Here is a 72,089-nt window from a genome sequence, read left to right on the forward strand (position 1 = left end):
TTTAACCTGTGATGGATTTCACTGAATTTGACATATATTGTGCAGAATATTGTCCTAAACAACATATTTCAACAGCAGAAACCAGCTTGACGAAATCCATCAGTTAATTCCACTCATAATCAAAAACCCTTCAACCCGATAAGATAAGCAGTTTTTGAACGAATGGCTATATCTTTTGAACCTGTGATGTGATTACACTAAATTTGACATATATTGTGCAGAATCATATCCTAAACAACATATTTCAACAGCAGAAACCAGCTTGATGAAATTCATTGGTTATTTCCACTCCGAATCAAAAACGCCTCAACTCGGTGAAATAAGTTCTTTTGGAACGACTGGCGATATCTTTTGAACCTATGAAGGGATTACACTGAATTTGACATATATTGTGCAAAAACATGTTCTAAACAACATATTTCAACAGCAGAAACCAGCTTGATGAAATTCAAAAGTTATTTCCACTCCTAATCAAAAACGCTTCAACTCGGTGAGATAAGCACTTTTTGAACGAATGGCGATATCTTTTGAACTTGTGAAGGGATTACACTGAATTTGAAATATATTGTCCAGAATCATGTCCTAAACAACAAATTTCAAGAGCAGAAACCAGCGTGATGAAATTCAAAAGTTATTTCCAATACTAATCAAAATTTCTTCAACTTGGTGAGATAAGCAATTTTTGAACGAATGGCTATATATTTTTTGAACCTTTGATGGTATTACACTGAATTTGAAATATATTGTCCAGAATCATGTCCTAAACAACAAATTTCAAGAGCAGAAACCAGCTTGATGAAATTCATTAGTTATTTCCACTCCGAATCAAAAATGCTTCAACTCGGTGAGATAAGCACTTTTTGATCGAATGGCTATATCTTTTGAACTTGTCACTGGATTATACTGAATTTGACATATTTTGTGCAGAATCTTGTCCTAAACAACATATTTCAACAGCAGAAACCAGCTTGATGAAATTCATTGGTTATTTCCACTCCGAATCAAAAACGCATCAACTCGGTAAGATAAGTTCTTTTGGAACGACTGGCGATTACTTTTTAACCTATGAAGGGATTACACTGAATTGGACATAAATTGTGCAGAATCATGTTCTAAACAACATATTTCAACAGTAGAAACCAGCTTGATGAAATTCAAAAGTTATTTCCACTCCTAATCAAAAACGCTTCAACTCGGTGAGATAAGCACTTTTTGAACGAATGGCTATATCTTTTGAACTTGTGAAGGGATTACACTGAATTTGACATATATTGTGCAGAATCATGTCCTAAACAACATATTTCAACAGCTGAAACCAGCTTGATGAAATTCATTAGTTATTTCCACTCCTGATCAAAAACGCTTCAACTCGGTGAGATAAGCACTTTTTGAACGAATGGCTATATCTTTTGAACTTGTGAAGGGATTACACTGAATTTGACATATATTGTGCAGAATCCTGTCCTAAACAACATATTTCAACAGTAGAAATCTACTTGATGAAATTCATTAGTTATTGCCACTCCTAATCAAAATTGCTTCAACTCGGTGAGTTAAGCACTTTTTGCACGAATGGCTATATCTTTTGATCTTGTCGCTGGATTACACTGAATTTGACATGTGTTCTGCAGAATCATGTCCTAAACAACATATTTCAACAGCAGAAACCAGCTTGATTAAATCCATTAGTTATTTCCACTCTCAATCAAAAACGCTTCAACCCGATAAGATAAGCAGTTTTTGAACGAATGGCTATGTCTTTTGAACTTGTGAAGGGATTACACTGAATTTGACATATATTGTGCAGAATCATATCCTAAACAACATATTTCAGCAGCAGAAACCAGCTTGATGAAATTCATTAGTTATTTCCACTCCTAATCAAAAACGCTTCAACTCGGTGAGATAAGTCCTTTTTGAACGAATGGCTACATCCTTTGAACCTGTAATGGGATCAAACTGACTTTGACATATATTGTGCAGAATCATATCCTAAACAACATATTTCAGCAGCAGAAACCAGCTTGATGAAATTCATTAGTTATTTCCACTCCTAATCAAAAATGCTTCAACTCGGTGAGATAAGCACTTTTTGAACGAATGGCTATATCTTTTGAACTTGTGAAGGGATTACACTGAATTTGACATATATTGTGCAGAATCCTGTCCTAAAAAACATATTTCAACAGTAGAAATGTACTTGATGAAATTCATTAGTTATTGCCACTCCTAATCAAAATTGCTTCAACTCGGTGAGATAAGCACTTTTTGCACGAATGGCTATATCTTTTGATCTTGTCGCTGGATTACACTGAATTTGACATGTGTTCTGCAGAATCATGTCCTAAACAACATATTTCAACAGCAGAAACCAGCTTGATTAAATCCATTAGTTATTTCCACTCTCAATCAAAAACGCTTCAACCCGATAAGATAAGCAGTTTTTGAACGAATGGCTATGTCTTTTGAACCTGTAATGTGATTACACTAAATTTGACATATATTGTGCAGAATCATATCCTAAAAAACATATTTCAACAGCAGAAACCAGCTTGATGAAATTCATTGATTATTTCCACTCCGAATCCAAAAAAGCATCAACTCGGTGAGATAAGTACTTTTTGAACGACTGGCGATATCTTTTGAACCTATGAAGGGATTACACTGAATTTGACATATATTGTGCAGAATCATGTCCTAAACAACATATTTCAACAGCAGAAACCAGCGTGATGATATTCAAAAGTTATTTCCACTCTTAATCAAAAACGCTTCAACTCGGTGAGATAAGTCCTTTTTGAACGATTGGCTATATCTTTTGAACTTGTGAAGGGATTACACTTAATTTGACATATATTGTGCAGAATTATGTCATAAACAACATATTTCAACAGCAGAAACCAGCTTGATAATATCCATTAGTTATTTCCACTCCTAATCAAAAACGCTTCAACTCGGTCTCATAAGCACGTTTTGAACGGATGGCTATATCCTTTCAACCTGTAATGGGCTCACAAGAATTTGACGTATATTGTGCAGAATCATGTCCTAAACAACATATTTCAACAGCAGAAACCAGCTTGATGAAATTCAATAGTTATTTCCGCTCCTAATCAAAAACTCTTCAACTTGGTGAGATAAGCAATTTTTGAACGAATGGCTATATCTTTTTGAAACTGTGATGGGATTTCACTGAATTTGACATATATTGTTCAAAATCATATCCTAAACAACATATTTCAACAGCAGAAACCAGCTTGATGAAATTCATTGGTTATTTCCACTCAGAATCAAAAACGCCTCAACTCGGTGACATAAGTTCTTTTGGAATGACTGGCGATTTCTTTTGAACCTATGAAGGTATTACACTGAATTCGACATATATTGTGCAGAATCATGTCCTAAACAACATATTTCAACAGCAGAAACCAGCTTGATGAAATTCATTAGTTATTTCCACTCCTAATCACAAACGCCTCAACTCGGTGAGATAAGTCCTTTTTGAACGAATGGCTATATCCTTTGAACCTGTAATGGGATCACACTGACTTTGACATATATTGTGCAGAATCATATCCTAAACAACATATTTCAACAGCAGAAACCAGCTTGATGAAATTCATTAGTTATTTCCACTCCTAATCAAAAACCCTTCAACCCGATAAGATAAGCAGTTTTTGAACGAATGGCTATATCTTTTGAACCTGTGATGTGATTACACTAAATTTGACATATATTGTGCAGAATCATATCCTAAACAACATATTTCAACAGCAGAAACCAGCTTGATGAAATTCATTGGTTATTTCCACTCCGAATCAAAAACGCCTCAACTCGGTGAAATAAGTTCTTTTGGAACGACTGGCGATATCTTTTGAACCTATGAAGGGATTACACTGAATTTGACATATATTGTGCAGAAACATGTTCTAAACAACATATTTCAACAGCAGAAACCAACTTGATGAAATTCAAAAGTTATTTCCACTCCTAATCAAAAACGCTTCAACTCGGTGAGATAAGTACTTTTTGAACAAATGGCTATATCTTTTGAACTTGTGAAGGGATTACACTGAATTTTACATATAGTGTGCAGAATCATGTCCTAAACAACATATTTCAACAGCAGAAACCAGCTTGTAGAAATTCATTAGTTATTTCCACTCCTAATCAAAAACGCTTCAACTCGGTGAGATAAGTTCTTTTGGAACGACTGGCGATATCTTTTGAACCTATGAAGGGATTACACTGAATTTGACATATATTGTGCAAAAACATGTTCTAAACAACATATTTCAACAGCAGAAACCAGCTTGATGAAATTCAAAAGTTATTTCCACTCCTAATCAAAAACGCTTCAACTCGGTGAGATAAGCACTTTTTGAACGAATGGCGATATCTTTTGAACTTGTGAAGGGATTACACTGAATTTGAAATATATTGTCCAGAATCATGTCCTAAACAACAAATTTCAAGAGCAGAAACCAGCGTGATGAAATTCAAAAGTTATTTCCAATACTAATCAAAAACTCTTCAACTTGGTGAGATAAGCAATTTTTGAACGAATGGCTATATTTTTTGAACCTGTGATGAGATTTCACTGAAGTTGACATATATTGTGCAGAATCTTGTCCTAAACAACATATTTCAACAGCAGAAACCAGCTTGATGAAATTCATTAGTTATTTCCACTCCGAATCAAAAATGCTTCAACTCGGTGAGATAAGCACTTTTTGATCGAATGGCTATATCTTTTGAACTTGTCACTGGATTATACTGAATTTGACATATTTTGTGCAGAATCTTGTCCTAAACAACATATTTCAACAGCAGAAACCAGCTTGATGAAATTCATTGGTTATTTCCACTCCGAATCAAAAACGCCTCAACTCGGTGAGATAAGTTCTTTTGGAACGACTGGCGATTTCTTTTTAACCTATAAAGGGATTACACTGAATTGGACATAAATTGTGCAGAATCATGTTCTAAACAACATATTTCAACAGTAGAAACCAGCTTGATGAAATTCAAAAGTTATTTCCACTCCTAATCAAAAACGCTTCAACTCGGTGAGATAAGCACTTTTTGAACGAATGGCTATATCTTTTGAACTTGTGAAGGGATTACACTGAATTTGACATATATTGTGCAGAATCATGTCCTAAACAACTTATTTCAACAGCAGAAACCAGCTTGATGAAATTCATTAGTTATTTCCACTCCTGATCAAAAACGCTTCAACTCGGTGAGATAAGCACTTTTTGAACGAATGGCTATATCTTTTGAACTTGTGAAGGGATTACACTGAATTTGACATATATTGTGCAGAATCCTGTCCTAAACAACATATTTCAACAGTAGAAATCTACTTGATGAAATTCATTAGTTATTGCCACTCCTAATCAAAATTGCTTCAACTCGGTGAGTTAAGCACTTTTTGCACGAATGGCTATATCTTTTGATCTTGTCGCTGGATTACACTGAATTTGACATGTGTTCTGCAAAATCATGTCCTAAACAACATATTTCAACAGCAGAAACCAGCTTGATTAAATCCATTAGTTATTTCCACTCTCAATCAAAAACGCTTCAACCCGATAAGATAAGCAGTTTTTGAACGAATGGCTATGTCTTTTGAACTTGTGAAGGGATTACACTGAATTTGACATATATTGTGCAGAATCATATCCTAAAAAACATATTTCAGCAGCAGAAACCAGCTTGATGAAATTCATTAGTTATTTCCACTCCTAATCAAAAACGCTTCAACTCGGTGAGATAAGTCCTTTTTGAACGAATGGTTATATCCTTTGAACCTGTAATGGGATCAAACTGACTTTGACATATATTGTGCAGAATCATATCCTAAACAACATATTTCAGCAGCAGAAACCAGCTTGATGAAATTCATTAGTTATTTCCACTCCTAATCAAAAATGCTTCAACTCGGTGAGATAAGCACTTTTTGAACGAATGGCTATATCTTTTGAACTTGTGAAGGGATTACACTGAATTTGACATATATTGTGCAGAATCCTGTCCTAAACAACATATTTCAACAGTAGAAATGTACTTGATGAAATTCATTAGTTATTGCCACTCCTAATCAAAAACGCTTCAACTCGGTGAGATAAGTTCTTTTGGAACGACTGGCGATATCTTTTGAACCTATGAAGGGATTACACTGAATTTGACATATATTGTGCAAAAACATGTTCTAAACAACATATTTCAACAGCAGAAACCAGCTTGATGAAATTCAAAAGTTATTTCCACTCCTAATCAAAAACGCTTCAACTCGGTGAGATAAGCACTTTTTGAACGAATGGCGATATCTTTTGAACTTGTGAAGGGATTACACTGAATTTGAAATATATTGTCCAGAATCATGTCCTAAACAACAAATTTCAAGAGCAGAAACCAGCGTGATGAAATTCAAAAGTTATTTCCAATACTAATCAAAAACTCTTCAACTTGGTGAGATAAGCAATTTTTGAACGAATGGCTATATTTTTTGAACCTGTGATGAGATTTCACTGAAGTTGACATATATTGTGCAGAATCTTGTCCTAAACAACATATTTCAACAGCAGAAACCAGCTTGATGAAATTCATTAGTTATTTCCACTCCGAATCAAAAATGCTTCAACTCGGTGAGATAAGCACTTTTTGATCGAATGGCTATATCTTTTGAACTTGTCACTGGATTATACTGAATTTGACATATTTTGTGCAGAATCTTGTCCTAAACAACATATTTCAACAGCAGAAACCAGCTTGATGAAATTCATTGGTTATTTCCACTCCGAATCAAAAACGCCTCAACTCGGTGAGATAAGTTCTTTTGGAACGACTGGCGATTTCTTTTTAACCTATAAAGGGATTACACTGAATTGGACATAAATTGTGCAGAATCATGTTCTAAACAACATATTTCAACAGTAGAAACCAGCTTGATGAAATTCAAAAGTTATTTCCACTCCTAATCAAAAACGCTTCAACTCGGTGAGATAAGCACTTTTTGAACGAATGGCTATATCTTTTGAACTTGTGAAGGGATTACACTGAATTTGACATATATTGTGCAGAATCATGTCCTAAACAACTTATTTCAACAGCAGAAACCAGCTTGATGAAATTCATTAGTTATTTCCACTCCTGATCAAAAACGCTTCAACTCGGTGAGATAAGCACTTTTTGAACGAATGGCTATATCTTTTGAACTTGTGAAGGGATTACACTGAATTTGACATATATTGTGCAGAATCCTGTCCTAAACAACATATTTCAACAGTAGAAATCTACTTGATGAAATTCATTAGTTATTGCCACTCCTAATCAAAATTGCTTCAACTCGGTGAGTTAAGCACTTTTTGCACGAATGGCTATATCTTTTGATCTTGTCGCTGGATTACACTGAATTTGACATGTGTTCTGCAAAATCATGTCCTAAACAACATATTTCAACAGCAGAAACCAGCTTGATTAAATCCATTAGTTATTTCCACTCTCAATCAAAAACGCTTCAACCCGATAAGATAAGCAGTTTTTGAACGAATGGCTATGTCTTTTGAACTTGTGAAGGGATTACACTGAATTTGACATATATTGTGCAGAATCATATCCTAAAAAACATATTTCAGCAGCAGAAACCAGCTTGATGAAATTCATTAGTTATTTCCACTCCTAATCAAAAACGCTTCAACTCGGTGAGATAAGTCCTTTTTGAACGAATGGTTATATCCTTTGAACCTGTAATGGGATCAAACTGACTTTGACATATATTGTGCAGAATCATATCCTAAACAACATATTTCAGCAGCAGAAACCAGCTTGATGAAATTCATTAGTTATTTCCACTCCTAATCAAAAATGCTTCAACTCGGTGAGATAAGCACTTTTTGAACGAATGGCTATATCTTTTGAACTTGTGAAGGGATTACACTGAATTTGACATATATTGTGCAGAATCCTGTCCTAAACAACATATTTCAACAGTAGAAATGTACTTGATGAAATTCATTAGTTATTGCCACTCCTAATCAAAATTGCTTCAACTCGGTGGGATAAGCACTTTTTGCACGAATGGCTATATCTTTTGATCTTGTCGCTGGATTACACTGAATTTGACATGTGTTCTGCAGAATCATGTCCTAAACAACATATTTCAACAGCAGAAACCAGCTTGATTAAATCCATTAGTTATTTCCACTCTCAATCAAAAACGCTTCAACCCGATAAGATAAGCAGTTTTTGAACGAATGGCTATGTCTTTTGAACCTGTAATGTGATTACACTAAATTTGACATATATTGTGCAAAATCATATCCTAAAAAACATATTTCAACAGCAGAAACCAGCTTGATGAAATTCATTGATTATTTCCACTCCGAATCCAAAAACGCATCAACTCGGTGAGATAAGTACTTTTTGAACGACTGGCGATATCTTTTGAACCTATGAAGGGATTACACTGAATTTGACATATATTGTGCAGAATCATGTCCTAAACAACATATTTCAACAGCAGAAACCAGCGTGATGAAATTCAAAAGTTATTTCCACTCCTAATCAAAAACGCTTCAACTCGGTGAGATAAGTACTTTTTGAACGAATGGCTATATCTTTTGAACTTGTGAAGGGATTACACTGAATTTGACATATATTGTGCAGAATCCTGTCCTAAACAACATATTTCAACAGTAGAAATCTACTTGATGAAATTCATTAGTTATTGCCACTCCTAATCAAAATTGCTTCAACTCGGTGAGTTAAGCACTTTTTGCACGAATGGCTATATCTTTTGATCTTGTCGCTGGATTACACTGAATTTGACATGTGTTCTGCAAAATCATGTCCTAAACAACATATTTCAACAGCAGAAACCAGCTTGATTAAATCCATTAGTTATTTCCACTCTCAATCAAAAACGCTTCAACCCGATAAGATAAGCAGTTTTTGAACGAATGGCTATGTCTTTTGAACTTGTGAAGGGATTACACTGAATTTGACATATATTGTGCGGAATCATATCCTAAAAAACATATTTCAGCAGCAGAAACCAGCTTGATGAAATTCATTAGTTATTTCCACTCCTAATCAAAAACGCTTCAACTCGGTGAGATAAGTCCTTTTTGAACGAATGGTTATATCCTTTGAACCTGTAATGGGATCAAACTGACTTTGACATATATTGTGCAGAATCATATCCTAAACAACATATTTCAGCAGCAGAAACCAGCTTGATGAAATTCATTAGTTATTTCCACTCCTAATCAAAAATGCTTCAACTCGGTGAGATAAGCACTTTTTGAACGAATGGCTATATCTTTTGAACTTGTGAAGGGATTACACTGAATTTGACATATATTGTGCAGAATCCAGTCCTAAACAACATATTTCAACAGTAGAAATGTACTTGATGAAATTCATTAGTTATTGCCACTCCTAATCAAAATTGCTTCAACTCGGTGGGATAAGCACTTTTTGCACGAATGGCTATATCTTTTGATCTTGTCGCTGGATTACACTGAATTTGACATGTGTTCTGCAGAATCATGTCCTAAACAACATATTTCAACAGCAGAAACCAGCTTGATTAAATCCATTAGTTATTTCCACTCTCAATCAAAAACGCTTCAACCCGATAAGATAAGCAGTTTTTGAACGAATGGCTATGTCTTTTGAACCTGTAATGTGATTACACTGAATTTGACATATATTGTGCAGAATCATATCCTAAAAAACATATTTCAACAGCAGAAACCAGCTTGATGAAATTCATTGATTATTTCCACTCCGAATCCAAAAACGCATCAACTCGGTGAGATAAGTACTTTTTGAACGACTGGCGATATCTTTTGAACCTATGAAGGGATTACACTGAATTTGACATATATTGTGCAGAATCATGTCCTAAACAACATATTTCAACAGCAGAAACCAGCGTGATGAAATTCAAAAGATATTTCCACTCCTAATCAAAAACGCTTCAACTCGGTGAGATAAGTACTTTTTGAACGAATGGCTATATCTTTTGAACTTGTGAAGGGATTACACTTAATTTGACATATATTGTGCAGAATTATGTCATAAACAACATATTTCAACAGCAGAAACCAGCTTGATAATATCCATTAGTTATTTCCACTCCTAATCAAAAACGCTTCAACTCGGTCTCATAAGCACGTTTTGAACGGATGGCTATATCCTTTCAACCTGTAATGGGCTCACAAGAATTTGACGTATATTGTGCAGAATCATGTCCTAAACAACATATTTCAACAGCAGAAACCAGCTTGATGAAATTCAATAGTTATTTCCGCTCCTAATCAAAAACTCTTCAACTTGGTGAGATAAGCAATTTTTGAACGAATGGCTATATCTTTTGAAACTGTGATGGGATTTCACTGAATTTGACATATATTGTTCAAAATCATATCCTAAACAACATATTTCAACAGCAGAAACCAGCTTGATGAAATTCATTGGTTATTTCCACTCAGAATCAAAAACGCCTCAACTCGGTGACATAAGTTCTTTTGGAATGACTGGCGATTTCTTTTGAACCTATGAAGGTATTACACTGAATTCGACATATATTGTGCAGAATCATGTCCTAAACAACATATTTCAACAGCAGAAACCAGCTTGATGAAATTCATTAGTTATTTCCACTCCTAATCACAAACGCCTCAACTCGGTGAGATAAGTCCTTTTTGAACGAATGGCTATATCCTTTGAACCTGTAATGGGATCACACTGACTTTGACATATATTGTGCAGAATCATATCCTAAACAACATATTTCAACAGCAGAAACCAGCTTGATGAAATTCATTAGTTATTTCCACTCCTAATCAAAAACCCTTCAACCCGATAAGATAAGCAGTTTTTGAACGAATGGCTATATCTTTTGAACCTGTGATGTGATTACACTAAATTTGACATATATTGTGCAGAATCATATCCTAAACAACATATTTCAACAGCAGAAACCAGCTTGATGAAATTCATTGGTTATTTCCACTCCGAATCAAAAACGCCTCAACTCGGTGAAATAAGTTCTTTTGGAACGACTGGCGATATCTTTTGAACCTATGAAGGGATTACACTGAATTTGACATATATTGTGCAGAAACATGTTCTAAACAACATATTTCAACAGCAGAAACCAACTTGATGAAATTCAAAAGTTATTTCCACTCCTAATCAAAAACGCTTCAACTCGGTGAGATAAGTACTTTTTGAACAAATGGCTATATCTTTTGAACTTGTGAAGGGATTACACTGAATTTTACATATAGTGTGCAGAATCATGTCCTAAACAACATATTTCAACAGCAGAAACCAGCTTGTAGAAATTCATTAGTTATTTCCACTCCTAATCAAAAACGCTTCAACTCGGTGAGATAAGTTCTTTTGGAACGACTGGCGATATCTTTTGAACCTATGAAGGGATTACACTGAATTTGACATATATTGTGCAAAAACATGTTCTAAACAACATATTTCAACAGCAGAAACCAGCTTGATGAAATTCAAAAGTTATTTCCACTCCTAATCAAAAACGCTTCAACTCGGTGAGATAAGCACTTTTTGAACGAATGGCGATATCTTTTGAACTTGTGAAGGGATTACACTGAATTTGAAATATATTGTCCAGAATCATGTCCTAAACAACAAATTTCAAGAGCAGAAACCAGCGTGATGAAATTCAAAAGTTATTTCCAATACTAATCAAAAACTCTTCAACTTGGTGAGATAAGCAATTTTTGAACGAATGGCTATATTTTTTGAACCTGTGATGAGATTTCACTGAAGTTGACATATATTGTGCAGAATCTTGTCCTAAACAACATATTTCAACAGCAGAAACCAGCTTGATGAAATTCATTAGTTATTTCCACTCCGAATCAAAAATGCTTCAACTCGGTGAGATAAGCACTTTTTGATCGAATGGCTATATCTTTTGAACTTGTCACTGGATTATACTGAATTTGACATATTTTGTGCAGAATCTTGTCCTAAACAACATATTTCAACAGCAGAAACCAGCTTGATGAAATTCATTGGTTATTTCCACTCCGAATCAAAAACGCCTCAACTCGGTGAGATAAGTTCTTTTGGAACGACTGGCGATTTCTTTTTAACCTATAAAGGGATTACACTGAATTGGACATAAATTGTGCAGAATCATGTTCTAAACAACATATTTCAACAGTAGAAACCAGCTTGATGAAATTCAAAAGTTATTTCCACTCCTAATCAAAAACGCTTCAACTCGGTGAGATAAGCACTTTTTGAACGAATGGCTATATCTTTTGAACTTGTGAAGGGATTACACTGAATTTGACATATATTGTGCAGAATCATGTCCTAAACAACTTATTTCAACAGCAGAAACCAGCTTGATGAAATTCATTAGTTATTTCCACTCCTGATCAAAAACGCTTCAACTCGGTGAGATAAGCACTTTTTGAACGAATGGCTATATCTTTTGAACTTGTGAAGGGATTACACTGAATTTGACATATATTGTGCAGAATCCTGTCCTAAACAACATATTTCAACAGTAGAAATCTACTTGATGAAATTCATTAGTTATTGCCACTCCTAATCAAAATTGCTTCAACTCGGTGAGTTAAGCACTTTTTGCACGAATGGCTATATCTTTTGATCTTGTCGCTGGATTACACTGAATTTGACATGTGTTCTGCAAAATCATGTCCTAAACAACATATTTCAACAGCAGAAACCAGCTTGATTAAATCCATTAGTTATTTCCACTCTCAATCAAAAACGCTTCAACCCGATAAGATAAGCAGTTTTTGAACGAATGGCTATGTCTTTTGAACTTGTGAAGGGATTACACTGAATTTGACATATATTGTGCAGAATCATATCCTAAAAAACATATTTCAGCAGCAGAAACCAGCTTGATGAAATTCATTAGTTATTTCCACTCCTAATCAAAAACGCTTCAACTCGGTGAGATAAGTCCTTTTTGAACGAATGGTTATATCCTTTGAACCTGTAATGGGATCAAACTGACTTTGACATATATTGTGCAGAATCATATCCTAAACAACATATTTCAGCAGCAGAAACCAGCTTGATGAAATTCATTAGTTATTTCCACTCCTAATCAAAAATGCTTCAACTCGGTGAGATAAGCACTTTTTGAACGAATGGCTATATCTTTTGAACTTGTGAAGGGATTACACTGAATTTGACATATATTGTGCAGAATCCTGTCCTAAACAACATATTTCAACAGTAGAAATGTACTTGATGAAATTCATTAGTTATTGCCACTCCTAATCAAAATTGCTTCAACTCGGTGGGATAAGCACTTTTTGCACGAATGGCTATATCTTTTGATCTTGTCGCTGGATTACACTGAATTTGACATGTGTTCTGCAGAATCATGTCCTAAACAACATATTTCAACAGCAGAAACCAGCTTGATTAAATCCATTAGTTATTTCCACTCTCAATCAAAAACGCTTCAACCCGATAAGATAAGCAGTTTTTGAACGAATGGCTATGTCTTTTGAACCTGTAATGTGATTACACTAAATTTGACATATATTGTGCAAAATCATATCCTAAAAAACATATTTCAACAGCAGAAACCAGCTTGATGAAATTCATTGATTATTTCCACTCCGAATCCAAAAACGCATCAACTCGGTGAGATAAGTACTTTTTGAACGACTGGCGATATCTTTTGAACCTATGAAGGGATTACACTGAATTTGACATATATTGTGCAGAATCATGTCCTAAACAACATATTTCAACAGCAGAAACCAGCGTGATGAAATTCAAAAGTTATTTCCACTCCTAATCAAAAACGCTTCAACTCGGTGAGATAAGTACTTTTTGAACGAATGGCTATATCTTTTGAACTTGTGAAGGGATTACACTGAATTTGACATATATTGTGCAGAATCCTGTCCTAAACAACATATTTCAACAGTAGAAATCTACTTGATGAAATTCATTAGTTATTGCCACTCCTAATCAAAATTGCTTCAACTCGGTGAGTTAAGCACTTTTTGCACGAATGGCTATATCTTTTGATCTTGTCGCTGGATTACACTGAATTTGACATGTGTTCTGCAAAATCATGTCCTAAACAACATATTTCAACAGCAGAAACCAGCTTGATTAAATCCATTAGTTATTTCCACTCTCAATCAAAAACGCTTCAACCCGATAAGATAAGCAGTTTTTGAACGAATGGCTATGTCTTTTGAACTTGTGAAGGGATTACACTGAATTTGACATATATTGTGCGGAATCATATCCTAAAAAACATATTTCAGCAGCAGAAACCAGCTTGATGAAATTCATTAGTTATTTCCACTCCTAATCAAAAACGCTTCAACTCGGTGAGATAAGTCCTTTTTGAACGAATGGTTATATCCTTTGAACCTGTAATGGGATCAAACTGACTTTGACATATATTGTGCAGAATCATATCCTAAACAACATATTTCAGCAGCAGAAACCAGCTTGATGAAATTCATTAGTTATTTCCACTCCTAATCAAAAATGCTTCAACTCGGTGAGATAAGCACTTTTTGAACGAATGGCTATATCTTTTGAACTTGTGAAGGGATTACACTGAATTTGACATATATTGTGCAGAATCCAGTCCTAAACAACATATTTCAACAGTAGAAATGTACTTGATGAAATTCATTAGTTATTGCCACTCCTAATCAAAATTGCTTCAACTCGGTGGGATAAGCACTTTTTGCACGAATGGCTATATCTTTTGATCTTGTCGCTGGATTACACTGAATTTGACATGTGTTCTGCAGAATCATGTCCTAAACAACATATTTCAACAGCAGAAACCAGCTTGATTAAATCCATTAGTTATTTCCACTCTCAATCAAAAACGCTTCAACCCGATAAGATAAGCAGTTTTTGAACGAATGGCTATGTCTTTTGAACCTGTAATGTGATTACACTGAATTTGACATATATTGTGCAGAATCATATCCTAAAAAACATATTTCAACAGCAGAAACCAGCTTGATGAAATTCATTGATTATTTCCACTCCGAATCCAAAAACGCATCAACTCGGTGAGATAAGTACTTTTTGAACGACTGGCGATATCTTTTGAACCTATGAAGGGATTACACTGAATTTGACATATATTGTGCAGAATCATGTCCTAAACAACATATTTCAACAGCAGAAACCAGCGTGATGAAATTCAAAAGATATTTCCACTCCTAATCAAAAACGCTTCAACTCGGTGAGATAAGTACTTTTTGAACGAATGGCTATATCTTTTGAACTTGTGAAGGGATTACACTTAATTTGACATATATTGTGCAGAATTATGTCATAAACAACATATTTCAACAGCAGAAACCAGCTTGATAATATCCATTAGTTATTTCCACTCCTAATCAAAAACGCTTCAACTCGGTCTCATAAGCACGTTTTGAACGGATGGCTATATCCTTTCAACCTGTAATGGGCTCACAAGAATTTGACGTATATTGTGCAGAATCATGTCCTAAACAACATATTTCAACAGCAGAAACCAGCTTGATGAAATTCAATAGTTATTTCCGCTCCTAATCAAAAACTCTTCAACTTGGTGAGATAAGCAATTTTTGAACGAATGGCTATATCTTTTGAAACTGTGATGGGATTTCACTGAATTTGACATATATTGTTCAAAATCATATCCTAAACAACATATTTCAACAGCAGAAACCAGCTTGATGAAATTCATTGGTTATTTCCACTCAGAATCAAAAACGCCTCAACTCGGTGACATAAGTTCTTTTGGAATGATTGGCGATTTCTTTTGAACCTATGAAGGGATTACACTGAATTGGACATATATTGTGCAGAATCATGTTCTAAACAACATATTTCAACAGCAGAAACCAGCTTGATGAAATTCAAAAGTTATTTCCACTCCTAATCAAAAACGCTTCAACTCGGTGAGATAAGCACTTTTTGAACGAATGGCTATATCTTTTGAACCTGTGATGTGATTACACTAAATTTGACATATATTGTTCAAAATCATATCCTAAACAACATATTTCAACAGCAGAAACCAGCTTGATGAAATTCATTGGTTATTTCCACTCAGAATCAAAAACGCCTCAACTCGGTGACATAAGTTCTTTTGGAATGACTGGCGATTTCTTTTGAACCTATGAAGGGATTACACTGAATTCGACATATATTGTGCAGAATCATGTCCTAAACAACATATTTCAACAGCAGAAACCAGCTTGATGAAATTCATTAGTTATTTCCACTCCTAATCACAAACGCCTCAACTCGGTGAGATAAGTCCTTTTTGAACGAATGGCTATATCCTTTGAACCTGTAATGGGATCACACTGACTTTGACATATATTGTGCAGAATCATATCCTAAACAACATATTTCAACAGCAGAAACCAGCTTTATGAAATTCATTAGTTATTTCCACTCCTAATCAAAAACGCTTCAACTCGGTGAGATAAGGCCCTTTTGAACGAATGGATATATACTTTGAACCTGTAATGGGATCACACTGACTTTGACATATATTGTGCAGAATCATATCCTAAAAAACATATTTCAACAGCAGAAACCAGCTTGATGAAATTCATTAGTTATTTCCACTCCTAATCAAAAATGCTTCAACTCGGTGAGATAAGCACTTTTTGAACGAATGGCTATATCTTTTGAACTTGTGAAGGGATTACACTGAATTTGACATATATTGTGCAGAATCATGTCCTAAACAACATATTTCAACAGTAGAAATCTACTTGATGAAATTCATTAGTTATTTCCACTCCTAATCAAAATTGCTTCAACTCGGTGAGATAAGCACTTTTTGCACGAATGGCTATATCTTTTGATCTTGTCGCTGGATTACACTGAATTTGACATGTGTTCTGCAGAATCATGTCCTAAACAACATATTTCAACAGCGGAAACCAGCGTGATGAAATTCAAAAGTTATTTCCACTCCTAATCAAAAACTCTTCAACTTGGTGAGATAAGCAATTTTTGAAAGAATGGCTATATCTTTTGAACCTGTGATGGGATTTCACTGAATTTGACATATATTGTGCAAAATCATGTCCTAAAGAACATATTTCAACAGCAGAAACCAGCTTGATGAAATTCAAAAGTTATTTCCACTCCTAATCAAAAACGCTTCAACTCGGTGAGATAAGTACTTTTTGAACGAATGGCGATATCTTTTGAACTTGTGAAGGGATTACACTGAATTTGAAATATATTGTCCAGAATCATGTCCTAAACAACAAATTTCAAGAGCAGAAACCAGCTTGATGAAATTCAAAAGTTATTTCCAATACTAATCAAAAACTCTTCAACTTGGTGAGATAAGCAATTTTTGAACGAATGGCTATATTTTTTGAACCTGTGATGGGATTTCACTGAAGTTGACATATATTGTGCAGAATCTTGTCCTAAACAACATATTTCAACAGCAGAAACCAGCTTGATGAAATTCATTAGTTATTTCCACTCCGAATCAAAAATGCTTCAACTCGGTGAGATAAGCACTTTTTGATCGAATGGCTATATCTTTTGAACTTGTCACTGGATTATACTGAATTTGACATATTTATTGCAGAATCTTGTCATAAACAACATATTTCAACAGCGGGAACCAGCTTGATGAAATTCATTAGTTATTTCCACTCCTAATCAGAAACGTCTCAACTCGATGAGATAAGCACTTTTTTCACGAATGGCTATATCTTTTGATCTTATCGCTGGATTACACTTAATTTGACATGTGTTTTGCAAAATCATGTCCTAAACAACATATTTCAACAGCAGAAACCAGCTTGACGAAATCCATCAGTTATTTCCACTCCTAATCAAAAACGCTTCAACCCGATAAGATAAGCAGTTTTTGAACGAATGGCTATATCTTTTGAACCTGTGATGTGATTACACTAAATTTGACATATATTGTTCAGAATCATATCCTAAAAAACATATTTCAACAGCAGAAACGAGCTTGATGAAATTCATTGGTTATTTCCACTCCGAATCAAAAACGCCTCAACTCGGTCAGATAAGTTCTTTTGGAACGACTGGCGATTTCTTTTGAACCTATGAAGGGATTACACTGAATTGGACATATATTGTGCAGAATCATGTTCTAAACAACATATTTCATCAGCAGAAACCAGCTTGATGAAATTCAAAAGTTATTTCCACTCCTAATCAAAAACGCTTCAACTCGGTGAGATAAGTCCTTTTTGAACGAATGGCTATATCCTTTGAACCTTTAATGGGATCACACTGAATTTGACATATATTGTGCAGAAACATGTCCTAAACAACATATTTCAAGAACAGAAACCAGCTTGATGAAATTCAAAAGTTATTTCCACTCCTAATCAAAAACGCTTCAACTCGGTGAGATAAGCATTATTTGCAAGAATGGCTATATCCTTTGATCTTGTTGCTGGATTACACTGAATTTGAAATATTTTCTGCAGAATCATGTCCTAAACAACATATTTCAACAGCAGAAACCAGCTTGATGAAATTCATTAGTTATTTCCACTCCGAATCAAAAATGCTTCAACTCGGTGAGATAAGCACTTTTTGATCGAATGGCTATATCTTTTGAACTTGTCACTGGATTATACTGAATTTGACATATTTTGTGCAGAATCTTGTTCTAAACAGCATATTTCAACAGCGGGAACCAGCTTGATGAAATTCATAAGTTATTTCCACTCCTAATCAGAAACGTCTCAACTCGGTGAGATAAGCACTTTTTTCAAGAATGGCTATATCTTTTTATCTTATCGCTGGATTACACTTAATTTGACATGTGTTTTGCAGAATCATGTCCTTAACAATATATTTCAACAGCAGAAACCAGTTTAACGAAATCCATCAGTTATTTCCACTCCTAATCAAAAACGCTTCAACCCGATAAGATAAGCAGTTTTTGAACGAATGGCTATATCTTTTGAACCTGTGATGTGATTACACTAAATTTGACATATATTGTTCAAAATCATATCCTAAACAACATATTTCAACAGCAGAAACCAGCTTGATGAAATTCATTAGTTATTTCCACTCCCAATCACAAACGCTTCAACTCGGTGAGATAAGTCCTTTTTGAACGAATGGCTATATCCTTTGAACCTGTAATGGGATCACATTGACTTTGACATATATTGTGCAGAATCATATCCTAAACAACATATTTCAACAGCAGAAACCAGCTTGATGAAATTCATTAGTTATTTCCACTCCTAATCAAAAACGCTTCAACTCGGTGAGATAAGGCCTTTTTGAACGAATGGCTATATCCTTTGAACCTGTATGGGATCACACTGACTTTGACATATATTGTGCAGAATCATATCCTAAACAACATATTTCAACAGCAGAAACCAGCTTGATGAAATTCATTAGTTATTGCCACTCCTAATCAAAAATGCTTCAACTCGGTGAGATAAGCACTTTTTGAACGAATGGCTATATCTTTTGAACTTGTGAAGGGATTACACTGAATTTGACATATATTGTGCAGAATCATGTCCTAAACAACATATTTCAACAGTAGAAATCTACTTGATGAAATTCATTAGTTATTGCCACTCCTAATCAAAATTGCTTCAACTCGGTGAGATAAGCACTTTTTGCACGAATGGCTATATCTTTTGATCTTGTCGCTGGATTACACTGAATTTGACATGTGTTCTGCAGAATCATGTCCTAAACAACATATTTCAACAGCGGAAACCAGCGTGATGAAATTCAAAAGTTATTTCCACTCCTAATCAAAAACTCTTCAACTTGGTGAGATAAGCAATTTTTGAAAGAATGGCTATATCTTTTGAACCTGTGATGGGATTTCACTGAATTTGACATATATTGTGCAGAATCATGTCCTAAAGAACATATTTCAACAGCAGAAACCAGCTTGATGAAATTCAAAAGTTATTTCCACTCCTAATCAAAAACGCTTCAACTCGGTGAGATAAGTACTTTTTAAACGAATGGCGATATCTTTTGAACTTGTGAAGGGATTACACTGAATTTGACATATATTGTGCAGAATCATGTCCTAAACAACATATTTCAACAGTAGAAATCTACTTGATGAAATTCATTAGTTATTGCCACTCCTAATCAAAATTGCTTCAACTCGGTGAGATAAGCACTTTTTGCACGAATGGCTATATCTTTTGATCTTGTCGCTGGATTACACTGAATTTGACATGTGTTCTGCAGAATCATGTCCTAAACAACATATTTCAACAGCAGAAACCAGCTTGATTAAATCCATTAGTTATTTCCACTCTCAATCAAAAACGCTTCAACTCGATAAGATAAGCAGTTTTTGAACGAATGGCTATGTCTTTTGAACCTGTAATTTGATTACACTAAATTTGACATAAATTGTGCAGAATCATATCCTAAAAAACATATTTCAAGAGCAGAAACCAGCTTGATGAAATTCATTGATTATTTCCACTCCGAATACAAAAACGCATCAACTCGGTGAGATAAGTACTTTTTGAACGAATGGCGATATCTTTTGAACCTATGAAGGGATTACACTGAATTTGACATATATTGTGCAGAATTATGTCCTAAACAACATATTTCAACAGCAGAAACCAGCTTGATGAAATTCAAAAGTTATTTCCACTCCGAATCAAAAACGCTTCAACCCGAGAAGATAAGCAGTTTTTGAACGAATGGCTATATCTGTTGAACCTGTGATGTGATTACACTAAATTTGACATATATTGTTCAGAATCATATCCTAAAAAACATATTTCAACAGCAGAAACGAGCTTGATGAAATTCATTGGTTATTTCCACTCCGAATCAAAAACGCCTCAACTCGGTCAGATAAGTTCTTTTGGAACGACTGGCGATTTCTTTTGAACCTATGAAGGGATTACACTTAATTGGACATATATTGTGCAGAATCATGTTCTAAACAACATATTTCAACAGCAGAAACCAGCTTGATGAAATTCAAAAGTTATTTCCACTCCTAATCAAAAACGCTTCAACTCGGTGAGATAAGCACTTTTTGAACGAATGGCTATATCTTTTGAACCTGTGATGTGATTACACTAAATTTGACATATATTGTTCAAAATCATATCCTAAACAACATATTTCAACAGCAGAAACCAGCTTGATGAAATTCATTGGTTATTTCCACTCAGAATCAAAAACGCCTCAACTCGGTGACATAAGTTCTTTTGGAATGACTGGCGATTTCTTTTGAACCTATGAAGGGATTACACTGAATTCGACATATATTGTGCAGAATCATGTCCTAAACAACATATTTCAACAGCAGAAACCAGCTTGATGAAATTCATTAGTTATTTCCACTCCTAATCACAAACGCCTCAACTCGGTGAGATAAGTCCTTTTTGAACGAATGGCTATATCCTTTGAACCTGTAATGGGATCACACTGACTTTGACATATATTGTGCAGAATCATATCCTAAACAACATATTTCAACAGCAGAAACCAGCTTAATGAAATTCATTAGTTATTTCCACTCCTAATCAAAAACGCTTCAACTCGGTGAGATAAGGCCCTTTTGAACGAATGGATATATACTTTGAACCTGTAATGGGATCACACTGACTTTGACATATATTGTGCAGAATCATATCCTAAAAAACATATTTCAACAGCAGAAACCAGCTTGATGAAATTCATTAGTTATTTCCACTCCTAATCAAAAATGCTTCAACTCGGTGAGATAAGCACTTTTTGAACGAATGGCTATATCTTTTGAACTTGTGAAGGGATTACACTGAATTTGACATATATTGTGCAGAATCATGTCCTAAACAACATATTTCAACAGTAGAAATCTACTTGATGAAATTCATTAGTTATTTCCACTCCTAATCAAAATTGCTTCAACTCGGTGAGATAAGCACTTTTTGCACGAATGGCTATATCTTTTGATCTTGTCGCTGGATTACACTGAATTTGACATGTGTTCTGCAGAATCATGTCCTAAACAACATATTTCAACAGCGGAAACCAGCGTGATGAAATTCAAAAGTTATTTCCACTCCTAATCAAAAACTCTTCAACTTGGTGAGATAAGCAATTTTTGAAAGAATGGCTATATCTTTTGAACCTGTGATGGGATTTCACTGAATTTGACATATATTGTGCAGAATCATGTCCTAAAGAACATATTTCAACAGCAGAAACCAGCTTGATGAAATTCAAAAGTTATTTCCACTCCTAATCAAAAACGCTTCAACTCGGTGAGATAAGTACTTTTTGAACGAATGGCGATATCTTTTGAACTTGTGAAGGGATTACACTGAATTTGAAATATATTGTCCAGAATCATGTCCTAAACAACAAATTTCAAGAGCAGAAACCAGCTTGATGAAATTCAAAAGTTATTTCCAATACTAATCAAAAACTCTTCAACTTGGTGAGATAAGCAATTTTTGAACGAATGGCTATATTTTTTGAACCTGTGATGGGATTTCACTGAAGTTGACATATATTGTGCAGAATCTTGTCCTAAACAACATATTTCAACAGCAGAAACCAGCTTGATGAAATTCATTAGTTATTTCCACTCCGAATCAAAAATGCTTCAACTCGGTGAGATAAGCACTTTTTGATCGAATGGCTATATCTTTTGAACTTGTCACTGGATTATACTGAATTTGACATATTTATTGCAGAATCTTGTCATAAACAACATATTTCAACAGCGGGAACCAGCTTGATGAAATTCATTAGTTATTTCCACTCCTAATCAGAAACGTCTCAACTCGATGAGATAAGCACTTTTTTCACGAATGGCTATATCTTTTGATCTTATCGCTGGATTACACTTAATTTGACATGTGTTTTGCAAAATCATGTCCTAAACAACATATTTCAACAGCAGAAACCAGCTTGACGAAATCCATCAGTTATTTCCACTCCTAATCAAAAACGCTTCAACCCGATAAGATAAGCAGTTTTTGAACGAATGGCTATATCTTTTGAACCTGTGATGTGATTACACTAAATTTGACATATATTGTTCAGAATCATATCCTAAAAAACATATTTCAACAGCAGAAACGAGCTTGATGAAATTCATTGGTTATTTCCACTCCGAATCAAAAACGCCTCAACTCGGTCAGATAAGTTCTTTTGGAACGACTGGCGATTTCTTTTGAACCTATGAAGGGATTACACTGAATTGGACATATATTGTGCAGAATCATGTTCTAAACAACATATTTCATCAGCAGAAACCAGCCTGATGAAATTCAAAAGTTATTTCCACTCCTAATCAAAAACGCTTCAACTCGGTGAGATAAGTCCTTTTTGAACGAATGGCTATATCCTTTGAACCTTTAATGGGATCACACTGAATTTGACATATATTGTGCAGAAACATGTCCTAAACAACATATTTCAAGAACAGAAACCAGCTTGATGAAATTCAAAAGTTATTTCCACTCCTAATCAAAAACGCTTCAACTCGGTGAGATAAGCATTATTTGCAAGAATGGCTATATCCTTTGATCTTGTTGCTGGATTACACTGAATTTGAAATATTTTCTGCAGAATCATGTCCTAAACAACATATTTCAACAGCAGAAACCAGCTTGATGAAATTCATTAGTTATTTCCACTCCGAATCAAAAATGCTTCAACTCGGTGAGATAAGCACTTTTTGATCGAATGGCTATATCTTTTGAACTTGTCACTGGATTATACTGAATTTGACATATTTTGTGCAGAATCTTGTTCTAAACAGCATATTTCAACAGCGGGAACCAGCTTGATGAAATTCATAAGTTATTTCCACTCCTAATCAGAAACGTCTCAACTCGGTGAGATAAGCACTTTTTTCAAGAATGGCTATATCTTTTTATCTTATCGCTGGATTACACTTAATTTGACATGTGTTTTGCAGAATCATGTCCTTAACAATATATTTCAACAGCAGAAACCAGTTTAACGAAATCCATCAGTTATTTCCACTCCTAATCAAAAACGCTTCAACCCGATAAGATAAGCAGTTTTTGAACGAATGGCTATATCTTTTGAACCTGTGATGTGATTACACTAAATTTGACATATATTGTTCAAAATCATATCCTAAACAACATATTTCAACAGCAGAAACCAGCTTGATGAAATTCATTAGTTAATTCCACTCCCAATCACAAACGCTTCAACTCGGTGAGATAAGTCCTTTTTGAACGAATGGCTATATCCTTTGAACCTGTAATGGGATCACATTGACTTTGACATATATTGTGCAGAATCATATCCTAAACAACATATTTCAACAGCAGAAACCAGCTTGATGAAATTCATTAGTTATTTCCACTCCTAATCAAAAACGCTTCAACTCGGTGAGATAAGGCCTTTTTGAACGAATGGCTATATCCTTTGAACCTGTATGGGATCACACTGACTTTGACATATATTGTGCAGAATCATATCCTAAACAACATATTTCAACAGCAGAAACCAGCTTGATGAAATTCATTAGTTATTGCCACTCCTAATCAAAAATGCTTCAACTCGGTGAGATAAGCACTTTTTGAACGAATGGCTATATCTTTTGAACTTGTGAAGGGATTACACTGAATTTGACATATATTGTGCAGAATCATGTCCTAAACAACATATTTCAACAGTAGAAATCTACTTGATGAAATTCATTAGTTATTGCCACTCCTAATCAAAATTGCTTCAACTCGGTGAGATAAGCACTTTTTGCACGAATGGCTATATCTTTTGATCTTGTCGCTGGATTACACTGAATTTGACATGTGTTCTGCAGAATCATGTCCTAAACAACATATTTCAACAGCGGAAACCAGCGTGATGAAATTCAAAAGTTATTTCCACTCCTAATCAAAAACTCTTCAACTTGGTGAGATAAGCAATTTTTGAAAGAATGGCTATATCTTTTGAAACTGTGATGGGATTTCACTGAATTTGACATATATTGTGCAGAATCATGTCCTAAAGAACATATTTCAACAGCAGAAACCAGCTTGATGAAATTCAAAAGTTATTTCCACTCCTAATCAAAAACGCTTCAACTCGGTGAGATAAGTACTTTTTGAACGAATGGCGATATCTTTTGAACTTGTGAAGGGATTACACTGAATTTGACATATATTGTGCAGAATCATGTCCTAAACAACATATTTCAACAGTAGAAATCTACTTGATGAAATTCATTAGTTATTGCCACTCCTAATCAAAATTGCTTCAACTCGGTGAGATAAGCACTTTTTGCACGAATGGCTATATCTTTTGATCTTGTCGCTGGATTACACTGAATTTGACATGTGTTCTGCAGAATCATGTCCTAAACAACATATTTCAACAGCAGAAACCAGCTTGATTAAATCCATTAGTTATTTCCACTCTCAATCAAAAACGCTTCAACTCGATAAGATAAGCAGTTTTTGAACGAATGGCTATGTCTTTTGAACCTGTAATTTGATTACACTAAATTTGACATAAATTGTGCAGAATCATATCCTAAAAAACATATTTCAAGAGCAGAAACCAGCTTGATGAAATTCATTGATTATTTCCACTCCGAATACAAAAACGCATCAACTCGGTGAGATAAGTACTTTTTGAACGAATGGCGATATCTTTTGAACCTATGAAGAGATTACACTGAATTTGACATATATTGTGCAGAATTATGTCCTAAACAACATATTTCAACAGCAGAAACCAGCTTGATGAAATTCAAAAGTTATTTCCACTCCGAATCAAAAACGCTTCAACCCGAGAAGATAAGCAGTTTTTGAACGAATGGCTATATCTGTTGAACCTGTGATGTGATTACACTAAATTTGACATATATTGTTCAGAATCATATCCTAAAAAACATATTTCAACAGCAGAAACGAGCTTGATGAAATTCATTGGTTATTTCCACTCCGAATCAAAAACGCCTCAACTCGGTCAGATAACTTCTTTTGGAACGACTGGCGATTTCTTTTGAACCTATGAAGGGATTACACTTAATTGGACATATATTGTGCAGAATCATGTTCTAAACAACATATTTCAACAGCAGAAACCAGCTTGATGAAATTCAAAAGTTATTTCCACTCCTAATCAAAAACGCTTCAACTCGGTGAGATAAGCACTTTTTGAACGAATGGCTATATCTTTTGAACCTGTGATGTGATTACACTAAATTTGACATATATTGTTCAAAATCATATCCTAAACAACATATTTCAACAGCAGAAACCAGCTTGATGAAATTCATTGGTTATTTCCACTCAGAATCAAAAATTCCTCAACTCGGTGACATAAGTTCTTTTGGAATGACTGGCGATTTCTTTTGAACCTATGAAGGGATTACACTGAATTTGAAATATTTTCTGCAGAATCATGTCCTAAACAACATATTTCAACAGCAGAAACCAGCTTGATGAAATTCATTAGTTATTTCTACTCCGAATCAAAAACGCTCAACTCGGTGAGATAAGCACTTTTTGATCAAATGGCAATATCTTTTGAACTTGTCGCTGGATTGTACTGAATTTGACATATTTTGTGCAAAATCTTGTCCTAAACAACTTATTTCAACAGCAGCAACCAGCTTGATGAAATTCATTAGTTATATCCACTCCTAATCAAAAACGCTTCAACTCGGTCTCATAAGCATGTTTTGAACGAATGGCTATATCCTTTGAACCTGTAATGGGCTCACAAGAATTTGACATATATTGTGCAGAATCATGTCCTAAACAACATATTTCAACAGCAGAAACCAGCTTGATGAAATTCAATAGTTATTTCCGCTCCTAATCAAAAACGCTTCAACTCGGTGAGATAAGTACTTTTTGAACGAATGGCTATATCTTTTGAACTTGTGAAGGGATTACACTGAATTTGAAATACATTGTCCAGAATCATGTCCTAAACAACAAATTTCAAGAGCAGAAACCAGCTTGATGAAATTCAAAAGTTATTTCCAATATTAATCAAAAACTCTTCAACTTGGTGAGATAAGCAATTTTTGAACGAATGGCTATATTTTTTGAACCTGTGATGGGATTTCACTGAATTTGACATATATTGTGCAGAATCTTGTCCTAGACAACATATTTCAACAGCGGGAACCAGCTTGATGAAATTCATTAGTTATTTCCACTCCTAATCAGAAACGTCTAAACTCGGTGAGATAAGCACTTTTTTCACGAATGGCTATATCTTTTGATCTTATCACTGGATTACACTTAATTTGAAATATGTTTTGCAGAATCATGTCCTAAACAACATATTTCAACAGCAGAAACCAGCTTGACGAAATCCATCAGTTATTTCCACTCCTAATCAAAAACGCTTCAACCCGATAAGATAAGCAGTTTTTGAACGAATGGCTATATCTTTTGAACCTGTGATGTGATTACACTAAATTTGACATATATTGTTCAGAATCATATCCTAAAAAACATATTTCAACAGCAAAAACCAGTTTGATGAAATTCATTAGTTATTTCCACTCCGAATCAAAAACGCTTCAACTCGGTGAGATAAGCACTTTTTGAACGAATGGCTATATCTTTTGAACTTGTGAAGGGATTACACTGAATTTGACATATATTGTGCATAATCATGTCCTAAACAACATATTTCAACAGCAGAAACCAGCTTGATGAAATTCAATAGTTATTTCCACTCCTAATCAAAAACGCTTCAACTCGGTGAGATAAGTCGTTTTTGAACGAATGGCTATATCCTTTGAACCTGTAATGGGATCACACTGACTTTGACATATATTGTGCAGAATCATATCCTAAACAACATATTTCAACAGCAGAAACCAGCTTGATGAAATTCATTAGTTAATTTCACTCCTAATCAAAAATGCTTCAACTCGGTGAGATGAGCAATTTTTGAACGAAATGCTATATCTTTTTAACTTGTGAAGGGATTACACTGAATTTGACATATATTGTGCAGAATCATGTCATAAACAACATATTTCAACAGTAGAAATCTACTTGATGAAATTCATTAGTTATTGCCACTCCTAATCAAAATTGCTTCAACTCGGTGAGATAAGCACTTTTTGCACGAATGGCTATATCTTTTGATCTTGTCGCTGGATTATACTGAATTTGACATGTGTTCTGCAGAATCATGTCCAAAACAACATATTTCAACAGCAGAAACCAGCTTGATTAAATCCATTAGTTAATTCCACTCTCAATCAAAAACACTTCAACCCGATAAGATAAGTAGTTTTTGAACGAATGGCTATGTCTTTTGTACCTGTGATGTGATTACACTTAATTGGACATATATTGTGCAGAATCATATCCCAAAAAAACATATTTCAACAGCAGTAACCAGCTTGATGAAATTCAAAAGTTATTTCCACTCCTAATCAAAAACGCTTCAACTCGGTGAGATAAGTCCTTTTTGAAAGAATGGTTATATCCTTTGAACCTTTAATGGGATCACACTGAATTTGACATATATTGTGCAGAATCATATCACAAAAAACATATTTCAACAGCAGAAACCAATTGATGAAATTCATTAGTTATTTCCACTCCTAAACAAAAACGCTTCAACTCGGTGAGATAAGCATTATTTGCAAGAATGGCTATATCTTTTGATCTTGTTGCTGGATTACACTGAATTTGAAATATTTTCTGCAGAATCATGTCCTAAACAACATATTTCAACAGCAGAAACCAGCTTGATGAAATTCATTAGTTATTTCTACTCCGAATCAAAAACGCTCAACTCGGTGAGATAAGCACTTTTTGATCAAATGGCAATATCTTTTGAACTTGTCGCTGGATTGTACTGAATTTGACATATTTTGTGCAAAATCTTGTCCTAAACAACTTATTTCAACAGCAGCAACCAGCTTGATGAAATTCATTAGTTATATCCACTCCTAATCAAAAACGCTTCAACTCGGTCTCATAAGCATGTTTTGAACAAATGGCTATATCCTTTGAACCTGTAATGGGCTCACAAGAATTTGACATATATTGTGCAGAATCATGTCCTAAACAACATATTTCAACAGCAGAAACCAGCTTGATGAAATTCAATAGTTATTTCCGCTCCTAATCAAAAACGCTTCAACTCGGTGAGATAAGTACTTTTTGAACGAATGGCTATATCTTTTGAACTTGTGAAGGGATTACACTGAATTTGAAATATATTGTCCAGAATCATGTCCTAAACAACAAATTTCAAGAGCAGAAACCAGCTTGATGAAATTCAAAAGTTATTTCCAATATTAATCAAAAACTCTTCAACTTGGTGAGATAAGCAATTTTTGAACGAATGGCTATATTTTTTGAACCTGTGATGGGATTTCACTGAATTTGACATATATTGTGCAGAATCTTGTCCTAGACAACATATTTCAACAGCGGGAACCAGCTTGATGAAATTCATTAGTTATTTCCACTCCTAATCAGAAACGTCTAAACTCGGTGAGATAAGCACTTTTTTCACGAATGGCTATATCTTTTGATCTTATCGCTGGATTACACTTAATTTGAAATATGTTTTGCAGAATCATGTCCTAAACAACATATTTCAACAGCAGAAACCAGCTTGACGAAATCCATCAGTTATTTCCACTCCTAATCAAAAACGCTTCAACCCGATAAGATAAGCAGTTTTTGAACGAATGGCTATATCTTTTGAACCTGTAATGTGATTACACTAAATTTGACATATATTGTTCAGAATCATATCCTAAAAAACATATTTCAACAGCAAAAACCAGTTTGATGAAATTCATGAGTTATTTCCACTCCGAATCAAAAACGCTTCAACTCGGTGAGATAAGCACTTTTTGAACGAATGGCTATATCTTTTGAACTTGTGAAGGGATTACACTGAATTTGACATATATTGTGCATAATCATGTCCTAAACAACATATTTCAACAGCAGAAACCAGCTTGATGAAATTCAATAGTTATTTCCACTCCTAATCAAAAACGCTTCAACTCGGTGAGATAAGTCGTTTTTGAACGAATGGCTATATCCTTTGAACCTGTAATGGGATCACACTGACTTTGACATATATTGTGCAGAATCATATCCTAAACAACATATTTCAACAGCAGAAACCAGCTTGATGAAATTCATTAGTTAATTTCACTCCTAATCAAAAATGCTTCAACTCGGTGAGATGAGCAATTTTTGAACGAAATGCTATATCTTTTGAACTTGTGAAGGGATTACACTGAATTTGACATATATTGTGCAGAATCATGTCATAAACAACATATTTCAACAGTAGAAATCTACTTGATGAAATTCATTAGTTATTGCCACTCCTAATCAAAATTGCTTCAACTCGGTGAGATAAGCACTTTTTGCACGAATGGCTATATCTTTTGATCTTGTCGCTGGATTATACTGAATTTGACATGTGTTCTGCAGAATCATGTCCAAAACAACATATTTCAACAGCAGAAACCAGCTTGATTAAATCCATTAGTTAATTCCACTCTCAATCAAAAACACTTCAACCCGATAAGATAAGTAGTTTTTGAACGAATGGCTATGTCTTTTGTACCTGTGATGTGATTACACTTAATTGGACATATATTGTGCAGAATCATATCCCAAAAAAACATATTTCAACAGCAGTAACCAGCTTGATGAAATTCAAAAGTTATTTCCACTCCTAATCAAAAACGCTTCAACTCGGTGAGATAAGTCCTTTTTGAAAGAATGGTTATATCCTTTGAACCTTTAATGGGATCACACTGAATTTGACATATATTGTGCAGAATCATATCACAAAAAACATATTTCAACAGCAGAAACCAATTGATGAAATTCATTAGTTATTTCCACTCCTAAACAAAAACGCTTCAACTCGGTGAGATAAGCATTATTTGCAAGAATGGCTATATCTTTTGATCTTGTTGCTGGATTACACTGAATTTGAAATATTTTCTGCAGAATCATGTCCTAAACAACATATTTCAACAGCAGAAACCAGCTTGATGAAATTCATTAGTTATTTCTACTCCGAATCAAAAACGCTCAACTCGGTGAGATAAGCACTTTTTGATCAAATGGCAATATCTTTTGAACTTGTCGCTGGATTGTACTGAATTTGACATATTTTGTGCAAAATCTTGTCCTAAACAACTTATTTCAACAGCAGCAACCAGCTTGATGAAATTCATTAGTTATATCCACTCCTAATCAAAAACGCTTCAACTCGGTCTCATAAGCATGTTTTGAACGAATGGCTATATCCTTTGAACCTGTAATGGGCTCACAAGAATTTGACATATATTGTGCAGAATCATGTCCTAAACAACATATTTCAACAGCAGAAACCAGCTTGATGAAATTCAATAGTTATTTCCGCTCCTAATCAAAAACGCTTCAACTCGGTGAGATAAGCACTTTTTATCGAATAGCTATATCTTTTGAACTTGTAGCTGGATTACACTGAATTTGACATGTGTTTTGCAGAATCATGCCCTAAACAACATATTTCAACAGCAGTAACCAGCTTGATGAAATCCATCGGTTATTTCCACTCCTAATCAAAAACGCTTCAACTCGGTGAGATAAGTACTTTTTGAATGAATGGCTATATCCTTTGAACCTGTAATGGGATCACACTGACTTTGACATATATTGTGCAGAATCATATCCTAAACAACATATTTCAACAGCAGAAACCAGCATGATGAAATTCACTGGTTATTTCCACTCCGAATCAAAAACGCTTGAACTCGGTGAGATAAGTACTTTTTGAATGAATGGCTATATCTTTTGAAACTATGAAGGGATTACACTGAAGTTGACATATATTGTGCAGAATCATGTCCTGAACAACATATTTAGACAGCAGAAAGCATCTTGATTATTTCATTAGTTATTTCCACTGCGAATCATAAACGCTTCAACTCGATGACATAAGCACTTTTTGATCGAATGGCTATGTCGTTTTGAACTTGTGTCTGGATTACACTAAATTTGATATATATTGTGCAGAATCACTTCCTAAACAACATATTTCAACAGCAGAAACCAGCCTGACGAAATCCATCAATTATTTCCACTCCTAATCAAAAACGCTTCAACCCGATAAGATAAGCAGTTTTTGAACGAATGGCAATATCTTTTGAACCTGTGATGTGATTACACTAAATTTGACATATATTGTGCAGAATCATATGCTAAACAACATATTTCAACAGCAGAAACCAGCTTGATGAAATTTACCTGTTAATTCAACTCTGAATAAAAAACACTTCAACTCGGTGAGATAAGTACTTTTTGAACGAATGGCTATATCTTTTGAACCTGTGAAGGGATTACACTGAATTTGACATATATTGTGCAGAATCATATCCTAAACAGCATATTTCAACAGCAGAAACCAGCTTGATGAAATTCATTAGTTATTTCCACTCCTAATCAAAAGCGCTTCAAATCGGTAAGATAAGTACTTTTTGAACGAATGGCTATATCTTTTGAACATGTGAAGGGATCACACTGACTTTGACATATATTGTGCAGAATCATATCCTAAACAACATATTTCAACAGCAGAAACCAGCTTGATGAAATTCATTAGTTATTTCCACTCCTAATCAAAAACGCTTCAACTTGGTGAGATAAGCACTTTTTGAACGAATGGCTATATCTTTTGAACTTGTGAAGGGATTACACTAAATTTGACATATATTGTGCAAAATCATATCCTAAAACCATATTTCAACAGCAGAAACCAGCTTGATGAAATTCATTGGTTATTCCCACTCTGAATCAAAAAAGCTTCATCTTGGTGAGATAAGTACTTTTGGAACGAATGGCGATATATTTTGAACCTATGAAGGGATTACACCGAATTTGACATATAGTGTGCAGAATAATGTTCTACACAGCATATATCAACAGCAAAAACCAGATTGATGAAATTCAATAGTTATTTCCACTCCTAATCAAAAACGCTTCAACTCGGTGAGATAAGTACTTTTTGAACGAATGGCTATATCTTTTGAACCTGTGAAGGGATTACACTGAATTTGACATATATTGTGCAGAATCATGTCCTAAACAACATATTTCAACAGCAGAAACCAGCTTGATGATATTCATTAGTTATTTCCACTCCTAATCAAAAACGCTTCAACTCGTTGAGATAAGTACTTTTTGAATGAATGGCTATATCCTTTGAACTTGTAATGGAATCACACTGACTTTGACATATATTGTGCAGAATCATATCCTAAACAACATATTTCAACAGCAGAAACCAGCGTGATGAAATTCACTGGTTATTTCCACTCCGAATCAAAAACGCTTGAACTCGGTGAAATAAGCACTTTTTGAACGAATGGCTATATCTTTTGAAACTATGAAGGGATTACACTGAAGTTGACATATATTGTGCAGAATCATGTCCTGAACAACATATTTAGACAGCAGAAAGCATCTTGATTCTTTCATTAGTTATTTCCAATGCGAATCATAAACGCTTCAACTCGATGACATAAGCACTTTTTGATCGAATGGCTATATCTTTTGAACTTGTATCTGGATTACACTAAATTTGATATATATTGTGCAGAATCACTTCCTAAACAACATATTTCAACAGCAGAAACCAGCTTGATTAAATCCATTAGTTATTTCCGCTCCTAATCAAAAACGCTTCAACCCGATAAGATAAGCAGTTTTTGAACGAATGGCTATATCTTTTGAACCTGTGTTGTGATTACACTAAATTTGACATATATTGTGCAGAATCATATCCTAAAACCATATTTCAACAGCAGAAACCAGCTTGATGAAATTCATTGCTTATTCCCACTCTGAATCCAAAAACGCTTCAACTCGGTGATATAAGTATATTTTGAAAGAATGGCGATATCTTTTGAACCTATGAAGGGATTATACTGAATTTGACATATATTGTGCAGAATCATGTCCTAAAATACATATTTCAACAGCAGAAACCAGCTTGATGAAATTCATTAGTTATTTCCACTCCTAATCAGAAACGTCTCAACTGGGTGAGTTAAGCACTTTTTGAACGAATGGCTATATCTTTTGGACTTTTGATGGGATATCTCTGAATATGACATATATTGTGCAGAATCTTGACCTAACAACATATTTCAACAGCAGAAACCAGCTTGACGTAATTCATTGGTTATTTCCAATACTAATCAAAAACTCTTCAACTTGGTGACATAAGTACTTTTTGGACGAATGGCTATATCCTTTGAACCTGTAATGGGATTTCACTAAATTTGACAAATATTTTGCTGAATCATGTCCTAAAAAACATATTTCAACAGCAGAAACCAGCTTGATGAAATTCAAAAGTTATTTCCACTCCTAATCAAAAACGCTTCAACCCGGTGAGATAAGTACTTTTTGAACGAATGGCTATATCTTTTTAACTTGAGAAGGGATTACACTGAATTTGACATATATTGTCCAGAATCATGTCCTAAATAACATATTTCAACAGCAGAAACCAGCTTGATGAAATTCATAAGTTATTTCCAATACTAATCAAAAACTCTTCAACTTGGTGAGATAAGCAATTTTTGAACGAATGGCTATATTTTTTGAACCTGTGATGGGATTTCACTGAATTTGACATATATTGTGCAGAATCTTGTCCTAAACAGCATATTTCAACAGCAGAAACCAGCTTGATCAAATTCATTAGTTATTTGCACTCCGAATCAAAAACGCTTCAACTCGGTGAGATAAGTACTTTTTGAATTAATGGCTATATCTTTTGAACTTGTGAAGGGATTACACTTAATTTGACATATATTGTGCAGAATTATGTCATAAACAACATATTTCAACAGCAGAAACCAGCTTGATAATATCCATTAGTTATTTCCACTCCTAATCAAAAACGCTTCAACTCGGTCTCATAAGCACGTTTTGAACGGATGGCTATATCCTTTCAACCTGTAATGGGCTCACAAGAATTTGACGTATATTGTGCAGAATCATGTCCTAAACAACATATTTCAACAGCAGAAACCAGCTTGATGAAATTCAATAGTTATTTCCGCTCCTAATCAAAAACTCTTCAACTTGGTGAGATAAGCAATTTTTGAACGAATGGCTATATCTTTTGAACCTGTGATGGGATTTCACTGAATTTGACATATATTGTGCAGAATCATGTCCTAAAGAACATATTTCAACAGCAGAAACGAGCTTGATGAAATTCATTGGTTATTTCCACTCCGAATCAAAAACGCCTCAACTCGGTCAGATAAGTTCTTTTGGAACGACTGGCGATTTCTTTTGAACCTATGAAGGGATTACACTGAATTGGACATATATTGTGCAGAATCATGTTCTAAACAACATATTTCAACAGCAGAAACCAGCTTGATGAAATTCAAAAGTTATTTCCACTCCTAATCAAAAACGCTTCAACTCGGTGAGATAAGCACTTTTTGAACGAATGGCTATATCTTTTGAACTTGTGAAGGGATTACACTTAATTTGACATATATTTTGCAGAATCATGTCATAAACAACATATTTCAACAGCAGAAACCAGCTTGATGAAATTCATTAGTTATTTCCACTCCTAATCAAAAACGCTTCAACCCGATAAGATAAGCTTTTTTTGAACGAATGGCTATATCTTTTGAACTTGTGAAGGGGTTACACTTAACTTGACATATATTGTGCAGAATTATGTCATAATTAACATATTTCAACAGCAGAAACCAGCTTGATGATATCCCTTAGTTATTTCCACTCCGAATCAAAAACGCTTCAACTCGGTGAGATAAGTCCTTTTTGAAAGAATGGCTATATCCTTTGAACCTTTAATGGGATCACACTGAATTATACATATATTGTGCAGAATCATATCCCAAAAAACATATTTCAACAGCAGAAACCAGCTTGATGAAATCCATTAGTTATTTCCACTCCTATTCAAAAACGCTTCAAATCGGTGAGATAAGCACTTTTTTAATCGAAAACGCTTCAACCCGATAAGATAAGCACTTTTTGAACGAATGGCTATATCTTTTGATCTTGTCGCTGGATTACACTGAATTTGACATATTTTGTGCAAAATCATGTTCTAAACAACATAATTCAACGGCAAAAACCAGCTTGATGAAATCCATTAGGTATTTCCACTCCTAATCAAAAACGCGTCAACTAGGTGAGAGAAGCACTTTTTGAACAAATGGCTATATCTTTTGAACATGTACCTGGATGACACTGAATTTGACATACATTGTGCAGAATCATGTCCTAAACAACATATATCAACAGCAGAAACCAGCATGATGAAATTCATTAGTTATTTCCACTCCAACTCAAAAAAGATTTAACCTCGGGAAGATAAGCACTTTTTAACCTTATGGCTATATCTTTTGAACTTGTAGCTGGATTACACTGAATTTGACATATAATGTGCAGAATCATGTCCTAAACAAGATATTTACACGGCAGAAACAAGCTTGATGAAATTCATTAGTTATTTCCACTCCTAATCAAAAACGCTTCAACTCGGTGAGATAAGTACTTTTTGAACGAAAGGCTTTATCTTTTGATCTTGACGCTGGATTACACTGAATTTGACATATTTTTTATAGAATCATGTCCTAAACAACATATTTCAACAGCAGAAACCAGCTTGATGAAATTCATTAGTTATTTCCTCTCCTAATCAAAAACGCTTCAACCCGATAAGATAAACAGTTTTTGAACGAATGGCTATATCTTTTGAACCTGTGATGGGATTACACTGAATTTGACATATTTTGTGCAGAATCATATCCTAAAAAACATATTTCAACAGTAGAAACCAGCTCGATGAAATTCATTAGTAATTTCCACTCCTAATCAAAAACGCTTCAACTCAGTGAGATGAAGACTTTTTGAACGAATGGATATATCTTTTGAACCTGTGATGGGATCACACTAAATTTGACATATATTGTGCAAAATCATGTTTCAAACAACATATGTCAACAGCAAAAACCAGCTTGATGAAATCCATTAGTTATTTCCACTCCTAATCAAAAATAGTTCAACTCGGTGAGTAAAGCACTTTATGAACGAATGGCTATATATTTTGATCCTGTAGCTGGGTTACACTGAATTTGATATATATATTGCAGAATCATGTCCTAAACAACATATTTCAACAGTAGAAAACAGCTTGATGAAATTCATTAGTTATTTTCACTCCTAATCAAAAACGCTTCAACTGGGTGAGATGAAGACTTTTTGAACGAATGGCGATATGTTTTTAACTTGTAATGGGATTACACTGAATTTGACATATATTGTGTAGGATCATGTCCTAAACAACATATATCAACAGCAGAAACCAGCATGATGAAATTCATTAGTTATTTCCACTCCAACTCAAAAAAGATTTAACCTCAGGAAGATAAGCACTTTTTAACCTTATGGCTATATCTTTTGAACTTGTAGCTGGATTACACTGAATTTGACATATAATGTGCAGAATCATGTCCTAAACAAGATATTTCAACGGCAGAAACAAGCTTGATGAAATTCATGAGTTATTTCCACTCCAAATCAAAAACGCTTCAACTCGGTGAGATAAGTACTTTTTGAACGAAAGGCTTTATCTTTTGATCTTGACGCTGGATTACACTGAATTTGACATATTTTTTTATAGAATCATGTCCTAAACAACATATTTCAACAGCAAAAACCAGCTTGATGAAATTCATTAGTTATTTCCTCTCCTAATCAAAAACGCTTCAACCCGATAAGATAAACAGTTTTTGAACGAATGGCTATATCTTTTGAACCTGTGATGGGATTACACTGAATTTGACATATTTTGTGCAGAATCATGTCCTAAAAAACATATTTCAACAGTAGAAACCAGCTCGATGAAATTCATTAGTTATTTCCACTCCTAATCAAAAACGCTTCAACTCAGTGAGATGAAGACTTTTTGAACGAATGGATATATCTTTTGAACCTGTGATGGGATCACACTGAATTTGACATATATTGTGCAAAATCATGTTTCAAACAACATATGTCAACAGCAAAAACCAGCTTGATGAAATCCATTAGTTATTTCCACTCCTAATCAAAAATAGTTCAACTCGGTGAGTAAAGCACTTTATGAACGAATGGCTATATATTTTGATCCTGTAGCTGGGTTACACTGAATTTGATATATATATTGCAGAATCATGTCCTAAACAACATATTTCAACAGTAGAAAACAGCTTGGTGAAATTCATTAGTTATTTTCACTCCTAATCAAAAACGCTTCAACTGGGTGAGATGAAGACTTTTTGAACGAATGGCGATATGTTTTTAACTTGTAATGGGATTACACTGAATTTGACATATATTGTGTAGGATCATGTCCTAAACAACATATATCAACAGCAAAAACCAGCATATTGAAATTCATTAGTTATTTCCACTCCAACTCAAAAACGCTTCAACTCGGTGAGATAAGCAGTTTTTGAACGAATGGCTATATCTTTTGATCTTGTCGCTGGATTATACTGATATTGACATATATTGTGAGGAATCATGTCCTAAACAACATATATCAACAGCAAAAACCAGCATATTGAAATTCATTAGTTATTTCCACTCCAACTCAAAAACGCTTATACTCGGTGACATAAGCAGTTTTTGAACGAATGGCTATATGTTTTGAACATGTGATGGGATCACACTGAATTTGACATATATTTTTCAGAATCATGTCCTAAACAACATATATCAACAGCAAAAACCAGCTTGATGGAATTCATGAGTTATTTCCACTTCTAATCAATAACGCTTCAACTCGGTGAGATAAGTACTTTTTGAACGAAAGGTTTATCTTTTGATCTTGACGCTGGATTACACTGAATTTGACATATTTTGTGCAGAATCATGTCCTAAAAAACATATTTCAACAGCAGAAACCAGCTTGATGAAATTCATTAGTTATTTCCACTCCTAATCAAAAACGCTTCAACTCGGTGAGAAAAGCACTTTTTGAACGAATGGCTATAAATTTTGATCCTGTAGCTGGGTTACACTGAATTTGACATATATATTGCTGAATCATGTCCTAAACAACATTTTTCAACAGTAGAAACCAGCTCGATGAAATTCATTTGTTATTTTCACTCCTAATCAAAAACGCTTCAACTCGGTGAGATGAAGACTTTTTGAATGAATGGCTATATGTTTTTAACATGTGATGGGATTACACTGAAATTGACATATATCGTGCAGAATCATGTCCTAGACAACATATATCAACAGCAGAAACCAGCTTGATGAAATTCATTAGTTATTTCCACTCCAACTCAAAAACAATTTAACTCGATAAGATAAGCAGTTTTTGACCTTATAGATATATCTTTTTAACTTGTAGCTGGATAACACTGAAGTTGACATATATTGTGCAGAATCATTTTCTAAACAACATATTTCAACAGGAGAAACCAGCTTGATGAAAATCATTAGTTATGTCCATCCCTAATAAAAACGCTTCAACTCGGTGAATTAAGCACTTTTTTAACGAATGGCTATATATTTTGATCCTGTAGCTGTGTTTCACTGAATTTGACATATATATTGCAGAATCATGTCCTAAACAACATATTTCAAAAGCAGAAACCAGCTTGATGAAATTCATTAGTTATTTTCAGTCTTAATCAAAAACGCTTCAACCCGATAAGATACTCACTTTTTGAACGAATGGCTATATCTTTTGAACCTGTGATGTGATTACACTAAATTTGACATATATTGTGTAAAATCATGTCCTAAACAACATATATCAACAGTAAAAACCAGCAAATTGAAATTCATTAGTTATTTCCACTCCAACTAAAAAACGCTTCAACTCGGTGAGATAAGCAGTTTTTGAACGAATGGCTATATCTTTTGATCTTTTCGCTGGATTACACTGAATTTGACATATATTGTGCAGAATCATGTCCTATACAACATATTTCAACAGCAGAAACCAGCTTGATGAAATCCATTAGTTTTTTCCACTCCTAATCAAAAACGCTTCAACTCGGTTAGATAAGACGTTTTTGAACGAATGGCTATATCTTTTGAACATGTGATGGGTTTAAGCTGAATTTGACATATTTTTTGCAGAATCATGTCCTAAACAACATATTTCAACAGCAGAAACCAGATTAATGAAATTCATTAGTTATTTCCACTCCTAATCAATAACGCTTCAACTCGTTGAGAAAAGCACTTTTTTAACGAATGGGTATATCTTTTGAAAATGTACCTGGATTACACTGAATTTGACATAAATTGTACAAAATCTTGTCCTAAACAACATATTTCAACCCGAAAAGATAAACACTTTTTGAACGAATGGCTATATCTTTTGATTTTGTCGCTGAATTACACTGAATTTGACATATTTTGTGCAGAATATTGTCCTAAACAACATATTTCAACAGCAGAAACCAGATTAATGAAATTCATCAGTTATTTCCACTCCTAATCAATAAGGCTTCAACTCGGTGAGAAAAGCACTTTTTTAACGAATGGCTATATATTTTGATCTTGACGCTGGATTACACTGAATTTGACATATTTTGTGCAGAATCATGTCCTAAAAAACATATTTCAACAGCAGAAACCAGCTTGATGAAATTCATTAGTTATTTCCTCTACTAGTCAAAAACGCTTCAAGTCAGTGATATAAGAACTTTTTGAACGAATGGCTATATCTTTTGAACTTGTAGCTGGATTACACTGATTTTGACATATATTGTGCAGAATCATGTCCTAAATAACATATATCAACAGCAGAAACCAGCATGAATAAATTTATTAGTTATTTCCACTCCAATTTAAAAACAATTTAACCCGGTAAGATAAGCACTTTTTGACCTTAAGGCTATATCTTTTGATTTTGACGCTGGATTACACTGAATTTGACATATTTTGTGTAGAATCATGTCCTAAACAACATATTTCAACAGCAGAAACCAGCTTGATTAAATTCATTAGTTATTTCCACTCCGAATCAAATACGCTTCAAGTCGGTGAGATCTAGACTTTTTGAACGAATGGCTATATCTTTTGAACTTGTAGCTGGATTACACTGAATTTGACATATATTGTGCAAAATCATGTCCTAAACAACACATATCAACAGCAAAAACCAGCATATTGCAAATCATTAGTAATTTCCACTCCAACTCAAAAACGCTTCAACTCGGTGTGATAAGCACTTTTTGAACGAATGGCTATATCTTTTGATCTTGTCGCTGGATTACACTGAATTTGACATATATTGTGCAGAATCATGTCCTACACAACATCTATCAACACCAGAAACAGGCTTGGTGAAATTCAATAGTTATTTCCTTTCTTAATCAAAAACGCGTTAACTCGGTGAGATAAGCACTTTTTGAACGATTGGCTATATCTTTTGAACCTGTGATGGGATTACAATGAATTTGATATATATTGTAAAAAATCATGTTCTAAACAGCATATTTCAACAGTAGAAACCAACTTGATGAAATACATTAGATATTTCCAATCCTAATCAAAAACGCTTCAACTCCGTGAGATAAGCACTTTTTGCATGAATGGCTATATCTTTTGATCTTGTCGCTGGATTACACTGAATTTGACATATATTGTGCAGAATCATGTCCTGAACAACATATATCAACAGCAGAAACCAGCATGACTAGATTCATTAGTCATTTCCACTCCAACTCAAAAAAGATTTAACCTCGGTAAGATAAGCACTTTTTAACCTTATGGCTATATCTTTTGAACTTGTAGCTGGATTACACTGAATTTGACATATATTGTGCAGAATCATGTCCTAAACAACATATTTCAACAGCAGAAGCCAGCATGATGAAATTCATTAGTTATTTCCACTCAAACTCAAAAACAATTTAACTAGGTGTAGATAAGCACTTTTTGACCTTATGGCTATATCTTTTGAACTTGTAGCTGGATTACACTGAATTTGACATATATTGTGCAGAATCTTGTCCTAAACAACATATATCAACAGCAAAAACCAGCATATTGAATTCATAAGTCATTTCCACTCAAAATGAAAAATGCTTCAACTCGGTGAGATTAGCAGTTTTTGCACGAATGGCTATATCTTTTGATCTGGTCACTGGATTACACTGAATTTGACATATATTGGACAGAATCATGTTCGATACAACATCTATCACCAGCAGAAACAGGCTTGGTGTATTTCAATAGTTATTTCCTCTCTTAATCAAAAGCGCTTCAACTAGGTGTGATAAGCATTTTTTTAACGAATGGCTACATGTTTTGAACCGGTGATGGGATTACACTGAATTTGACATGTGTTCTGCAGAATCAAGTCCTAAACAACATATTTCAACAGCAGAAACCAGCATGATGAAATTCATGAGTTATTCCACTCCAACTCAAATAGGATTTAACTCGATAAGATAAGCAGTTTTTGACCTTTTGGCTATATCTTTTGAACTTGTGGCTGGATTACACTGAATTTGACATATTTTGTGCAAAAACATGTTCTAAACAACATAATTCAACGGCAAAAACCAGCTTGATGAAATCCATTAGGTATTTCCACTCCTAATAATAAACGCTTCAACTAGGTGAGAGAAGCACTTTTTGAACAAATGGCTATTTCTTTTGAACTTGTACCTGGATGACACTGAATTTGACATATATTGCACAGAATCATGTCCTAAACAACATATATCAACAGCAGAAACCAGCATGATGAAATTCATTAGTTATTTCCACTCCAACTCAAAAAAGATTTAACCCCGGGAAGATAAGCACTTTTTAACCTTATGGCTAATCTTTTGAACTTGTTGCAGGATTACACTGAATTTGACATATATTGTGCAGAATCATGTTCTAAACAACATATATCCAGCAGAAGTCAGCTTGATGAAATTAATGAGTTATTTCCAATCCAACTCAAAAACGATTAACTCGATAAGATAAGCACTTTTTGACCTTAAGGCTATATCTTTTGAACATGTAGCTGGATTACACTGAATTTGACATATATTGTGCAGAATCATGTCCTAAACAACATATTTCAAAAGCAGAAACCAGCTTGATGATATTCAATAGTTATTTCCTCTCTTAATCAAAAACGCTTCAACTCGGTGACATAAGCACTTTTTGAACGCATGGCTATATCTTTTGAACTTTTAGCTGGATTACACTGAATTTGACATATATTGTGCAAAATCATGTCCTAAACAACACATATCAACAGCAAAAACCAGCATATTGCAAATCATTAGTAATTTCCACTCCAACTCAATAACGCTTCAACTCGGTGAGAAAAGCACTTTTTTAACGAATGGGTATAGCTTTTGAAAATGTGCCTGGATTACACTGAATTTGACATAAATTGTACAAAATCTTTTCCTAAACAATTTTTCAACCCGATAAGATAAACACTTTTTGAACGAATGTCTATATCTTTTGATTTTGTCGCTGAATTACACTGAATTTGACTTATTTTATGCAGAATCATGTCCTAAACAACATATTTCAACAACAGAAACCAGATTAATGAAATTCTTTTTTTTTTTTCCACTCCTAATCAAAAACGCTTCAACTCAGTGAGATGAAGACTTTTTGAACGAATGGATATATCTTTTGAACCTGTGATGGGATCACACTGAATTTGACATATATTGTGCAGAATCTTGTCCTAAACAACATATATCAACAGCAAAAACCAGCATATTGAAATTCATTAGTTATTTCAACTCCAACTCAAAAACGCTTCGACTCGGTGAGATGAGCAGATTTCGAACGAATGGTTATATCTTTTGATCTTGTCGCTGGATTACACTGAATTTGACATATATTGTACAGAATCATGTCCTATACAACATCTATCAGCAGCAGAAAAAGGCTTGGTGAAATTCAATAGTTATTTCCTCTCTTAATCAAAAACGCTTCAACTCGATAAGATAAGAACTTTTTGAACGAATGGCTATATCTTTTGAACTTTCGATGGGATTACACTGAATTTTACATTTTTTGTGCTGAATCATGTCCTGTACAACATATTTCGACAACAGAAACCAGCTTGATGAAATTGATTAGTTATTTCCACTCCTAATCAAAAACTCTTCAACTCCGAGAGATAAGCACTTTTTGAACGAAAGGCTTTATCTTTTGATCTTGACGCTGGATTACACTGAATTTGACATATTTTGCGTAGAATCATGTCCTAAAAAACATATTTCAACAGCAGAAACCAGCTTGATGAAATTCATTAGTTATTTCCACTTCTAATCAAAAACGCTTCAACCCAATAAGATAAACACTTTTTGAACGAATGGCTATATCTTTTGAACCTGTGATGGGATTACGCTGAATTTGACATATTTTGTGCAGAATCATGTCCTAAAAAACATATTTCAACATCAGAAACAAGCTAGATGAAATTCATTAGTTATTTCCACTCCTAATCAAAAACGCTTCAACTCGGTGAGATAAGTTCTTTTTGAACGAATGGCTTTTTTTTTTGAACCTGTGATGGGATTACACTGAAGTTGACATATTTTGTGCAGAATGATGTCCTACACAACATTTTTCAACGGCAGAAACCAGCTTGATGAAATTCATTTGTTATTTCCAGTCCGAATGAAATACGCTTCAAGTCGGTGAGATAAAGTCTTTTTGAACGAATGGCTATATCTTTTGATCTTGACGCTGGATTACACTGAATTTGACATATATTGTGCAGAATCATGTCCTAAACAACATATCTTAACAGCAGAAACCAGCTTGATGAAATTCATTAGTCATTTCCACTCAATATCAAAAACGCTTCAACTCAGTGAGATAAGCACTTTTTGACCTTATGGATACATCTTTTGAACTTGTGGCTGGATTAACATGAATTTGACATATATTGTGCAGAATCATGTTCTAAACAAGATATTTCAACAGTAGAAACCAGCTTAATGGAATTCGTTAGTTATTTCCACTCCTAATCAAAAACGCTTCAACTCGGTGAGATGAAGACTTTTTGAACGAATGGCTTTATCTTTTTAACCTGTGATGGGATTACACTGAAATTGACATATATTGTGCAGAATCATGTCCTAAACAACATATATCAACAGCAGAAACCAGCATGATGAAATTCATTAGTTATTTCCACTCCTAATCAAAAACGATTTAACTCGATAAGATATGCAGTTTTTGACCTTATGGCTATATCTTTTGAACTTGTGGCTGGATTACACTGAATTTGACATATATTGTACAAAATCATGTCCTATACAACATCTATCAACAGCAGAAACAGGCTTGGTGGAAATCATTAGTCATTTCCACTCAAAAACAAAAAAGCTTCAACTCAGTGAAATAATTACTTTTTTACCTTATGGCTATATCTTTTGAACTTATAGCTGAATTACACTGAATTTGACATATATTGTGCAGAATCATGTCCTAAAAAACATATATCAACGGCAAAAACCAGCATATTTTAATTCATTTGTAATTTGCACTCCAACTCAAAAACGCTTCAACTCGGTGAGATAAGCAGTTTTTGAACTAATGGCTATATCTTTTGATCTTGTAGCTGGATTACACAGAATTTGACATATATTGTGCAGAATCATGTCCTAAACAACGTATATCAACAGCAGAAACCAGGTTAGTGAAATTCATTAGTTATTTCCACTCTTAATCAAAAACGCTTCAACCCGATAAGATAAGCACTTTTTGAACGAATGGCTATATCTTTTGAACATGTGATGATATTACACAGAATTTGACATATATTGTGCAGAATCATGTCCTAAACAACATATATCCAGAAGAAACCAGCTTGATGAAATTCATGAGTTATTTCCAGTCCAACTCAAAAACGATTTAACTCGATAAGATAAGCAGTTTTTGACCTTATGGCTATATCTTTTGAACTTGTAGCTGGATTACACTGAATTTGACATATATTGTGCAGAATCATGTCCTAAACAACATATTTCAACCGCAGAAACCAGCTTGATGAAATTCATTAGTCATTTCCACTCAAAATCAAAAACGCTTCAAATCAGTGAGATAAGAACTTTTTGACCTTATGGCTATATCTTTTTAACTTATAGCTGGATTACACTGAATTTGACATATATTGTGCAGAATCATGTCCTAAACAACATATATCAACAGCAAAAACCAGCATATTGAAATTCATTAGTTATTTCCACTACAACTCAAAAACGCTTCAGCTCTTTGAGATAAGCAGATTTTGCACGAATGGCTATATATTTTGATCTTGTCGCTGGATTACACTGAATTTGACATATATTGTGCAGAATCATGTCCTAAACAACATATCTTAACAGCAGAAACCAGCTTGATGAAATTCATTAGTCATTTCCACTCAAAATCAAAAACGCTTCAAATCAGTGAGATAAGAACTTTTTGACCTGATGGCTATATCTTTTTAACTTATAGCTGGATTACACTGAATTTGACATATATTGTGCAGAATCATGTGCTAAACAACATATATCAACAGCAAAAACCAGCATATTGAAATTCATTAGTTATTTCCACTCCAACTCAAAAACGCTTCAACTCTTTGAGATAAGCAGATTTTGCACGAATGGCTATATCTTTTGATCTTGTCGCTGGATTACAATGAATTTGACATATATTGTGCAGAATCATGTCCTAAACAACATATCTTAACAGCAGAAACCAGCTTGATGAAATTCATTAGTCATTTCCACTCAACATCAAAAACGCTTCAACTCAGTGAGATATGCACTTTTTGACCTTATGGATACATCTTTTGAACTTGTGACTGGATTAACATGAATTTGACATATATTGTGCAGAATCATGTTCTAAACAAGATATTTCAACAGCAGAAACCGGCTTGATGAAATTCATTAGTTATTTCCACTCCTAATCAAAAACGGTTCAACTCAGTGTGAAGACTTTCTGAACGAATGGCTAAATCTTTTTAACCTGTGATGGGATTACACTGAAATTGACATATATTGTGCAGAATCATGTCCTAAACAACATATATCAACAGCAGAAACCAGCATGATGAAATTCATTAGTTATTTCCACTCCTAATCAAAAACGATTTAACTCGATAAGATATGCAGTTTTTGACCTTATGGCTATATCTTTTGAACTTGTGGCTGGATTACACTGAATTTGACATATATTGTACAAAATCATGTTCTATACAACATCTATCAACAGCAGAAACAGGCTTGGTGGAAATCATTAGTCATTTCCACTCAAAAACAAAAAAGCTTCAACTCAGTGAGATAATTACTTTTTTACCTTATGGCTATATCTTTTGAACTTATAGCTGAATTACACTGAATTTGACATATATTGTGCAGAATCATGTCCTAAAAAACATATATCAACGGCTAAAATCAGCATATTTTAATTCATTAGTAATTTGCACTCCAACTCAAAAACGCTTCAACTCGGTGAGATAAGCAGTTTTTGAACTAATGGCTATATCTTTTGATCTTGTTGCTGGATTACACTGAATTTGACATATATTGTGCAGAATCATGTCCTAAACAACGTATATCAACAGCAGAAACCAGGTTAGTGAAATTCATTAGTTATTTCCACTCTTAATCAAAAACGCTTCAACCCGATAAGATAAGCACTTTTTGAACGAATGGCTATATCTTTTGAACCTGTGATGGGATTACATAGAATTTGACATATATTGTGCAGAATCATGTCCTAAACAACATATATCCAGAAGAAACCAGCTTGATGAAATTCATGAGTTATTTCCTGTCCAACTCAAAAACGCTTCAACTCGGTGTGATAAGCACTTTTTGAACGAATGGCTATATCTTTTGAACTTGTACTGGATTAAACTGAATTTGACATTAATTGTGCAGAATCATGTTCTATAAAACATATTTCAACGGCAGTAACCAGCTTGATGAAATCCATTAGTTATTTCCACTCCTAATCAAAAACGCTTCAACTCGGTGAAGGAAGCACTTTTTGAACGAATGGCTATATCTTTTGAACTTGTAGCTGGATTACTCTGAATTTGACATATATTGTGCAGAATCATGTACTGAACAACATATTTGAACAGTAGAAACCAGCTCGTTGAAATTCATTAGTTATTTCCACTCTTAATCAAAAACGCTTCAACACAATTAGGTAATCACTTTTTGAACGAATGGCTATATCTTTTGAACTTGTAGCTGGATTACACTGAATTTGACATATATTGTGCAAAATCATGTCCTAAACAACACATATCAACAGCAAAAACCAGCATATTGCAAATCATTAGTAATTTCCACTCCAACTCAAAAACGCTTCAACTCGGTGAGAAAAGCACTTTTTGAACGAATGGCTATAAATTTTGATCCTGTAGCTGGGTTACACTGAATTTGACATATATATTGCAGAATCAATTCCTAAACAACATATTTCAACAGTAGAAACCAGCTCGATGAAATTCATTAGTTATTTTCACTCCTAATCAAAAACGCTTCAACTCGGTGAGATGAAGACTTTTTGAATGAATGGCTATATGTTTTTAACATGTGATGGGATTACACTGAAATTGACATATATCGTGCAGAATCATGTCCTAGACAACATATATAAACAGCAGAAAACCAGCTTGATGAAATTCATTAGTTATTTCCACTCACACTCAAAAACAATTTAACTCGATTAGATAAGCAGTTTTTGACCTTATAGATATATCTTTTTAACTTGTAGCTGGATAACACTGAAGTTGACATATATTGTGCAGAATCATTTTCTAAACAACATATTTCAACAGGAGAAACCAGCTTGATGAAATTCATTAGTTATTTCCATCCCTAATAAAAAACGCTTCAACTCGGTGAGAGAAGCACTTTCTGAACGAATGGCTATATATTTTGATCCTGTAGCTGGGTTTCACTCAATTTGACATATATATTGCAGAATCATGTCCTAAACAACATATTTCAAAATCAGAAACCAGCTTAATGAAATTCATTAGTTATTTTCACTCTTAATCAAAAACGCTTCAACCCGATAAGATACGCACTTTTTGAACGAATGGCTATATCTTTTGAACCTGTGATGTGATTACACTAAATTTGACATATATTGTGCAAAATCATGTCCTAAACAACATATATCAACAGCAAAAACCAGCATATTGAAATTCATTAGTTATTTCCAGTTCAACTAAAAAACGCTTCAACTCGGTGAGATAAGCAGTTTTTTAACGAATGGCTATATCTTTTGATCTTGTCGCTGGATTACACTGAATTTGACATATATTGTGCAGAATCATGTCCTATACAACATATTTCAACAGCAGAAACCAGCTTGATGAAATCCATTAGTTTTTTCCACTCCTAATCAAAAACGCTTCAACTCGGTTAGATAAGACGTTTTTGAACGAATGGCTATATCTTTTGAACATGTGATGGGATTACACTGAAATTGACATATATTGTGCAGAATCATGTCCTAGACAACATATTTCAACAGTAGAAACCAGCTTAATGGAATTCGTTAGTTATTTCCACTCCTAATCAAAAACGCTTCAACTCGGTGAGATGAAGACTTTTTGAACGAATGGCTTTATCTTTTTAACCTGTGATGGGATTACACTGAAATTGACATATATTGTGCAGAATCATGTCCTAAACAACATATATCAACAGCAGAAACCAGCATGATGAAATTCATTAGTTATTTCCACTCCTAATCAAAAACGATTTAACTCGATAAGATATGCAGTTTTTGACCTTATGGCTATATCTTTTGAACTTGTGGCTGGATTACACTGAATTTGACATATATTGTACAAAATCATGTCCTATACAACATCTATCAACAGCAGAAACAGGCTTGGTGGAAATCATTAGTCATTTCCACTCAAAAACAAAAAAGCTTCAACTCAGTGAGATAATTACTTTTTTACCTTAAGGCTATATCTTTTGAACTTATAGCTGGATTACACTGAATTTGACATATTGTGTGCAGAATATTGTCCTAAACAACATATTTCAACAGCAGAAACCAGATTAATGAAATTCATTAGTTATTTCATCTCCTAATCAATAACGCTTCAACTCGGTGAGAAAAGCACTTTTTTAACGAATGGCTATATATTTTGATCTTGTAGCTGGGTTACACTGAATTTGACATATATTGTGCAGAATCATGTTCTAAACAAGATATTTCAACAGCAGAAACCGGCTTGATGAAATTCATTAGTTATTTCCACTACTAGTCAAAAACGCTTCAAGTCAGTGATATAAGAACTTTTTGAACGAATGGCTATATCTTTTGAATTTGTACCTGGATTACACTGAATTTGACATATTTTGTGCAGAATCATGTCCGAAACAACATATTTCCACAGCAAAAACCAGCTTAATGAAATTCTTTTTTTTTTTTCCACTCCTAATCAAAAACGCTTCAACTCAGTGAGATTAAGACTTTTTGAACGAATGGATATATCTTTTGAACCTGCGATGGGATCACACTGAATTTGACATATATTGTGCAGAATCTTGTCCTAAACAACATATATCAACAGTAAAAACCAGCATATTGAAATTCATTAGTTATTTCAACTCCAACTCAAAAACGCTTCAACTCGGTGAGATGAGCAGTTTTCGAACGAATGGCTATATCTTTTGATCTTGTCGCTGGATTACACTGAATTTGACATATATTGTACAGAATCATGTCCTATACAACATCTATCAACAGCAGAAAAAGGCTTGGTGAAATTCAATAGTTATTTCCTCTCTTAATCAAAAACGCTTCAACTCGATAAGATAAGAACTTTTTGAACGAATGGCTATACCTTTTGAACCTTCGATGGGATTACACAGAATTTGACATATATTGTGCAGAATCTTGTCCTAAACAACATATTTCAACAGTAGAAACCAGCTTGATGAAATTCATTAGTTATTTCCACTCCTAATCAAAAACGCTTCAACTCGGTGAGATAAGCACTTTTTGAACTAATGGCTGTATCTTTTGAACTTGTAGCTGGATTACCCTGAATTTTACATTTTTTGTGCTGAATCATGTCCTGTACAACATATTTCAACAACAGAAACCAGCTTGATGAAATTAATTATTTATTTCCACTCCTAATCAAAAACTCTTCAACTCCGTGAGATAAGCACTTTTTGAACGAAAGGCTATATCTTTTGATCTTGACGCTGGATTACACTGAATTTGACATATTTTGCGTAGAATCATGTCCTAAAAAACATATTTCAACAGCAGAAACCAGCTTGATGAAATTCATTAGTTATTTCCACTTATAATCAAAAACGCTTCAACCCGATAAGATAAACACTTTTTGAACGAATGGCTATCTGTTTTTAACCTGTGATGGGATTACACTGAATTTGACATATTTTGTGCAGAATCATGTCCTAAAAAACATATTTCAACATCAGAAACCAGCTAGATGAAATTCATTAGTTATTTCCACTCCTAATCAAAAACGCTTCAACTCGGTGAGATAAGTCCTTTATGAACGAATGGCTATATCTTTTGAACCTGTGATGGGATTACACTGAAGTTGACATATTTTGTGCAGAATGATGTCCTACACAACATTTTTCAACGGCAGATACCAGCTTGATGAAATTCATTTGTTATTTCCACTCCGAATCAAATACGCTTCAAGTTGGTGAGATAAAGTCTTTTTGAACGAATGGCTATATCTTTTGATCTTGACGCTGGATTACACTGAATTTGACATATATTGTGCTGAATCATGTCCTAAACAACATATCTTAACAGCAGAAACCAGCTTGATGAAATTCATGAGTCATTTCCACTCAACATCAAAAACCCTTCAACTCAGTGAGATAAGCACTTTTTGACCTCATGGATACATCTTTTGAACTTGTGGCTGGATTAACATGAATTTGACATATATTGTGCAGAATCATGTTCTAAACAAGATATTTCAACAGCAGAAACCGGCTTGATGAAATTCATTAGTTATTTCCACTCCTAATCAAAAACGGTTCAACTCGGTGTGAAGACTTTTTGAACGAATGGCTATACCTTTTGAACGTTCGATGGGATTACACAGAATTTGACATATATTGTGCAGAATCTTGTCCTAAACAACATATTTCAACAGTAGAAACCAGCTTGATGAAATTCATTAGTTATTTCCACTCCTAATCAAAAACGCTTCAACTCGGTGAGATAAGCACTTTTTGAACTAATGGCTGTATCTTTTGAACTTGTAGCTGGATTACCCTGAATTTTACATTTTTTGTGCTGAATCATGTCCTGTACAACATATTTCAACAACAGAAACCAGCTTGATGAAATTAATTATTTATTTCCACTCCTAATCAAAAACTCTTCAACTCCGTGAGATAAGCACTTTTTGAACGAAAGGCTATATCTTTTGATCTTGACGCTGGATTACACTGAATTTGACATATTTTGCGTAGAATCATGTCCTAAAAAACATATTTCAACAGCAGAAACCAGCTTGATGAAATTCATTAGTTATTTCCACTTCTAATCAAAAACGCTTCAACCCGATAAGATAAACACTTTTTGAACGAATGGCTATATGTTTTTAACCTGTGATGGGATTACACTGAATTTGACATATTTTGTGCAGAATCATGTCCTAAAAAACATATTTCAACATCAGAAACCAGCTAGATGAAATTCATTAGTTATTTCCACTCCTAATCAAAAACGCTTCAACTCGGTGAGATAAGTCCTTTATGAACGAATGGCTATATCTTTTGAACCTGTGATGGGATTACACTGAAGTTGACATATTTTGTGCAGAATGATGTCCTACACAACATTTTTCAACGGCAGAAACCAGCTTGATGAAATTAATTTGTTATTTCCACTCCGAATCAAATACGCTTCAAGTTGGTGAGATAAAGTCTTTTTGAACGAATGGCTATATCTTTTGATCTTGACGCTGGATTACACTGAATTTGACATATATTATGCAGAATCATGTCCTAAACAACATATCTTAACAGCAGAAACCAGCTTGATGAAATTCATGAGTCATTTCCACTCAACATCAAAAACGCTTCAACTCAGTGAGATAAGCACTTTTTAACCTTATGGATACATCTTTTGAACTTGTGGCTGGATTAACATGAATTTGACATATATTGTGCAGAATCATGTTCTAAACAAGATATTTCAACAGCAGAAACCGGCTAGATGAAATTCATTAGTTATTTCCACTCCTAATCAAAAACGGTTCAACTCGGTGTGAAGACTTTTTGAACGAATGGCTATATCTTTTTAACCTGTGATGGGATTACACTGAAATTGACATATATTGTGCAGAATCGTGTCCTAAACAACATATATCAACAACAGAAACCAGCATGATGAAATTCATTAGTTATTTCCACTCCTAATCAAAAACGATTTAACCCGATAAGATATGCAGTTTTTGACCTTATGGCTTTATCTTTTGAACTTGTGGCTGGATTACACTGAATTTGACATATATTGTACAAAATCATGTCCTATACAACATCTATCAACAGCAGAAACAGGCTTGGTGGAAATCATTAGTCATTTCCACTCAAAAACAAAAAAGCTTCAACTCAGTGAGATAATTACTTTTTTACCTTATGGCTATATCTTTTGAACTTATAGCTGAATTACACTGAATTTCACATATATTGTGCAGAATCATGTCCTAAACAACATATATCAACAGCAAAAACCAGCATATTGAAATTCATTAGTTATTTCCACTCCAACTCAAAAACGATTTAACTCGATAATATAAGTAGTTTTTGACCTAATGGCTATATCTTTTGAACTTGTAGTTGGATTACACTGAATTTGACATATTTTGTGCAGAATATTGTCCTAAACAACATATTTCAACAGCAGAAACCAGATTAATGAAATTCATTAGTTATTTCCACTCTTAATCAATAACGCTTCAACTCGGTGAGAAAAGCACTTTTTTTCCGAATGGCTATATATTTTGATCTTGTAGCTGGGTTACACTGAATTTGACATATTTTGTGCAGAATCATGTCCGAAACAACATATTTCCACAGCAGAAACCAGCTTAATGAAATTCTTTTTTTTTTTTCCACTCCTAATCAAAAACGCTTCAACTCAGTGAGATGATGATTTTTTGAACGAATGGATATATCTTTTGAACCTGTGATGCGATCACATAGAATTTGACATATATTGTGCAGAATCTTGTCCTAAACAACATATATCAACAGCAGAAACCAGCATGATGAAATTGATTAGTTATTTCCACTCCAACTCAAAAAAGATTTAACTCAATAAGATAAGCACTTTTTGACCTTATGGCTATATCTTTTGAACTTGTAGCTGGATTACACAGAATTTGACATGTATTGTGCAGAATCATGTTCTAAACAAAATATGTAAACAGCAAAAACCAACTTGGTGAAATTCATTAGTTATTTCCACTCTTAATCAAAAACGCTTCAACCCGATAAGATAAGCACTTTTTGAATGAATGGCTATATCTTTTGAACCCGTGATGTGATTACACTAAATTTGACATATATTGTGCATAATCATGTCCGAAACAACATATATAAACAGCAGAAACCAGAATGATGAAATTCATTAGTTATTTCCTTTCCAACTCAAAAAAGATTTAACCTCGGTAAGATAAGCACTCTTTGACCCTATGGCTATATCTTTTGAACTTGTAGTTGGATTACACTGAATTTGACATATTTTGTGCAGAATATTGTCCTAAACAACATATTTCAACAGCAGAAACCAGATTAATGAAATTCATTAGTTATTTCCACTCTTAATCAATAACGCTTCAACTCGGTGAGAAAAGCACTTTTTTTCCGAATGGCTATATATTTTGATCTTGTAGCTGGGTTACACTGAATTTGACATATATGTTGCAGAATCATGTCCTAAACAACATATCTCACCAGCAGAAACCAGCTAGATGAAATTCATTAGTCATTTCCACTCAAAAACAAAAAAAGTTTCAACTCAGCGAGATAAGCACTTTTTGACCTTATGGCTATATCTTTTGAACTTATAGCTGGATTACACTGAATTTGATATATTGTGCAGAATCATGTCCTAAACAACATATATCAACAGCAAAAACCAGCATATTGAAATTCATTAGTTATTTCAACTCCAACTCAAAAACGCTTCAACTCGGTGAGATGAGCAGTTTTCGAACGAATGGCTATATCTTTTGATCTTGTCGCTGGATTACACTGAATTTGACATATATTGTACAGAATCATGTCCTTTACAACATCTATCAATAGCTGAAAAAGGCTTGGTGAAATTCAATAGTTATTTCCTCTCTTAATCAAAAACGCTTCAACTCGATAAGATAAGAACTTTTTGAACGAATGGCTATATCTTTTGAACCTTCGATGGGATTACACAGAATTTGACATATATTGTGCAGAATCATGTCCTAAACAACATATTTCAACAGTAGAAACCAACTTGATGAAATTCATTAGTTATTTCCACTCCTAATCAAAAACGCTTCAACTCGGTGAGATAAGCACTTTTTGAACTAATGGCTGTATCTTTTGAACTTGTAGCTGGATTACCCTGAATTTTACATTTTTTGTGCTGAATCATGTCCTATACAACATATTTCAACAACAGAAACCAGCTTGATGAAATTGATTAGTTATTTCCACTCCTAATCAAAAACGCTTCAACTCCGTGAGATAAGCACTTTTTGAACGAAAGGCTATATCTTTTGATCTTGACGCTGGATTACACTGAATTTGACATATTTTGCGTAGAATCATGTCCTAAAAAACATATTTCAACAGCAGAAACCAGCTTGATGAAATTCATTAGTTATTTCCACTTCTAATCAAAAACGCTCCAACCCAAAAATATAAACACTTTTTGAACGAATGGCTATATCTTTTGAACCTGTGATGGGATTACACTGAATTTGACATATTTTGTGCAGAATCATGTCCTAAAAAACATATTTCAACATCAGAAACCAGCTAGATGAAATTCATTAGTTATTTCCACTTATAATCAAAAACGCTTCAACTCGGTGAGATAAGTCCTTTTTGAACGAATGGCTATATCTTTTGAACCTGTGATGGGATTACACTGAAGTTGACATATTTTGTGCAGAATGATGTCCTAAACAACATTTGTCAACGGCAGAAACCAGCTTGATGAAATTCATCTGTTATTTCCACTCCGAATCAAAAACGCTTCAAGTCGGTGAGATAAAGTCTTTTTGAACGAATGGCTATATCTTTTGATCTTGACGCTGGATTATACTGAATTTGACATATATTGTGCAGAATCATGTCCTAAACAACATATCTTAACAGCAGAAACCAGCTTGATGAAATTCATTAGTCATTTCCACTCAACATCAAAAACGCTTCAACTCAGTGAGATAAGCACTTTTTGACCTTATGGATACATCTTTTGAACTTGTGGCTGGATTAACATGAATTTGACATATATTGTGCAGAATCATGTTCTAAACAAGATATTTCAACAGCAGAAACCGGCTTGATGAAATTCATTAGTAATTTCCACTCCTAATCAAAAACGGTTCAACTCGGTGTGAAGACTTTTTGAACGAATGGCTATATCTTTTTAACCTGTAATGGGATTACACTGAAATTGACATATATTGTGCAGAATCATGTCCTAAACAACATATATCAACAGCAAAAACCAGCATATTGAAATTCATTAGTTATTTCAACTCCAACTAGAAAAAACTACAACTCGGTGAGAAAAGCAGTTTTTTAACGAATGGCTATATCTTTTGATCTTGTCGCTGGATTACACTGAATATGACATATATTGTACAGAATCATGTCCTATACAATATCTATCAACAGCAGAAACAGGCTTGTTGAAATTCAATAGTTATTTCCTCTCTTAATCAAAAACGCTTCAACTCGGTGAGATAAGCACTTTTTGATCGAATGGCTATATCTTTTGAACCTGTGATGGGATTACACTGAATTTGATATGTATTGTGCAGAATCATGTCCTATACAAAATCTATCAACAGCAGAAAAAGGCTTGGTGAAATTCAATAGTAATTTCCTCTCTTAATCAAAAACCGGTTAACTCGGTGAGATAAGCACTTTTTTAACGAATAGCTATATGTTTTTAAACTGTGATGGGATTACACTGAAATTGACATATATCGTGCAGAATCATGTCCAAGACAACATGTATCAACAGCAGAAACCAGCTTGATGAAATTCATCAGTTATTTCCACTCCAACTCAAAAACAATTTAACTCGATAAGATAAGCACTTTTTTAACGAATGGCTATATCTTTTGAACTTGCCGCTGGATTACACTGAAATTGACATTAATTGTGGAGAATCATGTACTGAACATCATATATGAACAGCAGAAACCAGCTTGATGAAATTCATGAGTTATTTCCACTCAATCAAAAACGCTTCAATCCGATAAGATAAACACTTTTTGAACGAATGGCTATATTATTTGAACATGTGATGGGATTACACTGAATTTAACATATATTGTGCAGAATCATGTCCTAAACAACATATATCACCAGTAGACACCAGCTTGATGAAATTCATGAGTTATTTCCACTCCTAATCAAACGCGATTTAACTCGGTAAGATAAGTACTTTTTGACCTTATGGCTATATCTTTTGAACTTGTAGCTGGATGACACAGAATTTGACATATATTGTGCAGAATCATGTCCTAAACAACATATTTCAACAGCAGAAACCAGCCTGATGAAATTCATTAGTCATTTCCATTCCAACTCAAAAACGCTTCAACTCGGTGAGATAAGCAGTTTTTGAACGAATGGCTATATCTTTTGATATTGTCGCTGAATTACACTGAATTTGATATATATTGTGCAGAATCATGTCCTATACAACATCTATCAACAGCAGAAATAGGCTTAGTGAAATTCAATAGTTATTTCCTCTCCTAATCAAAAACGCTTCAACTCGGTGAGATACGCAGTTTTTGAACGAATGGCTATATCTTTTGAACCTGTGATGGGATTACACTGAATTTGAAATATTTTGTGCAGAATCATGTCCTAAACAACATATTTCAACAGCAGAAACCAGCTTGATGAAATTCATTAGTTATTTCCACTCCAAATCAAAAACGCTTCAACTCAGTAAGATAAGCAATTTTTCAACGAATGGCTATATCTTTTGACCTTGTAGCTGGATTCCACTGAAATTGACATATAATGTGCAAAATCATGTTCCAAACAACATATTTCAACGGCAAAAACCAGCTTGATGAAATCCATTAGTTATTTCCACTCCTGATCAAAAACGCTTCAATTCGGTGAGAAAAGCACTTTTTGAACGAATGGCTATATATTTTGATCCTGTTGCTGGGTTACACTGAATTTGATATATATATTGCAGAATCATGTCATAAACAACATATTTCAAAAGCAGAAACCAGCTTGATGAAATTCATTAGTTATTTTCACTCCTAATCAAAAACGCTTCAACTCGGTGAGATGAAGACTTTTTGAACGAATGGCTATATCTTTTTAACCTGTGATGGGATTACACTGAAATTGACATATATAGTAAAGAATCATGTCCTAGACAACATATTTCAACAGCAGAAACCAGAATGATGAAATCCATTAGTTATTTCCACTCTTGATCAAAAACGCTTCAATTCGGTGAGAAAAGCAGTTTTTGACCTTATGGATACATCCTTAGAACTTGTGGCTGGATTAACATGAATTTGACATATATTGTGCAGAATCATGTCCTTATCAACATATATCAACAGCAAAAACCAAATTGGTGAAATTCATTAGTTATTTCCGCTCTTCATCAAAAACGCTTCAACGCGATAAGATAAACACTTTTTGAACGAATGGCTATATCTTTTAAACCGGTGATGTGATTAAACTAAATTTGACATATATAGTGCAAAATCATGTCCTAAACAACATATATCAACAGCAAAACCCGCATATTGAAATTCATTAGTTATTTCCACTGCAACTCAAAAACGCTTCAACTCGGTGAGATAAGCAGTTTTTGAACGAATGGTTATATCTTTTGATCTTGTCGCTGGATTACACTGAATTTAACATATATTGTGCAGAATCATGTCCTATACAACATATATCAACAGCAGAAACGGACTTGATGAAATCCATTAGTTTTTTCCACTCCTAATCAAAATTGCTTCAACCCGATAAGATAAAAACTTTTTGAACGAATGGCTATATCTTTTGATCTTGTCGCTGAATTACACTGAATTTGACATATATTGTGCAGAATCATGTTCTAAACAACATATTTCAACAGCAGAAACCAGATTAATGAAATTCATTAGTTATTTCCACTCCTACTCAAAAACGTTTCAACTCGGTGAGATAAGTACTTTTTAAACGGATGGCTATATCTTTTGAACTTGTAGCTGGATTACACTGAATTTGATATTAATTGTGCAGAATCATGTTCTAAATAACATATTCCACCGGCAAAAACCAGCTTGATAAAGCCATTAGTTATTTCCACTCCAACTCAAGAACGCTTCAACTCAGTGACATAAGCACTTTTTGATCTTATGGCTATATCTTTTGAATTTATAGCTGGATTACACTGAATTTGACATATATAGTGCAGAATCATGTCCTAAACAACACATATCAACAGCAAAAAAAAAGCATATTGTAATTCATTAGTAATTTCCACTCAAAATCTAAAACGCTTCAACTCAGTGAGATAAGAACTTTTTGACCTTATGGCTATATATTTTGAACTTGTAGCTGGATTACACTGAATTTGACATATATTGTGCAGAATCATGTTCTAAACAACACATTTCAACGGTAAAAACCAGCTTGATGAAATCCATTAGATATATCCACTCCTAATCAAAAACGCTTCAACTCGGTGAGAAAAGCACTTTTTGAACGGATGGCTATATCTTTTAAACTTATAGCTGGATTACACTGAATTTGATATTAATTGTGCAGAATCATGTTCTAAATAACATATTCCACCGGCAAAAACCAGCTTGATAAAGCCATTAGTTATTTCCACTCCAACTCAAGAACGCTTCAACTCAGTGACATAAGCACTTTTTGATCTTATGGCTATATCTTTTGAATTTATAGCTGGATTACATTGAATTTGACATATATAGTGCAGAATCATGTCCTAAACAACACATATCAACAGCAAAAAACCAGCATATTGTAATTCATTAGTAATTTCCACTCAAAATCTAAAACGCTTCAACTCAGTGAGATAAGAACTTTTTGACCTTATGGCTATATCTTTTGAACTTGTAGCTGGATTACACTGAATTTGACATATATTGTGCAGAATCATGTCCTAAACAACATATATCAACAGCAAAAACCAGCATGTTGAAATTCATGAGTTATTTCCACTACAACTCAAAAACGCTTCAACTCGGTGAGATAAGCAGTTTTTGAACGAATGGCTATATCTTTTGATCTTGTCGCTTGATTACACTGAATTTGATATATATTGTGCAGAATCATGTCCTATACAAAATCTAACAACAGCAGAAAAAGGCTTGGTGAAATTCAATAGTTATTTCCTCTCTTAATCAAAAACGCGTTAACTCGGTGAGATAAGCACTTTTTGAACGAATGGCTATATCTTTTGAACCTGTGATGGGATTACACTGAATTTGATATATATTGTGCAGAATCATGTCCTAAACAACATATATCAACAGCAGAAACCAGCATGATGAAATTCATTAATTATTTCCACTCCAACTCAAAAAAGATTTAATCTCGGTAAGATAAGCACTTTTTGAACGAATGGCTATATCTTTTGAACTTGTAGCTGGATTACACTGAATTTGACATATATTGTGCAGAATCATGTCCTAAACAACATATTTCAACAGTAGAAACCAACTTGATGATATTCATTAGTTATTTCCACTCCTCATCAAAAACGCTTCTACTCGGTGAGATCAGCACTTTTTGAACGAATGGCTATATCTTTTGAACTTGTAGCTGAATTACACTGAATTTGACATATTTTGTGCTGAATCATGTCCTTTACAACATATTTCAACAGCAGAAACCAGCTTGATGAAATTCATTAGTTTTTTCACCTCCAACTCAAAAACGATTTAACTCGGAAAGATAAGCACTTTTTGACCTTAAGGCTATAACTTTTGATCTTGACGCTGGATTACACTGAATTTGACATATTTTGTGTAGAATCATGTCCTAAACAACATATTTCAACAGCAGAAACCAGCTTGATGAAATTCATTTGTTATTTCCACTCCGAATAAAAACGCTTCAAGTCGGTGAGAACAGCACTTTTTGAACGAAAGGCTATATCTTTTGAAACTGTGATTGGATTACACTGAATTTGACATATATTGTGCAAAATCATGTCCTAAAGTAAATATTTCAACAGCAGAAACCAGCTTGATGAAATGCATTAGTCATTTCCACTCAAAATCAAAAACGCTTCAACTCAGTTGGATAGGCACTTTTTGACCTTGTGGCTATATCTTTTGAACTTATTGCTGGATTACACTGAATTTGACATATATTGTAAAGAATCATGTCCTTTACAACATCTATCAACTGCAAGAACCAGCATATTGTAATTCATTAGTAATTTCCACTCCAACTCAAATACGCTTCAACTCCGTGAGATAAGCAGTTTTTGAATGAATGGCTATTGTGCAGAATCATGTCCTATACAACATCTATCAACAGCAGACACAGGCTTGGTGAAATTCAATAGTTATTTCCTCTCTTAATCAAAAACGCGTTAACTCGTTGAGATAAGCACTTTTTAAACGAATGGCTATATCTTTTGAACCTGTGATGGGATTACAATGAATTTGACCTATATTGTGCAGAATCATGTCCTAAACAGCATATTTCAACAGTAGAAACCAACTTGATGAAATTCATTAGTTATTTCCACACCTAATCAAAAACGCTTCAACTCCGTGATATAAGCAATTTTTGCATGAATGGCTATATCTTTTGATCTTGTCGCTGAATTACACTGAATTTGATATATATTGTGCAGAATAATGTCCTAAACAACATATATCAACAGCAGAAACCAGCATGATGAAATTTATTAGTTATTTCCACTCCAACTCAAAAAAAGATTTAACCTCGGTAAGATATGCACTTTTTGAACGATTGGCTATATCTTTTGAAAATGTACCTGGATTACACTGAATTTGACATAAATTGTAAAAAATCTTGTCCTAAACAACATATTTCAACAGCAGAATACAGCTTGATGAAATCCATAAGTTATTTCCACTTTTAAACAAAAACTCTTCAACTCGGTGAGATAATCACTTTTTGAACTAATGGCTGTATCTATTGAACTTGTAGCTGGATTACCCTGAATTTTACATTTTTTGTGCTGAATCATGTCCTATACAACATATTTCAACAACAGAAACCAGCTTGATGAAATTGATTAGTTATTTCCACTCCTAATCAAAAACGCTTCAACTCCGTGAGATAAGCACTTTTTGAACGAAAGGCTATATCTTTTGATCTTGACGCTGGATTACACTGAATTTGAAATATTTTGCGTAGAATCATGTCCTAAAAAACATATTTCAACAGCAGAAACCAGCTTGATGAAATTCATTAGTTATTTCCACTTCTAATCAAAAACGCTTCAACCCAAAAAGATAAACACTTTTTGAACGAATGGCTATATCTTTTGAACCTGTGATGGGATTACACTGAAGTTGACATATTTTGTGCAGAATGATGTCCTAAACAACATTTGTCAACGGCAGAAACCAGCTTGATGAAATTCATTAGTCATTTCCACTCAACATCAAAAACGCTTCAACTCAGTGAGATAAGCACTTTTTGACCTTATGGCTACATCTTTTGAACTTGTGGCTGGATTAACATATATTTGACATATATTGTGCAGAATCATGTTCTAAACAAGATATTTCAACAGCAGAAACCGGCTTGATGAAATTCATTAGTTATTTCCACTCCTAATCAAAAACGGTTCAACTCGGTGTGAAGACTTTTTGAACGAATGGCTATATCTTTTTAACCTGTAATGGGATTACACTGAAATTGACATATATTGTGCAGAATCATGTCCTAGACAACATATTTCAACAGCAGAAACCAGCTTAATGGAATTCGTTAGTTATTTCCACTCCTAATCAAAAACGCTTCAACTCGGTGAGATGAAGACTTTCTGAACGAATGGCTTTATCTTTTTAACCTGTGATGGGATTACACTGAAATTGAAATATATTGTGCAGAATCATGTCCTAAACAACCAATATCAACAGCAGAAACCAGCATGATGAAATTCATTAGTTATTTCCACTCCTAATCCAAAACGATTTAACTCGATAAGATATGCAGTTTTTGACCTTATGGCTATATCTTTTGAACTTGTGGCTGGATTACACTGAATTTGACATATATTTTACAGAATCATGTCTTTAATAACATCTATCAACAGCAGAAACAGGCTTGGTGGAAATCATTAGTCATTTCCACTCAAAAACAAAAAAGCTTCAATTCAGTGACATAATTACTTTTTTACCTTATGGCTATATCTTTTGAACTTATAGCTGGATTACACTGAATTTGACATATATTGTGCAGAATCATGTCCTAAACAACATATATCAACAGCAAAAACCAGCATATTGATATTCATTAGTTATTTCAACTCCAACTAGAAAACGCTTCAACTCGGTGAGAAAAGCAGTTTTTTAACGAATGGCTATATCTTTTGATCTTGTCGCTGGATTACACTGAATATGACATATATTGTACAGAATCATGTCCTATACAATATCTATCAACAGCAGAAACAGGCTTGGTGAAATTCAATAGTTATTTCCTCTCTTAATCAAAAACGCTTCAACTCGGTGAGATAAGCACTTTTTGATCTCATGGCAATATCTTTTGAACCTGTGATGGGATTACACTGAATTTTACATATTTTGTGTAGAATCATGTCCTGAACAACATATTTCAATAGCAGGAAAAAGCTTGATGAAATTAATTTGTTATTTCCACTCCGAATCAAATACGCTTCAAGTCGGTGAGATATAGACTTTTTGAACGAATGGCTATATCTTTTGAACTTGTAGCTGGATTACACTGAATTTTACATATATTGTGCGAAATCATGTCCTATAGTAAATATTTCAACAGCAGAAACCAGCTTGATGAAATTCATTAGTCATTTCCACTCAAAATCAAATACGCTTCAATTCAGTGAGATAAGCACTTTTTGACCTTGTGGCAATATCTTTTGAACTTATAGCTGGATTACTCTGAATTTGACATATATTGTACAGAATCATGTCCTATACAACATCTATCAACAGCAGAAACAGGCTTGGTGAAAATCAATAGTTATTTCCTCTCTTAATCAAAAACGCTTTAATTCGGTGAGATAAGCACTTTTTGAACGAATGGCTATATCTTTTGAAACTGTGATTGGATTACACTGAATTTGACATATATTGTTGAGAATCATGTCCTAAACAACATATTTCAACAGTAGAAACCAACTTGATGAAATTCATTTGTTATTTCCACTCCGAATCAAATACGCTTCAAGTCGGTGAGATATAGACTTTTTGAACGAATGGCTATATCTTTTGAACTTGTAGCGGGATTACACTGAATTTGATATGTATTGTGCAGAATCATGTCCTATACAAAATCTATCAACAGCAGAAAAAGGCTTGGTGAAATTCAATAGTAATTTCCTCTCTTAATCAAAAACGCTTCAACTCGGTGAGATACGCAGTTTTTGAACGAATGGCTATATCTTTTGAACCTGTGATGGGATTACACTGAATTTGAAATATTTTGTGCAGAATCATGTCCAAGACAACATGTATCAACAGCAGAAACCAGCTTGATGAAATTCATCAGTTATTTCCACTCCAACTCAAAAACAATTTAACTCGATAAGATAAGCACTTTTTTAACGAATGGCTATATCTTTTGAACTTGCCGCTGGATTACACTGATATTGACATTAGTTGTGCAGAATCATGTACTGAACATCATATATGAACAGCAGAAACCAGCTTGATGAAATTCATGAGTTATTTCCACTCAATCGAAAACGCTTCAATCCAATAAGATAAACACTTTTTGAACGAATGGCTATATTATTTGAACATGTGATGGGATTACACTGAATTTAACATATATTGTGCAGAATCATGTCTCAAACAACATATATCACCAGTAGACACCAGCTTGATGAAATTCATGAGTTATTTCCACTCCTAATCAAAAGCGATTTAACTCGGTAAGATAAGTACTTTTTGACCTTATGGCTATATCTTTTGAACTTGTAGCTGGATGACACAGAATTTGACATATATTGTGCAGAATCATGTCCTAAACAACATATTTCAACAGCAGAAACCAACTTGATGAAATTCATTAGTCATTTCCATTCCAACTCAAAAACGCTTCAACTCGGTGAGATAAGCAGTTTTTGATCGAATGGCTATATCTTTTGATCTTGTCGCTGAATTACACTGAATTTGACATATATTGTGCAGAATCTTGTCCTATACAACATCTATCAACAGCAGAAATAGGCTTAGTGAAATTCAATAGTTATTTCCTCTCCTAATCAAAAACGCTTGAACTCGGTGAGATACGCAGTTTTTGAACGAATGGCTATATCTTTTGAACCTGTGATGGGATTACACTGAATTTGAAATATTTTGTGCAGAATCATGTCCTAAACGACATATTTCAACAGCAGAAACCAGCTTGATGAAATTCATTAGTTATTTCCACTCCAAATCAAAAACGCTTCAACTCAGTAAGATAAGCAATTTTTCAACGAATGGCTATATCTTTTGAACTTGTAGCTGGATTCCACTGAAATTGACATATATTGTGCAAAATCATGTTCCAAACAACATATTTCAACGGCAAAAACCAGCTTGATGAAATCCATTAGTTATTTCCACTCCTGATCAAAAACGCTTCAATTCGGTGAGAAAAGCACTTTTTGAACGAATGGCTATATATTTTGATCCTGTTGCTGGGTTACACTGAATTTGATATATATATTGCAGAATCATGTCCTAAACGCCATATTTCAAAAGCAGAAACCAGCTTGACGAAATCCATCAGTTATTTTCACTCCTAATCAAAAACGCTTCAACTCGGTGAGATGAAGACTTTTTGAACGAATGGCTATATCTTTTTAACCTGTGATGGGATTACAATGAAATTGACATATATAGTAAAGAATCATGTCCTAGACAACATATTTCAACAGCAGAAACCAGAATGATGAAATCCATTAGTTATTTCCACTCCTGATCAAAAACGCTTCAATTCGGTGAGAAAAGCAGTTTTTGAACTTATGGATAAATCTTTTGAACTTGTGGCTGGATTAACATGGATTTGACATATATTGTGCAGAATCATGTCCTTATCAACATATATCAACAGCAAAAACCAAATTGGTGAAATTCATTAGTTATTTCCGCTCGTCATCAAAAACGCTTCAACGCGATAAGATAAGCACTTTTTGAACGAATGGCTATATCTTTTAAACCGGTGATGTGATTAAACTAAATTTGACATATATTGTGCAAAATCATGTCCTAAACAACATATATCAACAGCAAAACCCGCATATTGAAATTCATTAGTTATTTCCACTGCATCTCAAAAACGCTTCAACTCGGTGAGATAAGCAGTTTTTGAACGAATGGTTATATCTTTTGATCTTGTCGCTGGATTACACTGAATTTAACATATATTGTGCAGAATCATGTCCTATACAACATATTTCAACAGCAGAAACCAGCTTGATGAAATCCATTAGTTTTTTCCACTCCTAATCAAAATCGCTTCAACCCGATAAGATAAAAACTTTTTGAACGAATGGCTATATCTTTTGATCTTGTCGCTGAATTACACTGAATTTGACATATATTGTGCAGAATCATGTTCTAAACAACATATTTCAACAGCAGAAACCAGATTAATGAAATTCATTAGTTATTTCCACTCCTACTCAAAAACGTTTCAACTCGGTGAGATAAGTACTTTTTTAAAGGATGGCTATATCTTTTGAACTTGTAGCTGGATTACACTGAATTTGATATTAATTGTGCAGAATCATGTTCTAAATAACATATTCCACCGGCAAAAACCAGCTTGATAAAGCCATTAGTTATTTCCACTCCAACTCAAGAACGCTTCAACTCAGTGACATAAGCGCTTTTTGATCTTATGGCTATATCTTTTGAATTTATAGCTGGATTACACTGAATTTGACATATATAGTGCAGAATCATGTCCTAAACAACACATATCAACAGCAAAAAACCAGCATATTGTAATTCATTAGTAATTTCCACTCAAAATCTAAAACGCTTCAACTCAGTGAGATAAGAACTTTTTGACCTTATGGCTATATCTTTTGAACTTGTAGCTGGATTACACTGAATTTGACATATATTGTGCAGAATCATGTTCTAAACAACACATTTCAACGGTAAAAACCAGCTTGATGAAATCCATTAGATATATCCACTCCTAATCAAAAACGCTTCAACTCGGTGAGAAAAGCACTTTTTGAACGGATGGCTATATCTTTTGAACTTGTAGCTGGATTACACTGAATTTGATATTAATTGTGCAGAATCATGTTCTAAATAACATATTCCACCGGCAAAAACCAGCTTGATAAAGCCATTAGTTATTTCCACTCCAACTCAAGAACGCTTCAACTCAGTGACATAAGCACTTTTTGATCTTATGGCTATATCTTTTGAATTTATAGCTGGATTACACTGAATTTGACATATATAGTGCAGAATCATGTCCTAAACAACACATATCAACAGCAAAAAACCAGCATATTGTAATTCATTAGTAATTTCCACTCAAAATCTAAAACGCTTCAACTCAGTGAGATAAGAACTTTTTGACCTTATGGCTATATCTTTTGAACTTGTAGCTGGATTACACTGAATTTGACATATATTGTGCAGAATCATGTTCTAAACAACACATTTCAACGGTAAAAACCAGCTTGATGAAATCCATTAGATATATCCACTCCTAATCAAAAACGCTTCAACTCGGTGAGAAAAGCACTTTTTGAACGGATGGCTATATCTTTTGAACTTGTAGCTGGATTACACTGAATTTGATATTAATTGTGCAGAATCATGTTCTAAATAACATATTCCACCGGCAAAAACCAGCTTGATAAAGCCATTAGTTATTTCCACTCCAACTCAAGAACGCTTCAACTCAGTGACATAAGCACTTTTTGATCTTATGGCTATATCTTTTGAATTTATAGCTGGATTACACTGAATTTGACATATATAGTGCAGAATCATGTCCTAAACAACACATATCAACAGCAAAAAACCAGCATATTGTAATTCATTAGTAATTTCCACTCAAAATCTAAAACGCTTCAACTCAGTGAGATAAGAACTTTTTGACCTTATGGCTATATCTTTTGAACTTGTAGCTGGATTACACTGAATTTGACATATATTGTGCAGAATCATGTCCTAAACAACATATATCATCAGCAAAAACCAGCATGTTGAAATTCATGAGTTCTTTCCACTACAACTCAAAAACGCTTCAACTCGGTGAGATAAGCAGTTTTTGAACGAATGGCTATATCTTTTGATCTTGTCGCTTGATTACACTGAATTTGATATATATTGTGCAGAATCATGTCCTATACAAAATCTAACAACAGCAGAAAAAGGCTTGGTGAAATTCAATAGTTATTTCCTCTCTTAATCAAAATCACGTTAACTTGGTGAGATAAGCACTTTTTGAACGAATGGCTATATCTTTTGAACCTGTGATGGGATTACACTGAATTTGATATATATTGTGCAGAATCATGTCCTAAACAACATATATCAACAGCAGAAACCAGCATGATGAAATTCATTAATTATTTCCACTCCAACTCAAAAAAGATTTAATCTCGGTAAGATAAGCACTTTAAACGAATGGCTATATCTTTTGAACTTGTAGCTGAATTACACTGAATTTGACATATTTTGTGCTGAATCATGTCCTTTACAACATATTTCAACAGCAGAAACCAGCTTGATGAAATTCATTAGTTTTTTCACCTCCAACTCAAAAACGATTTAACTCGGAAAGATAAGCACTTTTTGACCTTAAGGCTATAACTTTTGATCTTGACGCTGGATTACAATGAATTTGACATATTTTGTGTAGAATCATGTCCTAAACAACATATTTCAACAGCAGAAACCAGCTTGATGAAATTCATTTGTTATTTCCACTCCGAATAAAAACGCTTCAAGTCGGTGAGATAAGCACTTTTTGAACGAATGGCTATATCTTTTGAAACTGTGATTGGATTACACTGAATTTGACATATATTGTGCAAAATCATGTCCTAAAGTAAATATTTCAACAGCAGAAACCAGCTTGATGAAATTCATTAGTCATTTCCACTCAAAATCAAAAACGCTTCAACTCAGTTGGATAAGCACTTTTTGACCTTGTGGCTATATCTTTTGAACTTATTGCTGGATTACACTGAATTTGACATATATTGTAAAGAATCATGTCCTTTACAACATCTATCAACAGCAAAAACCAGCATATTGTAATTCATTAGTAATTTCCACTCCAACTCAAAAACGCTTCAACTCCGTGAGATAAGCAGTTTTTGAATGAATGGCTATATCTTTTGATTTTGTGGCTGGATTACACTGAATTTGACATATATTGTGCAGAATCATGTCCTATACAACATCTATCAACAGCAGACACAGGCTTGGTGAAATTCAATAGTTATTTCCTCTCTTAATCAAAAACGCGTTAACTCGTTGAGATAAGCACTTTTTGAACGAATGGCTATATCTTTTGAACCTGTGATGGGATTACAATGAATTTGACATATATTGTGCAGAATCATGTCCTAAACAGCATATTTCAACAGTAGAAACCAACTTGATGAAATTCATTAGTTATTTCCACACCTAATCAAAAACGCTTCAACTCCGTGAGATAAGCAATTTTTGCATGAATGGCTATATCTTTTGATCTTGTCGCTGAATTACACTGAATTTGATATATATTGTGCAGAATAATGTCCTAAACAACATATATCAACAGCAGAAACCAGCATGATGAAATTTATTAGTTATTTCCACTCCAACTCAAAAAAAGATTTAACCTCGGTAAGATATGCACTTTTTGAACGATTGGCTATATCTTTTGAAAATGTACCTGGATTACACTGAATTTGACATAAATTGTAAAAAATCTTGTCCTAAACAACATATCTCAACAGCAGAATACAGCTTGATGAAATCCATAAGTTATTTCCACTTTTAAACAAAAACTCTTCAACTCGGTGAGATAAGCACTTTTTGAACTAATGGCTGTATCTTTTGAACTTGTAGTTGGATTACCCTGAATTTTACATTTTTTTGTGTTGAATCATGTCCTATACAACATATTTCAACAACAGAAACCAGCTTGATGAAATTGATTAGTTATTTCCACTCCTAATCAAAAACGCTTCAACTCCGTGAGATAAGCACTTTTTGAACGAAAGGCTATATCTTTTGATCTTGACGCTGGATTACACTGAATTTGACATATTTTGCGTAGAATCATGTCCTAAAAAACATATTTCAAAAGCAGAAACCAGCTTGATGAAATTCATTAGTTATTTCCACTTCTAATCAAAAACGCTTCAACCCAAAAAGATAAACACTTTTTGAACGAATGGCTATATCTTTTGAACCTGTGATGGGATTACACTGAATTTGACATATTTTGTGCAGAATCATGTCCTAAAAAACATATTTCAACATCAGAAACCAGCTAGATGAAATTCATTAGTTATTTCCACTCATAATCAAAAACGCTTCAACTCGGTGAGATAAATCCTTTTTGAACGAATGGCTATATCTTTTGAACCTGTGATGGGATTACACTGAAGTTGACATATTTTGTGCAGAGTGATGTCCTAAACAACATCTATCAACGTCAGAAACCAGCTTGATGAAATTCATTAGTCATTTCCACTCAAAATCAAAAACGCTTCAACTCAGTGAGATAAGCACTTTTTGACCTTATGGATACATCTTTTGAACTTGTGGTTGGATTAACATGAATTTGTCATATTTTGTGCAGAATCATGTTCTAAATAAGATATTTCAACAGCAGAAACCGGCTTGATGAAATTCATTAGTTATTTCAACTCCTAATCAAAAACGGTTCAACTCGGTGTGAAGACTTTTTGAACGAATGGCTATATCTTTTTAACCTGTAATGGGATTACACTGAAATTGACATATATTGTGCAGAATCATGTCCTAGACAACATATTTCAACAGCAGAAACTTGCTTAATGGAATTCGTTAGATATTTCCACTCCTAATCAAAAACGCTTCAACTCGGTGAGATGAAGACTTTTTGAACGAATGGCTTTATCTTTTTAACCTGTGATGGGATTACACTGAAATTGACATATATTTTGCAGAATCATGTCCTAAACAACATGTATCAACAGCAGAAACCAGCATGATGAAATTCATTTGTTATTTCCACTCCTAATCCAAAACGATTTAACTCGATAAGATATGCAGTTTTTGACCTTATGGCTATATCTTTTGAACTTGTGGCTGGATTACACTGAATTTGACATATATTGTACAGAATCATGTCTTTAACAACATCTATCAACAGCAGAAACAGGCTTGGTGGAAATCATTAGTCATTTCCACTCAAAAACAAAAAAGCTTCAATTCAGTGAGATAAGCATTTTTTGACCTTGTGGCAATATCTTTTGAACTTATAGCTGGATTACTCTGAATTTGACATATATTGTACAGAATCATGTCCTATACAACATCTATCAACAGCAGAAACAGGCTTG

Source organism: Fistularia commersonii, unplaced genomic scaffold (assembly GCF_037954325.1).
Source record: "Fistularia commersonii isolate RoL2024-O1a breed Wild unplaced genomic scaffold, RoL_Fcom_v1.0 HiC_scaffold_41, whole genome shotgun sequence".
Classification (NCBI taxonomy): Eukaryota; Metazoa; Chordata; class Actinopteri; order Syngnathiformes; family Fistulariidae; genus Fistularia; species Fistularia commersonii.